Source organism: Apus apus, chromosome 2, assembly GCF_020740795.1.
Source record: "Apus apus isolate bApuApu2 chromosome 2, bApuApu2.pri.cur, whole genome shotgun sequence".
In the NCBI taxonomy this organism is placed as follows: domain Eukaryota; kingdom Metazoa; phylum Chordata; class Aves; order Apodiformes; family Apodidae; genus Apus; species Apus apus.
The window spans coordinates 1,628,510-1,689,457 of record NC_067283.1 but is presented as its reverse complement, the minus strand read 5'-3'; the positions used below and the strand labels follow the sequence as shown (position 1 = coordinate 1,689,457).

Here is a 60,948-nt window from a genome sequence, read left to right as displayed (position 1 = left end):
TGCCTTGGACCCAGGGTAGAGCTGGTGCATTTGTAAAAGCTTCTCTTGAGCAGATTAGTACTAGTGCTTAGACAATATTTTCTAGAAGGAAGCAGCACCTTTTCCCTGGGTTTACACCCTGTGGTTGCATTCACTGATGTCTAGCAAAATGAAGGCACAAACCAAAGGTCCCCATGGCTCATCTGGTCAGAGCATCTCCACCCAGCGTGGCTCCTCCTGTGAGCAGCAAAAACCGTCCACATTCTGTCCTTCTACCTTCCACGGGGACTACGATTGATTTAAATTTTAACCCAGTGGCACACTTTTTAAAATGAAATGCACACGAATTCAATATCTTCAAAAATGTTAACCCTTGGCTCATTTCAGCTGAATGAAAAGAGCAGCAAAGTTTTAGAAGTCCAGGGGAGAGAAGGTAGAGAAAAGGGAGGAGGAGAGCGGAAGGAAAATATCATATCCAAAAGCCCCATTTCCATAAGAAATTACATTAGAAACAGCTCAGCAAAACGCTGCTTAGGATCTCAGAGATTCAGACTGGATTTTCACTAGGGAAAGGACTGAGCTGCACAACTCCTGCCTCATATGCACCATTCCCTGTCTCGATGCTGCCACCGTCTGTTGTCTGCAGCTGAGACCTTATAACACAGCATCCCGAGTTCCCTTTCCACCGATTCTTATCCCAATTTTCTGAGCACACAGTTTCTCATCATCTCACACATGGGGACCCAGCAGCAGTCACCAGGTAAGTCAGGAGAGAGCAGAAACTTGTCAGGGAACCAAACAGCTGCTTCTCATCCAAAGCAATGCACATGTTGGCATCATTCCACCCTCCTCTAATCTTCACAACCCGATCAGTAATGCAAACCTTAAAGCTGGCCTGCCCATTTAAGCTTGTAAAATATTCATTTGCTATTTTTCCTGAAATGGTGCTTAGCTCTCTAAAAGTGCTAGAACACAGTAAGAGAAGTGACTAAACCCTCCCAGATCTCATTGCTCTGTTTCTTCCCTGAAATCCCAGAATTCTCCCAGCAAAAAATACTCGGAAAAATTACTTTGAGAATATAGTAAACCTGGTTCATCCAGTCCCTCTCCTCCTGACTCTTTTTTTTCTCTCTGTAGCCAAAGGTTTTATTTGCTCTTTGGTGGAAGGACAGCCCAGATCAGGGTCCCATGCTTCCTCAAAGCCCTCAAACTGTGATTTTCCTGCCAATCCAATTTAGATAATTTTCTCAAGTTCCTTGAGCAGAGCTGAGCTGGAGATAGCGGCCCTGTAGCTTTAGCTACTACAGCCAGTTATGAACATACTCTTCCCAGTTGCCTTCAGAGTTTAAGCCCAGGTGAAGTTACAGACTGCAGCAAACACATCCATAAGATCCTTCAGGGTTGAAAGATGCTTTTAAAATCCCAAGATGTCAAATATTCCTCTGTAGTAACACCAGACTCTGCTAGCATAGGGTAAATATGATGTTGATGATGCATTAGCTTGGCTTGCAGCCCTTTTTCATTAGGGGCAGAGAATTCTCTTAACAGGCCAGGAGAAAAACAAGAGCAAGAGAGCTGGAATCAGTCAGGCAGCTGTAAAGAAAAGAAAAAAAAAAAAGCAAAAGCAAAAAAAAAAAGCAAAGGCAGGGTCTTAATGAGTGAATCTCCATCCTCTGGGGGAGCTGCGAGTGCTACTTTGCTCCCTCTGTCCCTTCCTTCATGAAGCCGGGCTTGAGGAGCAGCAGAGCTCTCTGTAAGTGACACCAGTCTAATTAATTAATGACTCCTCGGCGTCAGCTCCGTGGCTGCTGGGTTAGAAAGGCAGCAAAGAAGGGCCAGGAGAGCACACGACTGCTTCTGGTAAATGCTGAAGGCTGCAGAGCTGGGTTATTCATAACTTCCCCTGCTGTGAGTTACAGCACAGAAGTCAGAGATCTACTGGGGAGAGAAGATGGCGTGGAAGCCAGCCTTGCAGCGTCCTCTCTCCTGGGCTTCCTCCCTCTTCTTGTCCTGCTCGAGAGCTGCCATGGCACAGTTAATTGAGGTAAGGAGCAACTTGCACTACAGACTGGGGGGCTTGGGGGTGTCCAGGAATCATGTTTTATTTCCATGGTTGTTACCCAGGGAGGACAGGTAAGGCAGAGACTAGGGAATTTAAGGTGGCACCAAGGAGTCAGAGGCTTCTTTGCAAGTTGCTTGTTGGTTTTGAGAGGCCCAGCACTAGGAAGAAGGTGCTTTCACAACATCAATAGCTGCTGCTGAAAACAGTCAGCACTTAGGGGCTGCTTTAAGCCCCAAAGAGGGGTTGAGACAGTGCAAAAAGCCAAAGTCACAACCCAGCATTTTCTAGTCCAGTACCATGGGTCCAAGAAGTGCCCTGCATCAGAGGGGCTCAGGGAGAGAAGGACCAAGTATAACCCAGGTAATCCTGTCCCTGAATGTACCTGTCCAAATTAAACTTTTGGGCTGCATTTTCCTTCTACTACCTTCCCTCCTTTCCTCTAGTTCAGCAAAAATGTTAACTTTGGAGGTGATTTTCCTCCTCCAGAGCTCGGTTTCAGAGCTTCCACCTGAGGATGAGAACACTCACCCATGGCTCCAGCTCCCCACAGCAAGGCTGGGATGAACTAGGAGGGAAGAGCAGCTTCACAACCCAGGAATACCCCCTGGCAGCAGTTATAACTTACTGCCAGCAGCTTCAGAAGTTCTCACTTTCACTTCACAAGTGAGAGTCCTAACTGGGAGGACACCCCCTCCAGAATTACAGTCACCAAAAAATTTTGCAGCCCAGCCATTTCCAACATCTCCATCACTTTTCCTAAAGGCTGAGCTTCAGCTGGTCCAGGCTCAGAGCCTTGGTGCTGCAGGGCTGATGAGCAGCAGGTTCTTGCATGAGAGCTTGTTTTGCTCAGATTTCTGGGTTTAGCTGAACTGCTTGAAAATGCACCTCTGCAGGCACAGCTGTGATGGGGTAGTATAAGAAAATGTTGAACACAAACATTTTAAAACTTCCCATCCCTGATGGCTCCTCACCTGGGCTGCATCAAGCCAGGTCTAATCTCCACAAACTTTGGCCTGAAGATTTTTGCAGTTCATGACCAACACATCAGAGACAGTGACAAGTGTGCTGAGTTCATATTCCCACCCACTGGTCCATCTTCTGCCTGACCCTCCAGTTGTCTCATTTTCAAGTTACTCAGTGCAGGATTTTCCAATGGGTCTGCCAACCCATCCTAACTGACCACAATGTAACATCCCCAGCAAGGCAAACAGAAACCTACAACTCCTTTACAAACTCACACACGCTCTCTGCTGTAGACATTTTCCACATTTCTTCCAAGCTGTCCAGCCGACAGCAGCTCTCAAGGTGACAAGCCAGGCAGAACTTTCTCTTACAGGGCACATTTCACAAAGCCTGCTTCACTGAACCCTGGGCAATGTGCAGACACAGCAGCCACCCCATCAGGAAGTTCTTACACCAAGACAAAACCAAAATAAATGGTAAAACTACAGAAATTGTTATAAACCAGGTGTAATTTTATGGTCTGTTTTGCTTAACACCAGACTTTCTTGGAAACATGTCTACTTCTTCAAGCACGTCAGAGGGAGCAAATCTCATCTGCAAACACAAGCTGCACAGCAGGTTAACTACCAGGTATCCAAAAATGAGATTAGATGAACAGTCAGTTTCTGTATTTCTAAAAGCAGATGAATTACAGGCTGCTCCAAAGCTCTGCAAGGACTTTTTACTTCAAATAATTACACAATGTAGTTATCCTGAATAATTAAATTTGTGCTAAGCCAGCCCACCAAAGCAGAGAGAAAGTCAAAGGGACAGCACATCAGAGCATTTCAGTGAGGTTAAAAAAAATCCAGTGCAAATAAAACCCCACACAATAAGGACAAGTAAAGAAGGAAGATGCTGCTCTTGTTTAATGGTGTTCAAGTGTGTTCCAATGTGCAGATGTATGTGTGTTTTCCACTTGAGAGCAAAGAGGCAACAAAAGCCTCTGAATATTGAATCTAATTGCTTTGAAAAAAAAAGCTTTCCACTTTCCTAGGCCTTTTGGAAGAACTCTGAGTCTCCCAGATTGAAAGTTAATGGTTCAAAAATTAGCAAGCTACCCTGGCACATTTGGAAATAGCTCGAAGGGCTGCCCTGGATGCTGCCCCATTCAGTGGGCCCTGAGCCCTCCTGGAAGGTGTATTGCAGAGTGACCTCCTGCCCTTCACCTAGAGCTATGGACTCTTCCCCAAGAGCTCCTTGCTCAACTTCAATTGCAGTTTTGGACAGGTTTGTGAAGATAAACACCCACATAGCTCTAGCGAGCCACCCCTCCGTGCATCTATATTCTAACATCTAAAATGCATTCACCAGCTCTGACATTAGCAGGTACTAGATAAAGACCTAGAAGAGTGAAACAAAGCACTCTTCCAGCATCACACCAATGCTCTAGCACTAAGAACGTGGAAAAACAAGAGAGAATGGCTTTAGCTTTCTTTTCCCTTGGCACAGAGCTGCTCACACAGTGCATTTAGCTCCAGTAAAATAATAACCATTACATTAAATTTATGTACCACTGGCCCATTCCTTAGCTTTCCACCTTCCCCATCATTTGTTCAGGAGCCTCAGCCAGGATAAAGTAGGAATTTCAAGAAGCAGACAGCTTACATATGGAGAGAGGGACAAGATGATAGCACAGTTCATACTACTATTGATTTTGATCATCACACCTATGAACTGCCCAAGGGATGCTCTGGTACCAGAATTGGACAAGTTAGGGAGAAAAACATCTACATCTCCAGTGCCTCTAGAACAGATGTTTCCTCTCATAAAGGTCAATATAAACCTCAGCACTTTTTAGATCCAGACTTTTTTTTTGGGGGGCCAGGGCAGAAAAATAACCCTACAATGTTTAATGACTATTTTATAATCAGCTCAAGGAACAGTCTGCAGCGTAACAGGAAAACCATCAGGATTTTGCTTTGGGAAATCTCTAAGCTTATTTCAGCTAAGTTATGGTTTCCAAAGACTGATAAACCAGCTGGAACAGACCACATTTTCCCAGTCATCCCCATGTGGTTCATTATTGAGATTCTAATTGACATAATTATCTTCTCATTCCTACCCCAAGCCTTTTCTCAGCCCTTATTTAATTCACCTTTAATTCTCCTTTGTGATAAATCTTTCTGTCTGTTTGCAGACCTCTGAAGAGAATCATGTTAGACAGAAAGAAAAAAAAAATAAAAAATAAAACCAGTCTGAAGACTGTGGCACTACCTACTCTTTTATAGCAGGGGTCCACCATCTTTGGGTGAAGTTTGAGTCCACCAGCCCCGTGGGTTATCACGGGGTGCTCTGACCCCAGATCTGATGTATTCCTCATGGAGAAAAGAATCAGGATAATTCACATCAGGTCAGCTTTTGGGAGATATGGAGTGGGTGTGAAGTTGGACACTGAGGTGGGAAGACACGTTGCATGTCTGGGATGTAGCATGTGGTTTAGTCAATTATCCCTTGATAGAGTCAAATTCTGCATCTGTCAGACCTTTGTTAAGCTGTTTGTCTCTAGATTGAAGATTGGAGCTTTCCAGTCAAGAGGTGAAATTCTGTCCTAGGAAATGACATAAAATAAACTCTTCAGAACTTTTATCAGACTGGAAAAATATTGCCTCTCCTCACTACCAAGAAAGCATGAAAAATAAATATATTTCTGATCTTCTGTTATTCTAGCTTGGACTCCTTAGAAAAGCTGCAACACAGACTTGTAAGCAGGGGGGGAAAACAGATCAAAAGCACCCTGATCTTTTCTACTAATTATGAGCAGCTTCAGTGGACCAAAGGCATATGCTCATGGATTTGGGAAAGAAGATCACTGCAAGATAAATTGAAGGCCCTTTAAAATAAAATGAGAGTTTAATTAAAGGCTTTTAAATGATTTCCAAGTCCTCCCACTTTCAAATTGCCATATAGACAAGTGATAGATTAAATACACAGGGTGTTATGTGGAGTTCAGTTTATAGTACACTTAGCTGTAGATTATTGGGCTGAAGGGAAAGGAACCTTCATTTGTAGTCCCCAGGTGAAGGGGGAGAGGAGATGCTGTCTGCAATGATCTAGAAACACTTGTGTGTAATTGTTGCTCAAATGGAGGTTGGTAAAATTACTCAGAAGTTGTACTGGACTCCCAGACCCAAATCTATATACAAGTTAAGGAAAAGCTTAGACATGCACTCTGAACATATTTATTCTTTGCTGAGGGATTTCGTTAGTAATTTAATCTCTTTCTGCCAATAAACAACTACCCTAAAAGCTACAGCTCTGCTGAAGAGGCTGTTGTGTGAATACTGTCATTCTCAGAAGAAAAGAGGCATCAGGTTTCAATCTGAAGCTGCTGTTCACAGGACCATGAACAGGTCCAGGTATGAAAAAAACTCAGGTTCCTATTGGAAACAAGGGATGCTGGAGGTCTGAGACCACAAGAAGAGTCCTATGGCCAGCCCAGAAACAGCCCTGACACACACAAGCTTCATGACTGCTAGACTTATCAGCTATCACACTTAAATTTAGTCATTGTGATCAAAGTTTTGTCCCTAATACATAAAGCCATTATATTGAATGTCCCTCCCTGGAAGAGTTAAAGGCCAGGTTGGATGGAGCTTGGAGCAACCTGGTCTAGTGGGAAGTGTCCCTGCCCATGCAGGGGGATTAGAACTAGTGTCTCTTTAGTGTCCCTTCCAACCCAAAACATTCTATGATTCTATGATTCCATATTGGCCCTCAACCTAAGAAGCCACAGATCATTTATAATTACTGTATTTTCAGTGTTGCATCTGGACCCTGCCAGGTTTTCCTACCCCTGCAGAAGGTTTTGTTGGCCTCACTAAGTTTGCCTGTATCAAGATCCATTGTCACATTGGCCATCTCCTTGTTACTTGGAATGAGGAAAAAGAGAGATTGCATGTCTATTTATTTAAAGCTCAGTTCTCTCAGAGCATCTGTGGCCTTTAGTTACATGCAATCAAATGCAATTAGGAATAAACATTGTTAGCTTTCCAAAGCCCAGCCATGCTGCAAGCAGAGCAGCAACACCACTCAAGCTTAATCAGAAGAGGCATTTTTAAAAAAGACCTGGAAAAGCAGTGTCTTTTCCAATTTTTCTTCTCTGCTACTCAATGAGGTGAATAAAACTCCTGTCTCCAGCAGCTACCTCCTTTTCTCTAGGGATGATACCTAGGAATGGTACCTTGTCACAGAAACGTGGTGGGATGCATCACACAACTGGAGGGCCACAATCCATGGCTACAAAGCTCTTCAGGAGGGATAAAAAGGGAAGGAGAAGGGGTAGAGTGGACCTGTATGTTAGAGAATGCTATGAGAGCTTGGGAATCAGGTATAGTCATGATGAGGTTGAGAGTGTCTGGATGAGGTTAAGGGCCAATAAAGCTGCTATTGCTGTGGGAGTCTGCTAGAGACCTCCCAACCAAAGCAGTGAGGTGGATGAAGCTTTCTACAAGCAGCTGGGAGAAATCTCCCAGTCACTTGCTGTCATTCTTGTGGAGGACTTTATCCTCCCAGACATCTGCTGGGAATACAATATAGCAGAGAGAGAACATTCCAAGAGGTTCCTGGAATGTGTGGAAGATAACTTCCTCACACAGCTGATAAGTGAGCTGACCAGGGAGGGTGCTCTCCTAGACCTGTTTCTCATGAACAGGGAAGATCTTGTGGGGGAAATAAAAGTTGGAGGCCATCTAGGGCACAGTGATCATGAGATGGTTGAGTTTCTGATCCTTGGAGAAACAAGGAAAGGGGTTAATAAAACTGCCACCTTAGACTTCCAGAGAGCAAACTCTGACCTGCTCAGAAGACTGATTGACTAAGTCCCTTGGGAGGCTGCCTTGAAGGATAAAGGAATCCAGGAAGGCTGGACGTACTTCAAGAAAGAAGTTTTAAGGGCACAGAAGCTGCTGTCCCAGTGTGCTGAAAAACCAGTAAGTGGGGTAGGAGACCAGCCTGGCTAAATAGGGACCTTTGGCTGGACCTTAGGAACAAAAGGAGAGTCTGTGACTTTTGGAAGAGGGGACAGGTCACTCATGAAGTCTGTATAGATGAAGTGAACCTATGCAGGGTGAAAATTAGAAGAGCCAAAGCACAGCTAGAGCTCAAACTAGCTACAGCTGGTAGGGATAATAAAAAAGGTTTCTGTAAGTTCATTAACAGCAAAAGGAGGATCAGGGAAAATCTCCATCCTTTATTGGATGCAAAGGGAATCTTAGTAACAAAGGATGAGGAAAAGCCTGAGGTGCTCAACACCTACTTTGCCTCAGACTTTAGCAGTGGAACCAGCTGCTCCATGGACAAACAGCCACATGAGCTAGGAGACAGGGAGGGGATGCAGAATGAGGTCATCACAATGAAAGAGGAAGTGGTCAGAGACCTGCTACACCACTTAGACACACACAGGTCTATGGAACTGGATGAGTTACATCCAAGAGTGTTGAAAGAGTTGGCAGATGTGATTGTCAGGCCACTTTCCATTACTTACCTGAAGTCCTGGCTAACTGGGGAGGTCCCAATGGACTGGAGGGCAGCAAATGTAACACCCATCTATATTAAAGGCAGAAAGGAGGATCTGGGAAACTATAGACCTGTCAGTCTGACCTCGGTACCAGGGAAGGGCATGGAGCAGATCATCTTGAGTGTTATTAGAAGACACACAGAGGATAACCAGGGGACCAGGCCTGGTCAGCCTGGGTTTATGAAAGGCAGGTCCTGCCTGACAAACCTGATCTCCTTTTATAACCTGATGACTACTGGATGAGGGAAAGGCTGTGGATATTGTCTATCTGGACCTCCAAAAAGCCTTTGACACAGTTCCCCATAGAGCTCTCATCAAAACCCTGGCTGCTCATGGCCTGGATGAGCACATGGTCTGTTGGATCAAGCACTGGCTGGACAGCTGGGCCCAGAGAGTGGTGGTCAATGGAGTCCAATCCAGCTGGAGCTGGTCACAAGTGGTGTCCTCAGGGCTCAGTGTTGGGACTGTTTCTGATTAACATCTTTATTAATGATCTCGATAAGGACACAGAGTGTGTCAGCAGTGAGGCTGCAGAGGACACCAAGCTGGGCAGGAGTGTTGATCTGCATGAGGACAGGGAGGCTCTACAGAGAGACTTGGATAGGTTGGATCCTTGGGCTGATGTCAATGGTCTGGGCTTCAACAAGGCCAAATGCTGGGTCCTGCAACAACCCCAAGCAACCTTCCAGGCTTGGGGAAGTGTGGCTGGAAAATGTCTGGCAGGAAAGGACCTGGGGGTTCTCATTGAGAAGCAGCTGAACATGAGCCAGAAGTGTGCCCAGGTGGGCAAGAAAGCCAATGGCATCCTGGCTTGTATCAGAAATAGTGGGACCAGCAGCAGCAGAGAGGTGATTGTGCCCCTGTCCTCAGCTCTGGTGAGGCCACACCTGGAGTGTTGGGTCCAGTTTTGGGCACCTCAATTTCAGAGACATCTCGAGGTGCTGGAGCGAGGACAGAGGAGGCAACGGAGCTGGGGAAGGGCCTGGAGAATCAATCTGATGAAGAACACTTGAGGGAGCTGGGAATGTTTAGTTTGAGGAAGAGGAGGCTGAGAGGAGACATCATCAGTCTCTACAAGTATCTGAAAGGTCATTATAGAGAGGTTGGTGCTGGTCTCTTCTCACAGGTGATCAGTGACAGAACAAGAGGGAAGGGCTTCAAGCTGCACCAGGGCAGGTTTAGACTGGACATTAGGAAAAAAAGTTTAACAGCAAGAGTGGTCAGACATTGGAACTGGCTGCCCAGGGAGGTGGTGGAGTCACCGTCCCTGGGTGTGTTTAAGGGTGGTTAGGATGTGGTGTTGGTGGAGATGGTTTAGGGGAGAACTTCGTAGAGTAGGGATGATGGTTGGACTCTGTGATCCCAAGGGGCTTTTCCAACCTGAACAGTTCTATGATTCTATTCTATGATTCTCTGCTTCCCCCACCATCATCACTGACAGTTTCTGTCTGCCTGAAATGAATCAGAAACAAAGCAATCCTTAATTCCTTCTTCTTTTTTAAGTTAAAAGAACCAGTGTCAAACTGTTCCGACCTAAAAATGCAACTCGCCTGGGAATGTGTTTGTGTTTTGTGGTTTAGTTGATGTTTTACAGACCTAAGTGTCCAATATCAGTTTAGATCTAGCTTCTTGCAGAGTAGTTCTTCCTCCCTCCAGCCCTTGCTGGGGACTTGGAGAAGTTTCCAAGGTGATGCCTGCACACAATGCAGACCCTTTCTTCAGAGCAACTCTCAGACATACTGGGATGGGGGAAGGCATGCCAGGGCTCCACCACACTTTGGGATATGTCATCCAGCAGGGTTTGGGGGACGAGTCTTTAGCATAGTCCTGTCTTCACTGGAAGAAAATGTTGTGCTTCCACAGCTGGGAGAACTTGCCGTGGTGGATGGTGAAGCAGAAAAGAGGCCAAGGTATTATGAACATAATCCAGTTCCTACTATAGGTTCCACTATAGGCTCCCCCCAAAACCAGCCTTACAGGATCTGAGGATTTGAAACCCAAAACACAGAGCAGTAATGGACCACCAGCCCCTGTTCCAGCTCTTGCCAGGGAGCCACTTGACCCCTAGGACACCCAAAAAAATTCCTTTGTCTCTCTTCCCTGAGATCAAGCAAAAAAATGGATGTCAAGGGCAGGATTTACCTGGTAACTGGACACCCAAATCTGAGCTAGTTACTGTAGGTTCCACTAATAATTGCTGAAGAGAAACAATAATTTATTCATCAGGTCTAGAGAAGTTTCCTGAATGGGATTAGTAGCCCTCGGTGTCACTTTCTCTCTGGCATAAATAACCTTGGAATAGCTAACTTAGGCTTAGTTAATTGCACCACCCATTTTTAAACACCTGAGTAAAAGTTTACATCAGAGGGAATTATTTAGCCTGAAGGTGAAGACAAAAATGTGTCTACACTATTGGCATCAACAAATGATCTTGGTGCCTCAACTTCCACAGGAGATGTAGTCAACACAGCCAGAGCCCAAAGAGCTGTTCCACTGTCTTGCAAGAGACACTTCAATCAACAGTCCAACTTTGGTCATAATATTCATCATTGGTATTGGCTGGAAGTTGGTTTCACTTCCATAAATGCAGCAATCTAATATTATTTTAGGCACTGTGCTCTACTCCTCCTATTTCTGAGCTGCTGCTCCAGAGTGCAGGTCTTCAATACAAGTCACATGGGGTATTTACCAAGATCTGCATCATTGTCTCCTTTACATATAAGTTTAGGGTGCTAAACTAAGACTGAAGGTCCTCTTTTATAAAATAAAATCATACACTCTTCCAGACCAGAACCTCCTTGTTAAACCTTTCTGCTCAATTGTGTTTCCTCCTGACTCCAAACTTTTCCTTATTCCCACAGGCACTGCCCAGGCCAGCAAGTGACAGCAACATGGCAGTGGGACTAACCTCAAGTGTGTTTGCTTCACTCCCTCTGACACATTCTCATCTCCTTGCCTTCAAAAGTCTTTCCCTGTTGAATTATCACCTGAGTGTTGCTTCTTGCCCGCATTTTCTGGGTTCCTAACAGCTTCCTTCATCCAAAGATGACTCCTCTGAAGCCAGATATCCTTATAGAAATCTTATTTACTGCCTCCAGTCTTCTGCAGTCTTTAGTATTACTGCTTTGCATAGATAACACAATGCTGTTAGTCTTTATACCAAATATAACCTTTTCATTCCACTCTGATCCACACTGGTGACCAAGGACACAAGGTCATCCTTGATGGAACTAGCTGTTTGGGGTTTTTCCCTCCCTCAGGACTGCATAAGAATTGTCTTGTCCCAGTTTCATCTCTCCTGTATTTCACCTCTTTACATCTTTTCTTTTTGTTCCACATCCAAGCATTCTGTTATCTTGACATTTATTACCAAGCACAAACCAATAACTTCAAACCTTGACATTTGTTCCTGCACATGAATCAACAGCTTCAAAACTTGACATTCATTGCCAAGCACAAATCAGCACCTGCAATTTCTTGAAGCTACTAGGAATTACTTTCATTAAGATCTTTTCCCCTCACATACTTCATGTGTCATCTCCAAAACTGAAGACCACCAGATGTGGGTCAGTCTTGCATCTTTCAACCCATTTAAGAGCTTGGAGACCTTGTCTGATGAGCATGAATAGGAATGCAAACCTAGACATCTACCGAGTCCCAGTGTGTGCCCACGGGCAGTTGTCATGGCTCAGCTTATCCATGACCATCTGCTGAACTGTGGGAGCTGGACCATCACACCACAGGAATTCCACTGCAGGCTTCAGCCCTGGCATTCAACACTCACTTTAAGACTATGAAAAAAAAGTCCCAATGATTGAAACAAAGTATCTACATGACAGGTCATGACCCTGCAGAAGTCTCACTTCATGTTTTTTTCCCTTTGCACTTCATGTGTTAAACATGCAGGATATTTTGCTGCTTTGTGTACTGGTTCACCTCAAGAGCTTTTGTGAAAGGTGGCAGAGATGTTTAGTTTTGTTGCTGCTTCTCTCCAACGCAACTTAGGCCTTGTTTAAGGTTATGGTCTTCTTCATCCACAACTGGTCTAGTGGAAAGTGGCCCTGGTCTTTGCAGAGGGGTTGGACTAAATGACCTTTGAAGGTCCCTTCCAACCCAAATTATTTTATGATTCCCCCGGAATTGTCCACAGACAGGCAGTAAGTGCTCCAATCACTAGCCTTCCTGCTACTGATCCTAAGCACGTGTTTCTACAGTGATCCAAAATCTCTGGCTTCCCTCCTTTTGAGGCACACAATTGCTGTAGCACATCTCTTACCTTTCAGTCTATTTATATCTTCCCCATCTTTTACTAGTCTGAGAGTTTGTCCATCAAACCTTCATGAGTTGGACTGGAGAACACTTCAACATTCAAATAATGCCTACTAAATGTTCTCTCTCTGTGAAGGTTTCTACTTAAATGATGCAGCAGTTAGAGGAGGATCCTGCAATCCATTCCAGAGCTATTGATCCGTGTTTTGATCTTGAAAACATTTTTCAATTGCCCACCTCAGCTACTCTGTACTGGCAATATTACTTCTGTTGAACAAGGATGATGCATCAGGCACTTTGAAATCCCCAGAGCAAAGAGACTAACACTGGAAAGTTCAGCAGGTAAAAGTAGTAAGAATCTCTGGTCCCACAGCTCTGTGTGTGCTGTAGAAAACCAGTACCATCACTTCCAAGCCACTGAGCTGAAGGTGGATTCTTGTTCCCTCACCTTCACATCTGCAATTTACCACCTTTTTTGATTTATTCTGGAGTCTGCTGATTAAATATTGACTGTAAAGTAAAGCAACCTGCTGAAGATCGTCAGGTTCTGATGCATGAGATAGCCCATGGCTGGTCATGAAACAGAGAACCTGGCTACACAACCCACAAGAGGCTGCTCTCCACAGCTGTAGACAAGGAATATATCCACAACCATATGTCCCTTCAGGGAAAACATGTTTCTTGGATGTGGAGTAACGCTACAGCCTCTGTCTTGTCTTGGGACTCTTCATAGCAGACCACCACCCACACCAAGTGTTTCACCATAGTCACAAAAGCATAGAGCACAGTGTTGTTGTGTGCAGCACAAGCCTGCAAGTGCCACCACTAGACAGGTGGAAAGAAGGACCCCTGGCAATGTATCAAGCTCAGCTGAGCAGGCAGTGCATGTGTATGATGACTTCCAGTGCTGCAGTTTCCCTCTCTTCCTGTTACTAAGTCCTTTGGGGATTTGGTCCTAAGAGAGTCTAGATCAGTAAATACAGTCAACTTTAAACCTCCAGCCATCTACAGTGATCTATGAAATGAACTCCTCACCTCTGCTCCTTCCTGGTATAACCTTGGCAGGATTAACAACAACCATCTCCCTGTTTGACTCTTTTTCCTTCTTGATGTACACTTAAGATTTGCTCAGATGTACAGTGTTCCAGCAGAAGTCCCCCAGTTTCCTTTTCTCATCTGTTTACCTCCTTGTATCTGGTTATTTCTCCCAGTTGCTCATCAGAAAAAAGTCTGAAAAAAAAGACCCATCTTTTGGAGAGCTAATCTGCACAAAATAGCAAAATCATGCCAAAACTACTGCAAACAAGATGTCCCTTATGAACAAGATTGAAGCTGTCCTGGAGTTTAACTCCAGGATCAGGAGTAGGCAATGAAAGCTGAATCCAAGGGAGAAAGTAAACTTAGATCTCTGAGGTCAGCACTTCTAGTTAGATAAAAATTTCTGAACCTAAAATGTTGCCCTGATCCCTCACCAGACCTGCTATCAACCACAGCTTCTTCAATTTATTTATTGCTGGTAAGGAGTCAAGAGAAATCCTACAGCTGAAAAGGGCTATCTTCCAGTGTCAAGTATCACATATTTGTACCTCTCAGAACAACCTGGTCTAGCGGGAGGTGTCTCTGCCCATAGCAGGAGGATTGAAACTGGAGGATCTTCAAGGTTCCTTCCAACCCAAACCATTCTAGGATTTGATGTTTGTGACTTTTTATTGTCCTAGATGCAACTACAGGACCACACCACTCTGGCCAGACTTTCTTTCTCTCTAAGTTCACATATAGCAAGGCTTTGAGCACTAGATGTTCCATGGCCAGAACCTGCACTATGGGAGAAGGTGGCTCTCACAAATTGCCATGAGGTGTGGCTGGGTGGTGCTGAGCAGCCAAGACAGCTTGAAAGAGACAGGCCCAGACAACGATTTGATTTACCACAGATGGATTCTGAATAGGATGCCCCTGGGAGACAAAGCACTCCAGACATGGCGGGAAGCATCTCTCATTAGGAAGAGACTAAAATATGGTTTGTATTGCACAAATAGGCGAGTAATTGGAGAGCAGCTCCAGCTCCAATTCACTCTGTGGTATCCATTACAGCTGTTCTAACAGCACTTTAATGGGCTGAGAAGGGAAGGGCACTGCAGGGAATCAGATGTGCTTTTTTTTTTAGAAATGAAGTGTTTTCAGCTTCTATCTAAAGGGCATTGCTAATTCAGATCAGGTCCCACACTCAAATATAGGACAATGAATGTGTTTAGCTAACGAGCCTCTGACAGGTCACTAGCAGGTTTTAACTCTGATTTGCTGCATGACAATACATAATATGAAGTTCATGAGCAGTGAGGGGTTGTTAACCTCTGAGCCACAAGCCAAGAGAATAAATACTGCTTGATGGTATAGAATCCCAGAATGGTTTGTGTTGGGAGGGACCTTAAAGACCATCCAGTTCCACCCCCTGGCATGATATGTCCCACCAGACCAGGTTGCTCCAAGTCCCATCCAACCTGCCCTTGAACACTCCCAGGAATGGAGCAGCTACAGTTTCTCTGGGCAACCTGGGCCAGTGTCTCACCCCCCTGAAAAGAAAGAGTTTCTTCACAATATGCAATCTAAATCTCCCCTTTTCCAGCTTGACACTGTTCTCCCTCACGCCATCCCTCCCTGCCCTTGTCAAAAGTCCCTCCCCAGCTTTCTTGGAGCCCCTTCAGGCACTGGAAGGTCACTACAAGTTCTCCCCAGAGCCTCCTCTTCTCCAGGCTGAACACTCCCAGCTCTCCCAGCCTGTCTCCAAAGCAGAGCTGCTCCAGCCCTCAGATCACCTCTGATCTTCCTCTGGACTCGCTCCAACATCTCCATGTCCTTATGTTGGGCCCCCCAGAACTGAACAGAGTATTCCAGGTGGGGGTCTCACACGAGTGCAGCAGATGGAGAGAATCCCCTCCCTTGACCTGCTGGTCATGCTGTTGGTGATGCAGCCCAGGACATGGTTGGTTTCTAGTCTGCCAGTACACATTGTCAGCTCAAGGTGAGCTTCTCATTATCCAACACCCTCAAGTCCTTTTCTTCAGGACTGCTCTCAATCCATTTTCCACCCAGCCTGTATTTGTGACCTTACCATATCATCATTTCACTGGGACCACAGGAGGTGGTCCAGACAACCCCTTTTCACTAGCAGCACTTGTCCTCTTAACCCGCTTGTGAAACATGTTCAACCTCACTTCAGAGATGGGCACCTGAGACACACAGGAACCAAGGACTGAGTCTGCAAGGAGGCTTGGGTTCCTCATTCATCCAACAAGTAGCTACTATGGAGGCCATCAGGTCCTTGTCCCTTTTCCATCTAAATGGTCATTCCAGAGAAGTGTCTTCTACTGAAGGCCGGTATCTGAAAGGTTATTTGACCCAAACCCTCCCATGGATGCTGACAAGCTACTTACTCACCAGTGGAGCTGGTTGTGATTCAGTACTAGCCAAATCACCACTAAACTGCATTAGGAAAGTTCACATCACCATTCTCACAAGATAAGGCTCTCATTATTTCATTTTTTCACCCATCTTCTCATTCCCCTCTTGCACTTTTAGAGCCTTTGCAGCAGCTGGAAATGCAAGTCCTGTTCTCTTTGCATGAGACACACTCCCCTCTTCAGCCAAATCCCCTCTCTTTTAAAGATAATGCATTAAACAAGATATTAGCACAACTTTTCTGACCTTGGATACAGTTCAAACCATAGAATTTAATTCAAAGACCTCCTGGTCAGCCCAAATAACTCAACTGGTCAAGGCATGCTTTCCTGAATAACAAACAATCAGGATTAACATAACATCTACAAGACAATCTAAGAGCAATAAAACTTGTCCTTAGTGACTCAAACTGTAGAAGCAAGACTTCTTGAAAAGACCATTTATGAATGAAGAAAAGAGAACTCAGTTCTTTTTGTTTGTTTGTTCTGTTTTAGCTCTTTACTACTTAACTTCAAGACTTGATTAATGAAGAACACCACTGAAAAACTGACTTCCTCAAAACAAGTATAAACTAAAAGTGCATTAACAGTTGGGAAAAGTCCTGTTAGTTGTAAAGATAAAAAGATTTTTAAGGAACAGTATCATGTCCCTACTTAAACCATTTTCCAGATCATTATATAATACATAAATAATAATATACATGTTTTTGCTTGGTAAAGACTTTTAAGATCATCAAGTTCAACCATTAACCCAGCACTGCCAAGGCCACCATGTCTCTCAGCACCACATCTACATGTCTCTTAAATCCTTCCAGAGATGGTGGCTCCACCCCTGTCCTGGGCAGCATGGGCCAGGGCCTGGCACCTCTTTCGGTGATGAAATTGTTTCTAATATCCAATCTAAACCTCCCCTGGTGCAACTTGAGACCATTTCCTCTTGTTCTATTTTTATACACACACACACATATATGCATGAAAGTACAAAAGGAACCTGCAAGATACAACATGAAAAGAACTGAAGAAGCCCCACCCTGCCAGCAGGCAGTCTCATGGTTTATTCATGGGAAGGAAAAAATGACAGAAGCCAGGACCTTTCCCTGGACTTACAGGACAACTGGATTGTCTCAACATATTTAATGTGTTCTCAAGAAACACAGCAGATCTCAGGAAATTCAGGATACTGAAATTCTTCATTGCATTATTAATTTATTACTTTTATATACACACACACACAAGCAGTAGGAACCCTGGTATAAGCTTTAATCCCTACTCCTTGATGCTGTCTGTGTTGTTTAACCTCCCTACAGTAGATTCTGCTTCCTGCTCTGGATCTCTCACACTGCTGGAGCTGTGGGAACCTGAGCACTGGCTGCAGAACTGGAGCCCAGAGTAGCCTATTTTGAACTATTTTTCCTTGTATTTCATGATATCGGACACCTGAGCTTTGTGATGCTAACTTTACAGGGTTAAAGCAACATGACTGAACCCCCAATTCTTAAATGCAACTCAAACAGTCTCCTTCAATTCAGCTTTGCTGTTTCGAGCACTAGAGAAAATGCTGTGGGGGAACTGCTGCCTGCACATTGTGCTGCCCTGCAAGGGTCCTTCAACTCCCCCTTCCCCAGTGATAATGGGATTTAAACCAAGTGTCCTTTCTGAACTGATAAATTAGCCCAGGTATCTGTCCCTGTGTTGGCTCCTCATGGCACTTCCCTTCAAAATATCTCAAAGCAAAAGCAAAGAAGCAGCAATGTTCTTTTGTTACCAGTGGGGAAACTGAGGCACTGGGTGCTCATACAACATGAGGCAGACAGTGCAAGGTGTAGATAGAAGACTTCCTGATTTTGTCTCATACCTAAGAGTGATACAGCCACTTTGCTGTGAAGGCTGGTGCCACCTGAGATGTCCCACAATAGCTGACATGAGCTGGCATGTATGACACAGTGCAAGGCCTGTGCCCTGCTGGGTGTGCAGATGGAGGATGCTTCACAGCATCTCTGACAAGACTAGATGCCTGTATTTAAGAGCTGAATTCTTCACTCACTCACATCTTTAAAGCCAAGGAGCTGTGATACAACACCCCAGGACTGCAGGGCACTCAAGTCTAGGAAGTTCTCCTCCCCTCCAAAGGAACATTTCCTGTCTAGAAAGGTGGGTTAAGACAACACCAGAGTGCAGAGGTTCAGAGCTTTTACACAAGCCTCCACATGCCTGGAGGACACCCACAGCAGGACAACTGGAGACAAGATTCATCTCTTTTCCCATAGCAGCCCCAGAGCCAGCCCTGCCTGCAGGGCAGGTGAGCCAGGCTAGGCCAAGGCCACACTGCCCAATGGACAAATCCCTTACACAGCAGCTATGGTGGGGCCAAGGGAGGAGTTGCCTGGGTCCTTCCTGCACTGCTCCTTCAAGCACTGGGGTAGCTGGAGGCTGTAGCAGTTACTATGCAATTAAAGAAGGTGGGAACCAAGTGCGCACCGTGTCCTAGACCTCCTCTCAGGCACTATGAGGTCTGAACAGAGAAAAAGAGACCACGGTGGGGTCAGGAAGGGAACATGCACCAGGAATGGAACAGAGCCAATCCCTTTCAAAACCAAAACCCCAGTTTGAGCCAGGAAAGTAGCTGCCCCAGTCTGCTGGCTGGTCTTACAGTATAACATGCTGAACAAATAGAATGAAACTACAAAACCCAAAGGTCATCATAGACCAGTATCTCACACACAATAACTTCTGTTTGATCTAGCAGTTCTTCTGCAGTGCTTCTCCAGGCCTAGGAGAAAGGCAGAAAATTAGTTTCCAGGCACCCCAGAGCATCCTGGAGTTTGGGCTGCTGGGGCCAACTGTGAGATAGCACAAGGGCTGATCCCCCTTCAGCGGGAGCTGCTTTAAGCCAAAGCTCTAGTGATTGTCCCCTGCCTGAACTACAGCTTTGCCTGTGCCTGGCCATGGGCTCTGCTGAGCCTTGAGCCTGCCCCATCACCATGAACAATTCTGATGGGCTTTCTAATCATCCTGGGTGCCCCTCTGCACCTCCTTCCCTTCTCACCTAGCCCTAGCAGAGCAGGTACCTCTTCAATGCAACTTGTGGAGAAGCTTTCAAAAAAAAAGAGAAATAACCTTGTTGTACTTTGCAGATTAATGTTAAAATGCAAAATAGGCATACAACATGTAAGAAATTTAGTCCTGACCCCAGGAGATGGACTCTTTAGAAAAAGTGCAGGCTTTAAAAAAATAACAGCAAAAAGATTTGCTTTGTGGTCATGAGAACTTGCAGTACTTCAGATAAATTTCAAAACAGCAGAAGCTTTAGAAGTAACTCTTTGGTGACATCAGCATCCCTCGAAGATTTCCAAATTGCTTGGGGGCCAGTAAAATGGTGTCCACCATCTCCTGTGCTATTTGGATCCTGACTGGTTTAGGGACCTTTGCAAATTTTAAACCTTGTTTCTCTTTTTTTCTTTCTCTCTCTCTCCTCCTTTCCCAGGCCACCACAGAACCCCCAAAAAAGAAACCGGACCCTGTCACTTCGGAGACGGTGGTGATCTGGGGGCTGCGCCTCTGGCAGGTGGTTGGTATCTTTGCCATCTTTGTCCTGGCAGTCAGTAAGTCCTAATTCTCTACCTTGCACCAACCGCAACACCGCCCCAAGTAGGACCTGCTCCTAGAGGACTGCAGACCAAATGGCCACAAAGGTCATGGTCTTTGCATGGCCACAAGCTCTTTGGTCTCTGGCATCACAGGGGATTTGGTGCAGGGAAAGGCAGGTGTGGTCTTTGAAGGAACCACAGATGGGTTACTATGGTTTCTTCTGGTAACATACTGATCAACAGGTCCTAGCTGGTGACATCCCAGATAAAAGATTATAGGGCTGTGCCACAGCTGGCACTGTTTCCAGCTACAGTACCATATTCAAGCCCAAATGCATGTTCTAGCCATGATCCTGCCCTGTCACGCAATCATACAAACCATGTATGACCTCTTGGGCTTCTGTCCCAAAAGAAAGAAGCCTCAAGAGGGTTGCAGTCACAGGCAGATCTGGTATTAAGCTCCCTAGCTCCTATTCAGGGTGCCAAGACTCCTACTTCATCTCCACAGGGCTTCCAGGACATAAAAACCTCTTTCTTTTTTTTGACCCAAGCACTAGGAAATCCCCTGACTCAGACCTGGTGACTGCAGTAGGATGGGATCAGACATTCTCCCAGCATATTTTGGGGACCTATCCAGGCATAGTCAATTCCCCACCTAAATATCTTAATCTAGACTCATTGCCTCACAGCTCACTCTCTGGGAAGCGTGTAAAATCCAGCTTCACTGAGCATTGCAAACTGCTCTCATGAGCTTCCTTAAGACAATATCACAATTCTCTCATAACCCCATTGAAAATCCAAGGGAGGATCTTCTGCTCTCTCCTTGAGCCAACTGTAACTTCATACAAAAATACAGATCAGTTTGATATGAGTAAAATGTGATAAATTCATTTCTTGTTCCATCTTCTTGTTACTGTTCAGACTTTTACAAAGTGTATAATTAATTAATTTCTTCCAGCAAACGAAATTACACTGTGTCACCTACATTACCCTTGAACTTCCCCTTTTTCCTGTTAGGGACTGGTGAGCAGAGGGACAGAGCCTGTCCCCAGTCCCTCAAGGTAAATCCCATCAAATTGGAGATCACCTCAAATCCTTACCCTCTGCAGGAAGAACATCACTTAGGCACATCTACATCTTCTAGGGTTTTTTTTTACCATTTTCTTCTTATTTTAGCTTGAGGCCCTAATTGTTTGTTAGAACTAATTTTATAAGTGTACTAATTAATACTAATGAATTATGGATTAATTTAATAATACAGACCTCATAGCAGCATTCCAGTACCTAAAGGGGGGCTACAGGAAAGCTGGGGAGGGACTTTGGACAAGGGCTTGCAGTGAGAGGACAGAGGGCAATGGATTAAAACTGGAAGAGGGGAGATTTAATTTAGACATTAGGAAGCAAATGTTTAGTGTGAGGGTGGTGAGACACTGGCCCAGGTCGCCAGGTTAGGGTTAGCAATGAGCACCCTCCAAACTAGGGTGGCCACATTCAAGTTCCTGGTGAGGAACAGCAACAAGTGATACCAACCCTGACCTACAAGTTGTTTAGGGGAGCATGGGCTTGCTGGGTCACCTCTAAAGACACAGTATTGCAGAACAACTGATTTCTAGTGTTCTCTGGTACTTTTTAATTTGCTGTTAAACCTGCATCCAGATGAAAGCCTAATCTAATCATGAGCACAGCAGTCTGTGTGTTGTCTTTGCTGATACTGGCCCAATCAAGTCATGTGTTGTTGCCACATCCTCCTCTTTGGCTATTATGATTCTCTGTAACAGGAAGGCTTTTATGGAAGGACTGATAGGTGCCCATGTTCTGTTTCTACCAGGTTTTCAAAGCAAGTACCAGCATTTTCCTCTGCTTTCTTTTCCCCTCATTGCCCCTTCTGGGCACATGCCACACCCTGCACCCAAAAAATCGGAAGGATAACAATTCCTACAACTTGTCTGATCTCAATCAATGAAGCTTATGCCAATTCCTCACATGCCACAACACCCTTTGCAAACAATCACCAGAAACTCCACTGAGCAAAGTAAACATGGCCAAGGATTTAACCTTAGTGAGCCCAAACATCATGGGAAACAGAAATTAATTTTAACAGCAGGACATATAGAATGCAAGTGGGCTAGTGAAGTTTATCAAGCTTTTTTTTTTTTGCTTGGTTTGGGGAAATCAAATTGTAAAGATAGGTTTGATTGTTTTGTTGTTCATTAAGAATTATCACTGGCATTACCAGGTTATTTAGGGTTAGAAGCATGGAAAGTCTGCCATGCTGGCAAATCAACACAGCAGCTGGTGCAGAGCTTGAAGAAAAGAAATTAAGGGTTTTTTTCTGTTACCTAAAAATATCAGGAGCAAGAAGCAAACACCCATGAAAGTTTACTCCATCTAGTGACAGCCCAGAAAGAAAATGTATTACAGAAAACAACATACAAAGAAAGTCACTGCCTCAGTATTGAAAGTGCTGAAAGTAGTGAATTATGACAAACTAAAATACTTTTAAGGATCTGTGTTTAGACAAGCAAACCAATAACTTATGTGCAGTGCAGCAACATCTGCTTTAAGGTTCAAGTTCCCACTAGCACACACAGGTAGTTCAACAAAAATCAAACTTCTATATCAGATTTTGCTGCAAATTACTGGAGGGATAGGAAAATACTTGCTAGGAAAGCACAGGGGTTTGGATTGCTGAGTCTCAGAGTGACAGACAGATTCAGTGCATCAGAAGATGGAAGGGAGTCCATGCAGGGCTCTGCTGCTCTGATACAGCATTTCCTTTTGAAGGCTCTTCTCAGTGAGCAGCAAGGATTTCAAAGTAACTACCAGTTCAGACAGTTTTTTATGGATAAATTATTTGGTGAAGACAGCAACTATTAAGCAAGTGTGTTATCCAAGACAAAACAAGACAGGGTCAAACTGAACGACTGAATCATGCAGTCAAATCTCACCCGTTTCTCGCCTCTTGCTCCACCAACATCTTCCTCCTCCTTTGCTCTGCCATCCCCAAAGCACTGGTTGTTCCCCAGCTTTGCCAGTCAATTTTCAACTCTCAGGACCACACACAGGTTTTCTGTGTGTGAGCTCTTGGAGGCTTCCTGGGTATCAGTCCAGAAAACCAGACAATGTTCTACTTTTCTAATGGGACAAGAGATGGTGAAGAGCTTTAGAGTGGCTTTCTTCTCCTGGTTCCAGGAGCACCTTCCCAGACACCAACCCTCTGCACTAGGAAAGAGAGGAGCATCCCTTCCAGGGCTTCTCAGGGCCTGCATAAGATCCCATTGGTTTACCATCTCACCTGGTTATCAAAGCTTTAAGGGTGTGTCTACTTTGACATGTGAATTCAGATGAGGAGTAAATGAGGATGAGGAATTGAGACACTTTTAAAGTCAATGCCCCTAGTCACTGTGGGTGATTGTAGAGCACTTGAACTGGATTCCTGTTGGTTGAAATGGAAATAGAAGATAGTTACTCCAGGAAATTGTGGTCCCAGACATGGGTGATAATTGCTAAGGGCAGTCACCGGATCAGACTTGAGCTGCTCCTGAGATGCAGCAAGTGTGGATGACAGACTCTACACATTCTTCCACCTCATAAACCTGCTCCTGCTGAGTAACAGAACTTGCAAAAACAGATCGGCCCCAGGTGTGGTTTCCATCTCTTGTTCTTAGCAACTTCCACAAGGTGGCATCAACCCATAATAAAAGGCAGGAAAAAATGCAACCCCCTTCACTTTGTGTAAAAAAGATATGAAAAAAAATCTTACAGAAAGGCATCTTGCATGTCAACACACACCGCTGAAATGGGGAAAAAAAAAAATAATCTCTGGAGAGATCTTCTAATGCATAGAAAGCTTTTAGGGCAGGTTACAAACCAAATGGGATTAACTCCCAGCTGCACCCAGCAGGGACCAGGAGGGAGGAAAAGTTTGCACACCTGTTAGCAGAAGGCTCTCCAACAGCAACAGATAGCTAGCTTTCTTAGATACCACATGAAAGATCTCTCTGTTGGATCCATTCATTTCCATCTTTTTTCCTTTGTTTCTGATCCGTGGTAAGATACATCACAAGAGGGAAAAAACAACTTTGGGAGTAAAGCAGCCCATAGTAGGAAATATAACTTAGTGGCACAGACAGAGCATCATTCAGGTGGTGCTGGAGGTGTAGCTCTCATGGATGAGTTCAATCAATTCTTATTCATCTACTAAAATATCAGGATTGTCAAGTCTTGTTGCTATGTCAGAGAAGGCTCATGACAATTCATTTTTAAAGTAAGCACACTTTTTACAGGAAAAAAATCTGTAAAGAATGGGAGGAAAACCAAAGTTCCTCAGGTACCACCCAGAGCAGGTCATCTCATTTTTTCTCCTTTGCCTGAGTATTTTAGCTCAGTCATTTTGTCCATATTTAAAGGCAATTTTTCCTTTTGGGGATTTGAATCAGGTAAAGTAAGGCAGGCAATTAGACTGGCAAGTGTCCTGACAGTGTGCCTTGAAATCCTTATCAGGGCTGCCTTCCAGCACCCAGGGTAATCCAGCTTCTCTGGGGTTGAACCTGAGCAGGAGGAGAGACTGAGAGGCTTTGATGAGAGAACAACAAGCAACTGATATGAGATTAGCTATCAGGAGGACCTGATTCCCTCAGGAGCACTGCTATCTGGTTTCTTGGCCTGCCTGCCTATTTTTTTCCCCTTTTTTCTTTTTGTCCTGTGAAAGCTGTGAATGAGGAATTGGGGCCCAACACTATTGCCCCATAGAATGGGACTGAGTCATAACATTGGAATCTCGCACAGCCTGTTTTATCCACCAAGACTGACTGAGGACTTTGCAGCAGAAGTATTATTCTCTGCCAGGTAGGGGGCTGTGATGGAGGGGGTGATCCTGATCCATCCCTAGGAGAGCCAGCAGCTGACCCAAAGCTTGCCCAGTGTGCTCTTCATAGACTCACACTTTCCTTTGGCATCATAACTGTCATCAGCATTTCTAAGCAGCTCTGTGGGCTGTTTATTTTCCTCTCTGAGAGTTTCTTTGGTTTCAAGGTCTGCTGATTTCTTTGTTTCCATACACCCCCTGCCAGCTGCCCAGCAGGGAGGGTGCAGGCAGCACCTCTTTGAGTAATGCCCCATTGATTTTTGCAGAGATGATCCAGCAACTGGGTTTGGATGCAGGACAAAATGTCCTGACATCTCTGCTGGCATATCCATCTGGAGTGAAAGGAGGGTATGAAGAGGGTGATGGGAGCAGGGACAGTGCTGTGAAAATAAAGCAACACCTCTCAACTCCTTCCCAGAGTCCTCCTTCTTCTGTACCCTGCCAGCTTGGTGCAGAGTGTACACCAGATGGATTTCAGGTACCACAGACAGGGACAGATACCTTCACTTATCATCCTGTTTTGAATCTGCTCTGTTTAATAGAGAAAGTGAGAGAGAAGGTAGGAAAGAACTGTAGCAGGAGGTTCTCAGGTGGGGTGGAGTTGCAGCAGAGTTGTTACTGCATCCCACTACCATGTTCTAGACAGAAGCTCATGCCTTGTGTTCAACTCAAGCTGAAAACCAAACAGGCTTTGGATGGTACTCAGTTCATGCCAAGGAACTGCTGAACTGTCTAAGCTGGTGGTGTATTTCAGACCACCTTGTGTCCATGAGTGACAGACCTTTAATTCATTTATGTTACACATCACTGGTACCTGAACAGCTCTGGGGCCAGGGAAAGAGGTTTGTTTACTGCACATCCTTACATGTAGTCCACACCAGGTCTAGAACTACTGGGAAGTAAGGCTTACCTGGATGAGGGGTGACAAAGTAGTGGGCTAAAGCAGAGTTTGATTGTCAAACTAGGAGGCTCATCTCTGACCTCTTTTTCTCTGTCTTCATGTCCTTCTGCAAGACCTACCAGAGATGTTCTCTCATTCTCATCCATGCCAGTCAAATGGTAACATGTAGCCTCAGATAAGAGGAACAGCACCTTCTCTCCTGTCATATAAACATGGGCATGAAAGCTTGAAGAAGCAGGTCTGTCATCAGGAGGGATGCTGGGGAGTGAGGAACAAAAAGCTTTTGTTTATCTGCCTACATAACCTGGGATTCTTTCTCTTGAACCTTTCAAAGGTCCAAGGGGAGTGTTAAATAATGTGAGAGTACAAGGGAGGCTCACACCAAACAAACATGTTCCCAGGAATCAAGTATTATTTAATGAGCACCAACAAAGCTGTTACACATCTTGAATGCAATTAACTGAGCACAGTTGAATTGGAAGTGTTAGAGGTTTTCTTTACCAACTTGCTGTGGGTGCTGAAATACAAATTCCAGGCAAACAATTTACACTGTTAAATAACCATTACTTTTTGGATAGCAAAACTGCCCAGATGTTTCCATTAATGTGCAGAATTTCCAGTGGGGCATAGATAATTTAGGCTGGCTCAGGGATGCTTCACATGGTGCTTTCTGAGTGAGGCTTTAGCATCTGTCTTGAAATTCTGCATCACCAGCAGCCCAGCATTTGAGAAACACTCATCAGGGTGCACAGAATCATGCAGAGATGGATGCAAGGTGGGGGGTACTGCCCTCTGTCAGAGAAAACATCACCTGGGACAGGGGAAGTTCTTACATGAGGACAACAAGCTGAACCCCTTTTTTGTCTCAGCCCAAGTTCTCCCATGGAAATCACTTTTCCTAGGTGAGACATTTCCTTGTGTGCCTACAAAATAGCCCAAGCCCCCAAACTCATTGACACCAGAATGTGTAGCTCAAGCTGAGCACAAAACAGGGTGATTAAGTTAAATGCCTTCTACAAAAGAAGGACCATTTTTTAAATGCTCTAATAACATGTAAATATTTTTTTTTTCTTCTTGATTATTTTGATAGCAAATACCTGGTGTTGTTTTGTACTATAATGTTATCTTAAACTTCTGTTGTTGTGCATATTCACACAGGCCTCCAAAGCTACTACAAAATGAGTTGTTGTGATCCCTATGGAAAAGCTTTGGTTATGCCCTCACCTGAGGCTGGCTTCTCTTAAAGGGACAGCTCTCAGGTCACATACAGAGTGGGCTGAGATTGGAGTCTGCATAGAGAATCATAGAATCATTTTAGTTGGAAAAGACCTTTAAAATCTTCATGTCCAACTGCTAACCCAACACTGCCAAGGTCACCGTTAAACCTTGTCCCTCAGGACCACATCTACATGGCTCCAGGGATGGGGACTCCACCACTGTCCTGGGCAGCCTGGGCCAGGGCCTGACAACCTCTCCTGGCACAATTTGAGGTGGTTTCTTCCTGTCCTATCACTTTGTACTTGGGAGAAGAGACCGAGCCCTCCACCCTCCTTGCTCCAGTCTCCTTTCAGGGAGTTGCAGAGAGCAAGAAAGTCTCGCCTCAGCCTCCTTTTCTCCAGTCTGAACACCTCCAGGTCCCTCAGCCACAGACTAGATTCAAACGGCATATTCAGCTTCCCAAGTCAATGTTGGGATCTTGAGTTTTGTTGTTAGTTCTAGTGCAACAGAAAACACAGACCCAGCTTATTAACTAGATTTTGAATAAATGACTAACAAGAGGTATTTCTCCTAGTTAGATGAAACAACCACCCTTAGATCTTGCCTGACACAGTGCAGTGTTGTCTCCTCCTTGTGACAGCTCCACTTCTTGCATGGAGGCAACCTCTCACCCCCGGGGGTTGTAAATCCCATCCCTGCTCCAGTCGTTAAGGTGGGATAATGGGGAAAGGTCAGAGAGCTCCACCTTGGCCTCAGGAGCTATTGCACCAGGCATAAAAGACCTCAAGAAAGAGATTGAAAACATAATCAATCAGGAGCTTTTTTTGTTAACAAGGCTTGTGTTAATTGATAGCTGAGACTGCCAGCCAAAGCATCTACTGTGGGCTTTGTCACTGGGATTTATCTCACCTATACAGAGATGCCTTCAGATCAGGTATCAAGAATGACCAGGTGAGATAACAAATGGGAATTGTTAGTCTGTTTGCTTTAGATGTCTGCTGAAGGATGAGATGACCTGTGTCCTCAAGTGCCCTGGCTACCCTGTCTAGATCTACAGGGATGCTCCAGGGAGCTCCCAGTGAATACCTGCTTCTTCTTGTCCCACACAATATATCCTAGCTCAGAAATCTAACTTTGCTCAGTTCAAAATGTCCCAAGGAAACGATTGTTCTTACCAGAGGTCCAACCCAAACCCGTATTTTTCACTGATGAGCTCAGAATAAATACAAGGTGGCTGCTGTTAAAGCTGTCCTTGCCAGTAGACGGGAGAATAAACAAAAATAAAGAGGTGGAAGGAGCAATGCAGGGAGTTGGCTGAATCTATTCAAACAAAACACAGTGAGTGGAGGTGAAAGCAAGGATCTGTGGTTGGGAGAAAGGAATATAAATCTCGTCTACAGAACAAACAAATATTCAGTGACTAAATAACAATTAGCAAAATTAAATAACTATTATTAAAGCAAATCAATCAGTTAAGCAACACACCTCAGGGTAATGCTGCAGTCAGGAGTTATTTGAATGTATTAGTGGGGGCTAGTGAGAGGTAGGAAGATTTGTGGAACTCTGTGTGATGTCCTGGTGAGATGCTTGTGCCTCTCTATGAAAATAAATGCTGAAAAAACAGAGACTTGCAGGAAAAAAACCCCACCCCCCAAAAAAAACAAACCAAAACAAAGCAAAGAAAACAAAAAACAAACAAATAAAAAAACCCCCAAAAAACCAAAACCAAAACAAAAACCCAGCAATAAACCTGATGTCCACTCAATGCCTGGAGAAAGGTCTTCAAACTAGAGCCTCACTGAACAGATTTTGTTTAGCTTGTTGGAAAGAAGACCAAGAGGCCCCTTGACTGCAGCCTTGAAGAACTTCAATAAGAAAAGGAAAAAAAAAAAAATTAAAAATCTTTTTAGTCTAGTGAATAGAGGCAAGAGCAGAGTCTGGAAATTAAAACCAGGTCAATTCAAATGAGAATTTGAGCAGTAAATGTGGCAGGGACGGTGATTAAACATTGCCACACTCTCCACCTCTTAAGATCTCTCTCCAGAGTAAGGTGGGATTCAATCCAATCCAAGTTATTTCACTCAGTAATTAAACATAATAACTTGTGATGTGCAGAGAGGTCAGATTATGTGATCTAATGGTGTGAACAGGCCCCCATTTCCAGACACCAGGAAACCATCACATGTAGAGGAATAGTTAATCTTGGTGGCTGAGCAGATATTGGAGCAGTCCTCACCCCTTGCAGCAGTTCTGTCAGCATATCCTCAAGATGTTTTACAAAGGTGAACATATTTAAAAACCTGTTTTGCTTCAAGTCATTGACACCACTATTGGGACTACAATCTAGGCATCTTCATTCTTTGGCTCTTATTTGTGCTTGCAAGGAAATTAGTACATTAGTCCAAGTACTATATTTTCCTTGATGAAACAGTTATAGAGTGAAATAAAATACAGGGTTGAGAAGGATTTGGGGAAAGCACCTAATCCATCTCCAACCTGGGTTTTAAATCTGACATTTTTACCATCCACATCTCAGTTTTCCAGAGGAAAGAGGATCCCAAGACCCTAGTGCAGCAACTTGATCTCAAGCCTGAGCCACAGCCAGAATGCCCTTACATGCCATGTAGAAAGTTGCACACCCATTAGAGGAAAGTCTCCTCCTGGAGCCCAAACCAGGGACCTCTTCTGAGGCACTACAGTGGAGCAATATCTCCAGTAGCAGCAGCAGCATCTTTAAATCAGGTGGTTCAGGCACCAGCACCATCTGAGCACTCAGCATCGACCAGTCCTTCAAGCAGCCACCCAAGCACTAATTTTCTTCAGTTTAGTAGACATCACTGATCACTGCATGATCACAATTAGCCAGTTATTAACACTGCCACAAGTAGCTTCAACAGCCAGAATTTGCTGGCTCTTTCCTTAAAGCATCATTGAGTCATATAGTGAGCAACCCTCCAAGCTTCTCAAAGATAATTTAAACACAGGGGCTGTGGATAACCTGCCATCGAATACATCTGCATTAATTGCCTGCATTATTAACAACGGAATGGCTGCCTAATTAACTCAGAGAAGCACAGGCTACTTTGCTAAATGTTAATTAAATGCTTGGTTGACAGACTGTTTTTTTCAGCTTCAAAGGGAACAAACCTGTTTTGTGTTGCAGCCAATTTCCCTTCAATTTAGAAACCTGTTCACTTCTCAATCATAGCTCTGCTGAAATATTGCAGCAAGCAGTCTTGGAAAAGTTATTTCATTTACATCTTTCCTAGCTCCTGGGAAAACAGAGTTATTTTTTTCCTTCTTTTTTGTTTGTTTTGTTTTTTTTTTTTTTTCCCTCGGTTTTTGTTGTTGTTTCTTTGTTTTTTTAGCTTTACTGCCCAGCTAAACTCCAAGCAACTGTGTTACTCTTGATGAGGTAAATTCACTTAAGTGAAAATAAAAATGTCGGGGTCTGGGCCTAAAAGGACACAAAGAACCAGCCCTGTGGCCTCTCACTTAACTCCCCCCTCACACGCACACTCTGGGATGGGGAGGACAAAGGCCAACTAGAAGGTCATGGGTTGAGACAAAGGACAAGAAGGGTTCTACAACAATGAAGGTCCCGGGCAAAACAGACTCAACCTGGGGAAAAATAATAATTTATTTTCACACTAATCAGATGCCCGCAGGACACAGACACAGCCAGAGCAGGGCTTGCATATGTTCCCCCACCCCTCCCTTCTTCCCAGTCCCAAGTCCCTTTGTTCCTGGTTTCTCTCCCTCCTTCCCCCCAGCGGCACAGGGGATGGGGATGGGGTTTAGAGTCAGTTCACAGGCTGGTGGTTCCTGCTGCTCCTTCCTTCTCAGGAAGAAGGATTCCTCACAGTTCTGCCCTGCTCCCCAAGGGGTTCCTCCCATGGCAGAGTCCTCCTCAACATCTCGAGTCCATCCCACCAGGCCCGGCGCTGCTCCAGCGCTGCCCACAGAGTCACGGGTGCTTTGGGAACAGGCACCTCCCCTGGCCCAGGGGCTTCCACAGCTGCAGAATCAGAGACCACTGGCAGCAAATCTAAGTCCACTGGCCACAAAATCCAAGTTCACTGGCCGTGTTCAACGCTCTTGGTGCCTTCAGGGAATGTTCCACCCTGTTATTCCATGAATGCAGGGGGACAGCTGCCATCTCGCCATGGGTTGCAGGGAAACTCCTGCTATGAGCAGGGACACCTCCCACCAGACCAGGCTGCACAAGCCTCATCCAACCTGGCCTTGAAGACCTTCAGGGAGGGGACAGCCTCAGCCTCCCTGGGCAGCTTATTTCAGCACCTTCCTACCCTCATGGGTAGAATGTCTGATGTCTGACCTAAATCTCCCCTCTTTCAGCTTAAAACCATTACCCCTTGTCCTATCACTGCCCTTTTTGGTGAAAAGCCCCTCCCCAGCTTTCCTGGAGCCCCTTCAGGCACTGGCAGGTGTTCTAAGGTCTCCCACAGCCTTCACTTCTCCAGGCTGAATAGCCTGAACTCCCTCAGCCTGTCTTCATAACATTGGTGCTCTAGCCCTTTGATTATCTTTGTGGCCCTTCTGTGGACCCTCTCCAACAGGTCCATGTCTTTCCTGTGCTGAGGGCTCCAGAGCTGGACATAGTACTTCAGGTGTAGCCTCACCAGAGCAGAGTAGAGATCAGTTACAATACTTCTTTTGTTACCATAGAAAACAAAAAGTTTACCCCTTTAAAATACCCATTTCATAAAGGGCTGCCAAGTATTTGTTTCCTTCTTGAAAAATCACATTTCACAAGATCAGCCTGGCAGAAACAATGAAAAATTATTTGATACATTGTCAGCTTGAATCTTCAGCGTGGAAAGAGAAAGCCATGTGCAGGATCAGAGCTGACTTTTTAATTTCAAGCAGAGATGTCCCTTCAGAATAGGTGGTTGAATTAATCTGTGTACGTCAGGTAACTGAAAAGGGAAAAAAAAAGGACCTGAGAAAATTATTTTTAGAAGCCAAACAGCAAAGCAATCCACAGGATGTTATAGAAATTGTCTGTGTTTTAATTGTGCATTTCATGGAAAATTCTTATTATCACAGTATCACAAGGCCATATATTCTTAATACAAAACCGTGAGAAAACTGAGAGAGGTGAAAATAACTCCACTATATTTTGTTGCATGGGATGTTTCTCCTGCCACTTTATGTGGTTTGATAGAAGAGAAGCTATGAATAATGTCACCTTTTCAAACCTTGATGTTTTCATGGACCTTGTGTGGCATAACTGCGGCTCTGATACATCTTACAGAGATTGTTTCAAGCTCACTGTAGCATCAGACAGGCAGTAAAGTGATAGTTTACTTAGCCTTCTCAGCAATTAAAATGAATGCTCAGATCCTGGAAAGGAAAATAGGCCACAGCATGAAAGAATGAGACTAAATTTTGTTTGGTAACAGTGTTATTAAATTGTTCACTTGAGGGATAAGTGAATTGGTGAATATTTCATAGAATCATAGAATCATAGAATATAAAACAGCCATTCAAGGCTTGGAATCAATCTGCCTGCCAGAAGAAAATCATAATAGCAACTTCTCAAGTTACATCCAAGCTAACTAGACCCCCAAATACTCCACCCTACAGACCCAGAATCAAAATTGATCAAGTTATCACTATTCAACTGAGTTCCAATGAAAATTTGTGCCCATATTTGTATCCCAAACAAAAAATTTCATTTAGGCTACTTCTATTTTGTATTTTATTTATAAACCTTATGGTTTCTTTTAGTTTTAGGGCTGTTTTATGTTGTTATTCTTCTCCCCTGAGAACATTGGCTTATCAGTTAACATGCTCAGCTGATGCCATGTCACATACTGAGCTTTTGTAAGAGTTCTGCTTTGATGTTCAACTCTCATGGAAGAGAGTACAGTCCAATTCTTGATCTGTTATTTGATAGGAATGGGTATTTTTAAACAGCAACCCTCATTACCAGCCATCCTCACATGATGGCCAAGTGTAACTGGTATCAGATGCAGCCAAATCAATAGTGACGAAGCAGGTCTGAGGTGAAGCCAGAAAGTCATGTCCATGGGTCAGGGGCTGGGTCAATGAGACACAGGACCAGGCTTGGGCACAGGTACTGCAGTGGACCTCTGGCAGGGGTCAGGCATGAGAGCATTGACTTTGGTATCACTCCAAGTAAAGAAAAGGATAACATCCAGTGAGGCACCTTCTGACCCCTTCTTTGAAGGCCAAAAGTTGAATTTCTTCTCATCTGGCCCTGACAGGGTAATGATGGTGAGGATGCTCTCAGGCACGTACGGGTACATTCAGTTCCCCAGGCTGGCTTCAGAATGAAAAAAGTCTTCATGGCCCTCCACTGGACTTGCTCCAACAGGTCCATGTCCAACAGAAGAAGGAGCAGCAAGGCAAAAACATCTTGATTACTTCTACAATTATGTGTTATGACAATTCCATGTTGTTTTAGGCAAGTCACCTCAGCTTCAGGTGTCTCTTCCTGTTGTCACACGTACATGGCCCCAGGTGTGATTCCACTACAACACCTCCACAGCAAACTGTTGATGGGGAGTGGTATTTATGGCAGAAAAGGGATAGAGGAGCTGCTACACTTTGCTTGGTCATACCAACTTCAAAACTCTGAGAAGGGTGTTTTAGAACTTTCCTTTTCTTTTTTGTTATATGAAGAGGTCATGCAGAACTTCTTCCTGGTTAATGTGATCTCTCCTTACTTAGGAGAGGCTGGGCAGGTACAGGACAAACTTTTAGAGATTAAAATTTACACCAGCACGTCGTCTGTCTGTTGTAAATGTTGCCTGCCAAATTGTTTTACTCCTGTTGAATGAAAAGTGCTCACACTTGGAACCAAATGTGCAGGTTATTTCTCTGACTTCATTGGGTTAGTCTCAGAGGTCTAATACATTATGACTTATGGTGACATCAAGTCAGAGGAGATTACTTGACTGTGGAAGTGTAAGAAAAGTTGGATACTTTGATGCAGTGTGGTGAAAGTCCAGTTAAAACAGGAAACAGGGCATGTAAAACTGATTGTACAACATCTTTCCAAGCATAATGCTCTGCCTGCCTTAGGAACCCATTTCCACAAAGTATAAATGAGGTTAAGAGATTAGGTAGGTTGGAAAGTTGAGCTTTTGTTTAAAATAGAAAATTCCATTGAACTATCCGAGGGCTGGAGCACCTTTCCTGTGAGGACAGGCTGGGAGAGTTGGGGTGTTCACCCTGGAGAAGAGAGGACTCCAGGAAGACCTTAGAGCACCTTCCAGTGCCTGAAGGGGCTCCAGGAAAGCTGGGGAGGGACCTGGGACAAGGGCTTGTAGTGAGAGGACAAGAGGTGATGGATCAACAACTGGATGAGGAGAGATTTAGGCTAGATAATAGGAGGAAATTAGGAGGGTGATGAGACCCTAGAACAGGTTGCTTAGGGAAGCTGTGGCTCTCCCATCCCTGGAAGCGTTCAGAGCTGAGTTGGATGGGACTCTGAGCAACCTGGTCTGGTGGGAGGTGTCCCTGCCCACACAGGAGTGTTGGAACTAGAACTCAAACCATTCTATGATATGACTCTGTGATTTAAAGGATGCCCACAAAAAAAAGCAACTCAGAAGTTCATAGAAACCATGAGATTTCCTGCTTCTGGACATGTGTTTATGACCTTTGGGCAATTAATTTTATGTTTACCAGTTTCCAAGTCTCATAGACCTTTTCCCTGATGTTGCTTTGATGTTGTCACAGGACTTATATGGGTGAGGCAATGATCTGATCAAGTCTGTGAACAGTCTAGGAAACAAACTAATTGTGATTTCATGAGAATGAATTGTCCAGATCATTATTAGATTTGCCAATGGAAATTCTGAACTAACATATAGGTTTACACATAAAGGAAAAATATATCTTACTAACACTAAAAGCATCATCTGCATCCTCAAGTCAAGTGAAGAAGCCTGGCACATGGGAAAAATAGATGATGGAATAGAAAGTGCATGATGGGGGGATTTAGGAGATCCAGGTTCAATTTGTGCCCTTCCTTAAATGAATATGGATAAAAATCAGTGAAGGCACATACTGAGCTCTTGTGCTAGATCTCTTTTGTAGATTTTACAGTGTTTCTGTGCCAAACCCCTCCTTGCTTTCTGCAGCTGGAAGTCCACAGCTCCAGGACCTACCTACCACATTACTGAATGGCTAAGATGTGTTGTCAGGGACTTCTAGCAATAAGACACTGTTGAAGGGTGACAGCACATCTTAATTGCTGCTGTCACATCCAAAGAGATAAAGAGTTTAAATGGTCAAAGCTCTGATGCTCAGAAACACCATTGGTATATATGGCATAACTTCACATTGGTTTCAGTGAGAACATGCTCAGTCCTTCCTTCCATGGAGGTCCACAGCTCAGCTAGCAATGGTAAATCTTAATTTTCAGGTAACTCCATTGCTTTGGGACTGTGTGACCACATCCCTCAGGCAGGTACTTCCACTGGTGTAAATGACTACAGGTTCCTACTGGAAAAACTCTTCTGAAATTATTTTTTCTTCTTGCTGTGTTCTCACTGTAAATGGCTGGCCTGTACTAGACAGAGGTCTGCTGACTAAATGGAATGCTGTTGCTTCCCTCTCTCCTTTCCCAGTTATCACACTGTGCTGTATCTTCAAGTGCCGGATTCCCCGGACAAGGAAAGAGATCGAGGCCCGGTATGCTCAGCGACAAGCAGCCAAGACATATGCAGACAAACTGGAGACTGTTCCACCACTCAACGAGCTCACAGAGATCCCTGGAGGTACTTCCCATGCCCACACCTACAGATGAGACCCGCCTCATCTTTTGGGGTTGCTTTCTAAGTGTGTGAAGGCAAAGGGCTAGGGCCTCCTTTAGTGTAAATCACTGTGGATCCTTGGGCACAACTATTAAGATAATGCCATGGCTTGGTAAACACCTGCCTTTCACCTGGACTAAACCTGCAGTATTTGTGGAAGCAGGAGTGGTCATTTAGGTGAAAGGAACAGTTTCTCCACTGGTACAAGTCAGGGGCATTCCTTTTAAGTTCATGTTTAAAAATTCATAGAATCATAGAATTGTTTTGGTTGGAAAAGACCTTTAAGATCAAGTCCAACCATTAACCCAGCACTGCCAAGGCCACCACTAAATCAGGTCCTTAATTTCCAGAGAGTCTGATTCATTTTAAGGATAAGTTCCTGGGTTGGGGGAGGAGGGTCAGTAGGAAGAAAAAGAGTTTTAGAGTTCGAAATGACTCATAAATTGTTTGCCCCAATTAGATGGCCAAGAGTATTTCTGTCACTGGTCTCCACTCCTCTCACTCTTCATTCCTGATTCTGTACCCTAGGCTCTACTGAAACTCTCCTAACTCTCTCTGGTCATGTCCAGTCCAGACCTCTCAACTCCCTGCCTGTGGTGAAAGAAGAAGATGAAATGGCCCTGCAAGGAAATTAGGGGACTGCCTTCCTGTCTGTCTGTCTATGGCTTCTCTTTTCTGATGAGATTCATCATACCTCGGACTCTCTGTTTCTTCAGTTCCCTTTCTGCATTTCATCCCTGTTTTCTCAAAACCCTTTTCTGATTTATTTTTTTTTTTCCTCTTTCCTGTGTCTCTGCAAGCCCTGAGGTCTGCAGCTTCATGGAAACTGGGAGTTTCCTTGGCTCAAAATGTGATGTTTCAGCCAATGAAACTGATGAAAGAGGCAAATGTAATTGTAGACATTTTGTCCTACACCAGCAGAACACAGAACTAAGTGTTGAACAGTCAGCACTTGCACATACCTCAGTATGTCAGAAGTGTTCAGACATCTCTCTGGGCCTATACTATAAACTGAGGATGGCCAGGCTATTCTCTGGAGCTGAACCCAATTGGCATGAACAAGCCCTTCTCCATACAGTTAAATTCTCAACCTACTTTAAAGCTCAGCCAAAGCTCTAGTTAGTGCATTCTTCCACGCAAGAGCCATCACACATGGAAGTGCTTAGTATTGTACCCCTTGATTCCCTGCTCAAATTCTGATTCTCTGTGCACCAACTATCCGTAAATCCCAGAGGGTGTGAATGGTCATGCCTGTAGGTAGCAGAAAGCCAGATTCACTCATTTGCTGCTACATCCTCTTCCTGCACAGTTGGCACTTCTGGAAAATCAATAAATTAAGGATGAGAATATCCAGAAGTGTCAGAAAGAGTATTTGGGCAGCCAAATGGCTGTTTCACCCCACAACACTGTTAAATTTTGATCTCCTGTAAGCAGCTTTCACATCCCAAAAATGTGTGATCCAAAGGCTGGCTCTTTTGCTGTAGATTTATTCAGACCATGATAAATTATTGCAACATAAACTCATGAATAAATTACCACAAGAGAGCAAGATATATAGATGTCAGCTGCACAACTGAGATTATCTAAACCTTTTCCCCCACATGCTAAGTAGTTGAACACACTTTGACTTTGTGAGAATTCCAGAATTAAGGTCCTGGCATGGTGCAGAGCAGGAGGCTGGTGGATAACACATTGTTGAGTGGCTGCTGATGTCTAGTAATGGCTCTTAAATACATGTTCTCTGAAGCTCCTAATCCTCTGGGGCAGATATACATGTGTCCAAGTTGCCTTGAAGGAACTGGTACTGGGTGGGAGTCATCTATTTTCAATTATCATCTACAGAAGTCTTAATTAACACTAGTCATCTAGACTTTGCTCCTCTATCCATGGTGGAAAATAAAAAGGATGTGATTCCTTTCACAGTAGGGGAGGTGTTAAAGTAGAAGAGGAAACTGTTTTAAAAATGCCTGTACGTCTCCAGCCTTGGGGACCCAGAAGCACTGACTCAGCTGTCAACACTTCAGCTGTCAGCAACAAAAGCTGGGTGTGATCAAACCCCCTGGGTCGCCCTCCTGAGCTTAGTGTGCATCCTACGCCCCCCAAAAACACTTTTCCCACATGGTTTTGGTGTTCCAGTGGAAAGTATGCAACCTTCTGGGCTTCATCTCTGTGCTGGTATTTTCCCCTGTACAGAGTGTGATGCTCTGCCATGTCACCCCACTGACATTTGGCAACTCACCTTGATTTATGCAGTCATGAAACAGAATGTTGTGTTTGTCAATTATCTAGATACAGATACTGTGACAACCCCTGGTAGACTCAGTCAAGGTCAGAGACATGACTTGAGTGGTTTTAATTAATGAGTGCCCATTAAATGTTTTAAAGATTTTGCTAAGTGTCAAATGGTATTAATCATGAATATATATTACAGTGCTTCACTCCTCTCCTTTCTTGGCATTAATTTACCCTACTTCACATTTATTATGATGGAATATTCTAACTGCCAAATGGACTTTTTTGAGTGCCTTATATGGCAAGTTCTTTTTTTTGGACATAAATAAAATGGACTTTAGGGTTCTCTGTGTAAAATGTTATATATAAGTTGATTCATTTGTGCTCTGTCTCCCAGTCTGTGGGAGAAGTACAAGCAGGACTTGGCCTTTAAAGTGGGATGTACTGCTTGGGAGATCTCCAAGTATTCTGGTCTGAGGCTGCTCCAGATGACATTTTTGGAAGTTCACCTGGTTCCTACCGTATTTGTCCAGGAAGCAGACAATGTGGTAGTTTTTGTTTGGATTTTTTTGTTGTTGTTTTGTGTCTGTTTTGTTCCTGGTGAGGTTTTGTGTTTGTTTGAAGTTGTTGTTGCTTTCTTTGAATTCTTTTATCTCCTTTTGTTTTAATGTGAGATGTCAAGTTTTCCTCTATGGTTGTAAGAAAGAGTCCATATTGCTCTACTCCCATATGTGTGTGCACATGTATTGCCAGTTCCCAAGGTCAAAGGGATGATATGATATTTTAGTGTGCAGACTGAAGCAGCATTTTAGGGCAACGTAACAAATTCAGGTTTGTCTTGCACCTGCAATACATTGCTGCAGCTTAAAAGTGACATTAGAGACATCCATAACCATGTGACACATGGGGTTATTTAAACAGATTTGAGTCCAGTGGCTCCAGGTGAGGGTTGAGACATCTCACCACAGGTCTGTACCAAATTACCTCCTAAACCAGTTCATTGGCATCTTTTCTTAACCTGTGACAAATGTGAAATAATTTGACTTAACCAAGGTGGCAGCTGAGGAAAGTTCAACAGTGACCAAACATCCTCCATTTGCTGAGGTCTCTCCCAGGTCATTGTTACAACTTGTCTGATTTTAATTACTATGTTGTGTTAACTTGGTTACCTGTTTACTTTTCTGAGTCCTATATTGGGGATTTTCAGAGAGGAGGTTGTAGGAAACTCAGCACATTTTCACTTGTTTTTGCAAAACTTTATACCCTGCTGGTCTTGAGCAAAAGTAAAATTTTCTATACAAAGATATGAAATATGATCTGTGTTTAAGGTTAACATTGTAGCTTGAGTTGAGTGTTCAGGGCATCAAGCTCTGAGGTCAGAAATACTTTCGGGAAAACGAGCCACTTTTAGTAGAAGAAAAATAAGAAAAATGAGGAAAAGTTTTCTGTTACCAGATCCTTACTCAGAATAATTAAAGTGTGCAGAGCCAGTGTGATATTTATTAGTCTTCTCACCTGAAATATGGGCACTGAATCCAAGATATTGCTAAGTAAAATAAAAGATATTATAAGCTTCCTGTAACCAACATGGCTCATGTGTTAAAACATCCCAAAACAGAGTATGCACTAGAGTTAATTGTGCTAGTTAATTGCAGGCAAGTTCATGGTATGTTGCTGCCATTAATTACAGTGGTACAGGGAGGAAACCAGTCCCAAGGTGACTGGATATGGATGGAACATAAGCTAGGCCTACTTTGTGGTCCTGTGTTGGGCAAGCTGCCTTCTGCTTGTCTGTCTCTGGGAGCAAAGATGCCCAGCAGAATCCCTGCTGTCCATCCTCAGCTGCAGGAGACATAACCCTGAGAGGAAAACAAAGAATTAGGAAAGCCAACCAACCAAACAAATCAAACAAAAAACAAACCTAAGTCAGGTCTGGACTGAATTGCATGAGAGTTGTTTCTGTTCCTTCTTGTGGAAGGAGACAACTCCACATGAAAGTCCTTCTTGAGAAATGCTGATGGCCTGCACTGGTGGTGTTCATGGATCAGTTCCTACTAACAGGAGCCATTTACTCCAATGGAGCCACAACTCAGCCCTTGAAATGACCAGTTCTGTTTTTACCCCATTTGTCTATCCTCTCAAAACAAAGACACAAAAAGCTGTTACAGTGAGGAAAAGAGCTGTATAAACAAAGCCCCAGTAGAAGTATTTTCCTTTTGTCCAAGATTTGCCAACAGGGAGCAGTTTTGCCCTCTGCCTGGTTACTGCCAGCCCAAGTTAATTACTTTCTTGTTTTCTTTTCCATCCTTGCATACAGCTCAGGTGGCAGAAGAAAAAAAAGAAGAAGTTCCCACTGTATCTGGAAAAGTCGACAAGGCTCAGGGTAAAAAAGATGGATCCAAAGACAACAAGAAGAAGGATGGTGAAAAGGACCAGAAATCAGGATCTAAGAAAGAGGGGAAGGATGGGGCCAAAAAGAAAGAAGGAGAAAAGGGAGAAAAGGGAGAAAAGGGAGAAAAAGGAGAAAAAGGAGAAAAGGGGGGAAAGGACACTACTGACAAGAAACAAGCTGGTGGGAAGAAAGGTGAAAAAGAAGGTGAAGCAGCAAAATCAGGAGGAAGCACCAAAACTAATGGCAAGGCTGGTGGGAATGCCAAAGCTCCAGCAAAGAAGAAGTGACCTTACTACAAGACAGTGCTGGCAGTCCTTTGGGGAGGACACTGTCACATTGCTGTGGATGGAGAACTGGGAGCAGGCAGGACATGCTGCTCTCCGTATAGTCAGGCTGCAGAGTGCCACTGGATGTATGGCTTTATTCTTTTTGAGGACCAAGTCACTGTTTTTTTGTTTACCAAAGGAGAACTTGGCCTTTCCACTGGACAGCGTCTTGTAAATAAAATACAAGGTGCAGAGCTACATGATAACAACAACTGGAACCAAAATTGCAGCTTGGAGGGAGAATCAGGACTTTGGTTAAGTATGGAAATGCAGAGAGAAGATTTAAACTAATGGAAGGACACCATTAATTTCATATTTGTTCTTCCTGAGGACCTTCAAGAACGTGATAAATATTTATTAATGCTCATCTCCTCCTGAATAAGGTTTGCATGTGGGTAATTTTAGGGATTAAGTAAATTCTGGATGTTAAAACGCAAAGAATAGAGTTTTTAAAGTCATAGCTCATGTCGCTTCTGAGAGGTGGCTTGGACACATGGCAGAAAGCTTGCTTTCCTTCTCAGATGCCTCATTCTCTGGACTGCTGAAGGAAATAAAAAGAACTGTGTTATTTCCCGGAAGGTTTATCCTTTTTCTCTTTTCAAATTAAAGACTTCTAAATCAAGTTGTAGAAGGATGCACAGAATGAAAAACAACAACCACCAAAACAAACGTCTGTGCTGCTGTTGGCAGTAGCTGTCCTGCTCATCATCCCTTCAGGAAAGGCAGCAGATGACAAGATGACAAGAGCCCACAAAGGAGATGTGAAGAAGTTCAGCATGTTGCTGCCAAAACTCAGGGTCTCAGGGGAGCAAGGGTGAATGCTTTCATGTCTTTGCTCCCTCCCTGAACAGTTTTGAAACCAGGGATTTTGCTACATTTTCATGTGGCTGCTCTTTATCTCACCTCCTGGAAAGTTTTGAAGAGTAGTTTTACCTGGAGCAGCTTTCCTCCTGTACTTTGTAAATATCTCAGCAACTTATGCCTTAAAGTTAACAGCCAGGGAGTATCATTTAGCTAAAAAGCTAATGGGGGGTCATTTGCAAGATATTGTCATGACTTAAACTCTACCAATTGTCTCTGTTGGATGGACCATCTCTGAGTATTTACACTGGCACCGTTTTGTCCACTCCATAGAATCATAGAATCATATCATGTTTTGAGTTGGAAAGGACCTTAAAGATCATCCAGTTCCAACACCCTTGCATGGGCAGGGACACCTCCAAAGTAGACCAGGTTGTTCAAAGCCCCATCCAAAACCCTGGTGCAATGGGATGACATCAGTTTGGGACAGTCCTTTAACCATCTCCTGCTTGCTAGGAGGTAAAGACAGAGACAATGGAGTTATCTTCAGTAGTTTATTTGACTCAGGGCCCATGACTGAAATTTATATTAATACAACTAGTTTCTATTCACTCTATGGTTTCAAGACAGAGAGAAAGCTGACCTGTCACTGCAAAGCCACTTCTGGTTTGTCCCAGCTTTCCTCTCCCCTCTCTCCTACTTGACTGATCCTGGTAGAAAATGAAGGCAGCAAAATGAAGAGCATGTTCTGCTGCTTTCAAAAGGACAGTCAGCTCACTGTGTGTTCTGGGGAAGCTGAGTGGATACTTGTGTCCTATAAACTCAATTCAGTTCCCAGGTAAAGTAGCTGTAGGGTGGGATTCAGCTGTGATTTGGGCAGGAAGGGCTGCTTCCCTGTCCTGCAGCTGGAATCATGGTGGGGTGTTGTTAATGCTGCTGCTAATGCTGTTGAGGAGGTGCAGAATGAGGATGCTGACTCAGCCTTCACCTTTTTGGTGAGAGGGAAGAGGGGCACATCTGTTCCTGGTCCAAAAGCTTCCATAAAGAATGTCTGCCCTTTCACTTTATCATTAAACTCGCTATCAGAGAGTAGAATAGCACTTTCCTCAATCTGTTCCTCCCCAGAACAACCACATTCTCTCTCACATAAAAAAAAAACAAACAAAAAACCCAAAAAATACTGCACCTGGAGCTGCCAAAGCTTTAGTAATTCATCTTAATTTCTGCCAACCTCAGACAGAAAAGACATTAAAACTCTCCTATATTTCATTACACTAGTTTAACGTTGTGTCTCACTGAAAAAAAAAAAAATAATAAGAAAAAAGGTGTTAATTAAAAGAGAATTAAAGCTTCTCCTCTAAGAAGCACCTGATGGGGGTATATCCAATTGTTTCCAAGCTGTCAGCTTTATTGTGGGTGGAATGAAGGGAAGATATTACTGGAGGTTGTAGACTCTTGGGAAAACATCCTGCCTAACAAACCTTATCATGTCTGAAGAGTATATGGAGGGAAGGAAATTTACAGGCACAGTCCAAACTGGTGGGTGTTTTCCCCCAGCTCATGTTGCAGTGGTCAGGTGGAATTTAAATGTCAGATCTTGGTGGGTGTGAAACCACAGTGGAGCACTCTGACCAGCAGCACCTTGGGAATTGCTTTTTACACCACCAGGTGGAGAAATTGCCTTGGAAAAGTTACACCCAGCACTGCTGAAGTTTGTAAAATGAAACATTAATGGAAAAGTTGGAGATGCCTTGATTTCCCTGAAATCATAAATGCAATGCCAAATCCCTGAGGCCAAAAGTAGGACTTCAGACCCAGGGCTCAGATACCCAGATAATAATGACCACAGCTCTGTTTTTATTAGGTGGGCCTGATGATGTGTGCATGACAAGGGTGATGAGGAGAAAACAGATGGAGATACTACGAAGCCAGGATGAGGAAGCACTTGCAGAATCTCCTGCTCAACTTATTCCATAGCTTTCCACTAGAGGGGACCTTGTTCTGCCTCTGTAATATCTGGAGAGAGTTTTAAAAGCAGTTTGTGTTGGATATATTTTGTCTTATTTATGGTGTTAAATCAAGCCTGGCTTTGATAACATCTCTTCTTTAGCCTAAAGAAAAGTTCCAGGGCATCCATTTATCTACCTGAGCAGGTTTATCAGCCTTTATCTCTCTTCTTCCAGTATTGTTTTTCCACTGGTTTGAAGAAGTTAAGAGTTCAGTTGACAGTAGCTTAATATCCCAAGGACATCAGTGATTTAAGAAACATCGAGAAGAAAGTCATTGGCTTTGGTGGATAAAGTCTAAGGCAGCCTGGTTAGGTGTCCACAAGAGGTTGTAATGAGGATCATAAGCCTGGATGAGCAGGTCAATAGGAGGACATGGGAAGCTGAAGTTTACTACCTAATTCCTTGGGGAGAGGAGCCCATGAAGCAGCTGTCCACATTATTTTCCTCCTGATCCTTTTTCCTCATTGGATTTGCATTTAGAATTAAGAAAAGCAGTGAAAAATGAAGCATAGATTCTGTGCTGATCTGCCAGGAGATACTACATACAAGGTACATCTATGACCAGGAAATGTCATTATGCCTTTTCACCACTATATTGCAGCTTTCCCTAAAGGATGAAAGCCTCAGGAGAAATCACAGCTGTCCCAGAGGCTCTCAAAGAAAAACATGGTCTTCTTTTTTTCTCTCTTTGGGTACTTCCTTACACAGTGAGACTCTGAATAAGAACTGCTGCTTCTTACTGATTTCATAATGGAGATGTAAGTATTAGAAGTATCTTGTATCTGCCTTCTGAAAGTAAGCCCTCAGTAAGCCCCAGCTCCCTTTTGAGATGTAGCAAGGAAGAAATCTGGATCATTTGTGCTGTCCTGATCACCTGGTAAGACCTGGTTAGACCCAAGGAAAACAAACGAGGTCTTCACTGGGACTGAGAGATTCCCCCTTCCATGTGGAGTCCCAAACTTGACACCGAGCTGGTAAAACCATGGGCTTCTTCCTTCCAGTGGCCAAAAAAGAAAAAAAAAGATTAACCTCTAAATAATTCCAGGACTGGAGATGGAGCTTTTCATCTGTAGGTCAGATTAGACTTTATGTTACTGAGGTGGGCTGCCATTTTCAAAGAGAAAGGGTTTTGTAGGCTTAAAGAAAATGACCCTTTTTATTCAGAAATAAAGAGGGGCAGAAGTTCTCTTTTTCCCCTTTCTCTTTTTTTCTGTTTTGTTAGGGGTTTTTTTTGTTTGGTTGTTTTTGTTTTGTTTTGGTGGTGGTGTTTTGTGGGTTTGCTGGGGCTTGGTTTGGTTTGGTTGGTTTGTTTGTTTTTCCCCAAACCATTAAGGTGTCAGGCAGTAACTGTGAGATAGCTCTGGCTCCCTGCTGCTCCTAATTTCATATGGCATTTTGCATGGCACTCCCCCCCATTTCTACACACTGACCTGAATGCTTTTATGGTCCTAATCTTTTCTGGTGAAACAAAATGCTGTTTGCTGAGCCCCTGATGTACTGAGTCCCTTAGTCTGGACTCCTGCAGACTGAGAAGTGTCGTGCAGGGTAACTGGGGCATGAAAGGCAATCTGCTTAATGTCAGAAACAAAATATGGGACAATAGATGGGACCTGAGCACTGATCTTGTGAAACAGGGCTTTGTGCACATTTCCTTCTGAAGATGCTCCGGGGATTTGATATAAATTAATAGCAGCAAAGCCTCCCTGATCTTCACTATCTTCTGTTACCATAAAACTGTCTGTCAGAGTAAAGTTATTTGCAGGGAGGTCATAGGACACAATAGAAATTCTTCTATTTAAGACACAATAGAAAAGCATGCTCACTTTCAAAAATTGCTGTTGAGAAACTGAAGAGGTGACACAGTACATTGGAGGAACTAATTTTGCTTTGAGAAGACTGAAGGGAAGAAGCAAAACAAGACAGAAAGACTTTAGTGAGAAGTCTTTCCTTGTGCTGTTACTCACTGCTCTATTGAGTCTGTGATTCTGGGGAAGAGAATCATAGAATCATAGAAGTATAGAATCATAGAATGGCTAGGGTTGGAAGGGACCTTAAAGATTATCTAGAACCAACCCCTGAAGTCTCCTTTTACCTGGAGAGTGGGAGAGTGTTGCAGAAAGTCTTCAGTCGGTACCTGACCTATGCTTATTGACTTATCTGAGCATTTCTGTGCTACTATCCTGGAGAACAGCCTGGGCTGCAGGGACCTTTGGCTGATGCTGAAGGGATACTGAATTTTGGTGGCCTTTGGATGGACAGTCTGTTCTTAAGATCCTCTGCAGTGTGTCTTGCTTGCTGCCTGGGGTCTGCAGCCATTTGGGGCCACTACTTCCAAGCATTCTTGTGGTTGGTCCTGCCTTGCTGTCCCTAAAAAACTGAAACACATTGTGATGGTTTCTACCTGATACTAGTTCTGTCATTCAGAGATCTCTTACCAGCCCTTGCACATGAAGAGTCACTCAGAGGCTCATCAAATGAGCTCTGGACTGTTTGTTCCTTGATACAAGGAGGGATAGCTTTTAAACACAACTCCCCAAAGCAGAAAGCCAGTTCTGCTTTGCAGTGACTGTCCCTTGCTGTCTGTCCCTCCTCCCTAATGTTCCTCTATCACAGCCTCAAATTGCTCAGCTCCAAAACTCAGTCACATCTTTTTCCCTGCTCAAGAGATAGGAAGGAGCTTATAGGGGACTTTCTCCATAGGCAATGCATTCAGAATACCAATTTAATGAGTTTATTTTACAGGCCTTCAAATATTCCCTGGCTCCATGCTATCACACAGTGGTGTATCTTACTGATGCCAATGCTTCCATATGGGGATTATGATTTTTTTTAATCCATTTTAAACATCCCTGGAGACTTTATTAAGACTTCCTGTAAGAGGACAGGGAGTCTAATACAGAGGGAAAGAAACAGGAACTTCAATTTTCACTAGAACAGGGCTTGACTTTATAAATGAAATGCACTCATGCTCTCCTCCACCCTGTCCCCATCCCGTTTCCCCCCCTCCCCAGCCCATAAAACAGACCCTAGGATCAATGCCCCATGTGTATAGAAATAAAGACTAATCGTTTAATTTCTGTGGCTTTCTGTCTGATCAGTCATTGGGCTGGGAGAGGGACAGAACCACTGTGTTGAGCAGAAGTCCTCTCCTGGCTGGAATGTGCAGTCAGGGGCAAGTTGCTGGGGACAGCAGATACCTGGACAAGGAGGGGGACACGTTCACTGAGGTTCACTTGTGTTGTTTGTTTCAGATTATTAATGAAAGGGCTGAACACACATTTCCCCTTTTCATTTTTTCTCTTAGTCAGAGAGGTGGAAAGCTGGGCTGAGCTGACCCAAAGGCTGGTGACACGTGGTCGAGAAGGAGACATGCCAAGGAGATGCTATCCATGGCAGAGCTGTTGGGAAACCTCTGTCCTGGGGAATGTCACCTGGGAAACACAGATGAGGAGGTAACAGCAAACAGAATCTGAGGAGTACAGGCACTTCAGTTTCATGAAGCACTTTTCCCTTTCTGCTTCATGGGACCATCTTCACCCTCCACAAGGAGCAGGCATGGCTTTGATTGCCCCAGACCTTTTTTGAGGGAACAAAACCAACCATATCAGATGCATGTTTGGAAATACAGCAGGGATTGGTTGCTATCCATTACCATTCTGGAGACATACGATTGAGGGAAAGAGTCCAAAAGGATAATTGTTTAATGCTGTCTCTGTTGTGTTAAACACCAGAGTTTTGCAAACTTCATACTGCCTCTCATGCACACCAGGCCTGAATCACAAGTTCTTCCACCTCTGTAGATGCCCATCCTGAGGTCATTCTGAAATCCCATCTTTGCAGGATCAGTCTCATGATGAATGAGTGAGCTTCAAACTATGTAGCCTTTGAGCTGCAAGGAACAGGAGAGGAAGAAATGGACACGAGTCAGCACAGACACTGCAGAGAGAGAAGTGAGCTGACCTCTTCGCTGGAATGGTCCTTATTATTCCCTGAGGGTTGTTTTAAAAGCCAGCTGTGAGGAAATGAGAGAGAAAGGGAGGATATGAATGCAGATTCCCAAAGGCAGATGTAGACTGTGGGAGCACAGTCTGAAAATTAGCCCCTTCCAGAGAAGGTTCCCTGAATCAACAGGACCTGAGCCAGAATGTGCTTTGTCAAGCAGTTGTCTTTGGGCCTTCCATTCAGTGGGCCTGAATGGTGTGACCCATCCAAGCTTCCATTCCTAACAGCAAAACAGCAGCTTGTGCTGGCTGTGCTGGATTGTGCACCTGAGAGCAGGGGTGAGAGATGTCCACGGTGGATATGGCATGAGGAGGAAGGGAGGACTTGGGTATCACGGGACTGAACCGCTGGAAAGTGTGGGACTGAGCCTGGTTTACTGAGGAAGAGTATGAGAGGGACAGGGGGACAGAGCTCACTGCCCTGATTTGATCAGGTTCAGGTGTGATGTGATCAAAGAGGGAAAATAAAATATTTTTATTTGGCTAAAGGTTCTATTTGCTTTTCATAAAATCATAGAATCACTTAAGAATGAAAAAACCTTTAGGATCATCCAGTCCAACCACTAACCCAGCCAAGGCCACCCCTGCCCCATGTCCCTCATCACCACTTCTACACTGCTTTGAAACCCCTCCAGGGATGGGGACTTCCCCCCCGCCCTGGGCAGCCTGGGCCAGGTCTTGACAACCCTTTCCAGGAAGGAATTGTTCCCCAGATCCCATCTCAACCTCCCCTGGCACAACTTGAGGCCAGCTCCTCTTGTTCTATTGCTTGTTCCTTGGGAGAAGAGACTGACCCCCAACTCACTCCAACCTCCTCTCAAGCAGTTGCAGAGAATGAGAAGTCTCCCTTCAGGCTCCTTTTCTCCATGCTGAACACCCTCAGGTCCCTCAGCCCTTCCTCATAAGACTTGTGCTCCAGACCCTTCACCAGATTTCTTGTCCTTCTTTGGACACACTCCAGATCTTCAATGTCCTTCTTGTAGTGAGCAGCTCCAAACTGAGCACAATTGAGAGCATTCACCTCTAAATCTTTCCTGGGATGTTAGTTCCCTTAGCCTGGCTCCTTCCTGAGGTATATATAGTGGAGAAGGGACACCAAGAGATTTGTGTAGGAACAGGGTAAACGAGAATCTCCAACAGAGTTGGACAGCACTAAGGAACAAGCTAGAAATTCAGAATGAGAGAGGGCTTCAAAAGCAACAGTGTGTACTAGGCCAGATAGCTGGGATCAGGCAAAGAAGTCAACTGATCCAAGCAAGGAGATAGTAAGCAGTGTGATATATATGCAGGAAAAAATGTCAGGAAAGCAAGCAAGCAAGCAAGCAAGCAAGCAAGCAAGAAAGAAAGAAAGAAAAAGGACCCAGACATATTGTAATAGTAGAAGCACGAACGTACACATCCAACAGCTTGGATCTCACAGTCCAACTATTAAAGCCATAACATAATGAAGTGCAGTCCAGTGAAGGATAGACACTTGTCATCTCTGGGCACAAATCTTGTTCTCTTTGCACTCAGAGGATACACCTATGCTGGTAAAGAAAGGAGGCAGCACCCATACCCTGGCCCAGGAGCCATCTGCCTCATCAGGAGAACATCCACATAGCTGGACTCTGCATCAGTCTGCTCACAACTGTGCTGTTGTAAGGATTCCTGGCTTGTGATAATGCCTAAACAATACCCAGGAATTCTTTTGGAAAATATTAGTTAACCTGGGTCAAAACTGTGCTGGAGACTGAGCTAAAAAATTAACAACATAGGTGGTATTAGAACAATGTTTGGTCCATCTCCTGGTCTTGTTGAGTTGCTGCTGTAAAGACAGCACAAGCTAACAGTCCCAGCAACACCTCATGGAATTGCAGATGATGGTAGACCTGATGTGCATGGGGTTGTCTCTTCTTTTTTGGGCTCATTAGCTAACTTGTTCCCTGATAGTTGGAGACAAAAACCTTTCCTCTTCGTGCAGTGCTTTGCAAATCCACACCACTTCCCATGGAACAAGGTACGATCAGTTCTGCCCTAACTCTGTTAAGGTTCCCCACCACCATGCTACAAATGTCTGCCTGCCAAGCATTAAATCAACTGTCCTGCTTTCCTCTCCTCCTTATCCTTCTTTCAGAGAAATATCCTAGTCTTAATTCCCAATTTTCACCTAGTTGTGTGTCTGAGAGTTGCCCTGTGTCCGAAGCCCTGTGAGACCAACATAAAGAGTGATTTCTGATGTTCATTAGATTGATTCTCACAGGTCAGCTGGCATCCTGAGACAAGCAGCTGTGTCATGGAGTCATGGAATAAAACCAGGATGAAGAGGAGGATTCAATTTAATTTAAAATATTTGTCTGGATGTTTTTTCTGTGTTAAACCCCACCAATCCCAAGTGGTCTTTATATACATTTCCAGGTTCATCATGTTAAAGAAGGCTGTCTAGCAAAAATATAAATATATATATATATAATAATACCAGTTTTTTCATGACTATATATTCTTATAATATATAGAATAATTATATAGAATAATTATGGCACATATGCAACATAGATATTAATTAAAGATGAAGCATTAGCTCAAGAACTGAACAGAAGCCAAGGCTGATTGTGGTGTAACTATGCTAGAATAAAATGAAGCCTTTTTTTTCCTTAGAGGGTTGGGATGACTTAGAAGAAGAGCAATAATGTCTGTGACAACTGACTTGAACATTTTAGCTGGTACAGGAGAGCTGTTGTACTTACCAAAGACAATAGGTTCAACTTCAGGCTGGTAGACCAGACTTTCAGAAGGTGAACTTCAGATTTTCTCCTAGTCCCTCTGTTCCCTGTAAAAGTCTCAGTATGACTTAGTTGTCCAATATAAGCTGTAACTGATGCTCAACACTTCCCAAACAGAATTATTTTTTTCAGTTAGGAACCTTGCAAGCATGAAAGTGGTTTGAGGGACACATTCCTCAGAGAAAATCCTCAAGGAAGGAGTTTTCTGTCCACAGAAGGGGGGTAAGTAAAAGTATCTGGTCTGAGCTTTGCAGACAGCAATTGTTCCCCTCTGCAGGCTTGAAAATCCCAACCAAGCACCAAAACTGGCAAGAATAAGGGACCTGAGACTGATGTAAACACTGACCCACTGTCTGCTGGGATATTACCCATAAAATAATGAGTGATTTTACGACAGGACTTAGGCCTAATGACTAAAGTATCTAATGACTTAGACATTGAATGTGAACTTTTGAGGAAAAAAAAAAAAAAAAAGAATGCTTGAAAATTATTCTGTTTTCATTTCAGACTGACATGTGCATTGTGTGATGGATCCAAGGACCTCTGTAACTACACATGTAAAAGAAAGCCACCTAGCCTGTATCATTTGAAATATACCCACCAGTGAAAATGAGACCTTCAAAACACAGTTCTGGCAAAACAGCCCTATCACATTGATCCAATAATATGGTTTAATTCTTTCAACAGCTTCTTAGCTAGTTTGCCAAATCAGATTGTCCTACTGGCCAAAAAAATCTCAGAAGGCTGCCAAACCTTTCCAGACAAATTCCCCAAACTGAATATTTTACCCTGTTATGTACTGGAAAGAGACAAATAGAAAGAAGAGTCCATTTTATTCCACTTGCTGAGCATATCTGCAACAGTTCAGCCTGAGGACTTTCAGAGGAGCATTTCAGAGGTGCAGGAAGTTAGTGGTTGAAGAAGATTTGGAGAAAATTAAACCTCTATTTTATTTGGTTCTTTTACTTGAGTTCAAAGTAAACACACTTTTCCAAACTCTGTTTCAACATTCACACATTTGTGAATAGGAAAGGAGTGGCTGAATGCAATTCCTTTATTGTAAAGGAGTGGGAAATATGGAAAATGATGGGCAAGGGTGTAATGAATGCTGAAACTTGGAAAAATTATTGGGAATATCTGAGAAAGTTGATATGTCCTACACTCTATCTGAAGTCAGTGATGAACTTGAAGGTGGTCTAGACAGAGGTGAAGAGAAGCATCAGAGAAGAAGAAATAATATCCTGTAAAGAAAAAAGAAACAAAGTTTTACTGTAGAGAATGCCAAGGGAAATCCTGGAAATAGTTTTCAAAAACCTGAAATATCAGTAACTAGATCAAAGATATATTATATTTTCCTGGTCCACTGGGGACAGCACCAATGAAAATGGACTTTATTATAGGAATTGACCTTCAGGGTAAGTTGTAAAACAGACTCCAAATGATGAGAGTAATGAAGTACTGAAATCTCCCTCATCTGAGGATTATAAGAACAGGTTAGATACAGATTATCAATGGTTTAAGTGGAGGAGATTCAATACTGGGCTATGAGATAGAACTAGACAATGTCTTGAGTACAAAGGTAATAGTTTTGTACACACAAGATATGCCAAATCTCCAGTTCAGACTAGAAGTCATGAAACTTGTTTAAAAGCTTTTAATGTATGGGACTGGGGGGGGGGGGGAATATTCTTCCTTGGTCTCTCTGCTTTTGGAGCTTCTTAGTCTCTATTTCCAGGCCTTGTTCCTCCAATACAAAGACAAAGAGAAAAAAAATAGTTGAAAAGTTGACTTGAAATCTACCAGTCATCCTCTTTGTGTAGAAAATAACACCTTCTTTATGCAAGTGATCCATTCTTCCAAGATTTGAGTAGGTTTTAAAAGATCAGAAGCACAGTTACAACAAGGTAGTGCAATGGTCAGAGGGTTGGCCCAAATCTTGAGATCAAGACCCTGTTCTGTCACATGCTTCATTTTTAGCATTAACTAATTAATTTCTGCTTGCTTTCTTGTGACCACTGAGACTGCAGAGGGGAAAGAAAGAGCTTTGCCCTGTTCCATGAGGCTATTTGTGAGGAAGAATGCATCACAGCTTGGGGACACAGTCCTGTTGGCAAAGGGAGCAGATAAATCCTCTAAAATCTGGTTAAAACTAAAGGGCTGGTAACATTGATTCTGGCAGCTGAGAATTTGTTTACCCAGTGATTTCAGAGAGCTTCCAGGCCAGCCTGGGAGCTAGGGAAAACTCACAGTGCAGACAAGACTTCATTGTCCTTTCTTTCCTAAAAATACTTCACATTCTCCTGATTCCCAGAAGTAATTTTGCCTTTAGAGACATAAATATTGTGTTCTTGCTGAATCATTTCCCAACCCTCTTCATCGTCACCTGGTAGAAGCTGGTTTAGGATGCCCCATGTTGCCAAAGCTAAGAGCTCAAAAAACATGAGTCAGAACTCAACACCCCAACAGCCTGGCCTAAGGCCAAGAGGTGTCTTCAGCAACATAAGTGTAAATGTACTTAGGCACATATGTCCTATAAACACAATTTTTTAACGTCTGTATTTTGGACTGGCTCTGGCAAGGGTAGGTCCTCCTTCCTGGACCAGCTTTTCCCAGGATGTCTTCTGGGGAGATTGAAAGAGTCCTCTATTCTTTAAAAGCTCCCAGACATACTCCTTCAGAATCAATGCTCTCTCAATGCTCACGCTTCACCCAGCCCAGATGTCTCATCACTGTGTTCCCTCAACTGAGGTCACTGCTCAAGCATGTAGGTGCAGATGCAGAATACCTGAGCACATAAGATGCTTCAAAGCAGGCTCTTAGTGTGGTTGTATTAGCAGCAAATGATCTCTAGAAGTTGTTCTTGTAGAGTTCTGAAGAGTTGTATTAGTTTTGAGTGACATACTTTGCTAAGTAAGAAATACAGACCCAATTATCTAGCCAAGAAACTCACCTCTATAGAAATGCTTTGAACTTCTAAAAGAATAAACAACAATTTATCTCTCCTTCCAAACTGGTCATACTAAGGTTTTGTTTATGTCTATACTAATAAATTAAAGATTATCAAGGAACTTCCCCCATTGCAAGAATTCTGTCTTTCATCTAGTGAATTTAGCTTGAAGAAGTGAAGGCTGCAGGGAGACCGTACAAAAGCCTTTGAGTACCTGAAGGGAGCCTACAGCAAAGCTGGGGAGGGGCTTCTGACAAGGGCACTGAGTGATAGCTCAAGGAGGACTGTTTGCAAGATGAAAGATGGGAGATTTAGATTAGATATCAGGAAGAAATTCTTCCATGTGAGGTAGGTGAGACACTGGAAAAGGTTGCCCAGAGAAGCTGTGGCTGCCCATCCCTGGCAGTGTTGAAGGGCAGGTTGGATGGGGCTTGGAGCAACCTGGGCTGGTGGGAGGTGTCTCTGCCCATGCAGGAGGTTGGAACTAAATGATCTTTAAGATCTCTTCTGACCCAAACCATTCTATGATTCTGTTAGTCTCTTTTGTCTCTGGCCAATGCCAATTTGCATTCCTCTAGCAAACACCTGAGCCTTTTTTGAGGTTTGCAGAGCCAAGGAGTGTTCTTAATATGCAGTGCATGAAGCTATCCTGTTTCAGATTGTCATAACCTAAAAGCAGGAGTAGAAGAATTCAGCTGCAGGGTTGTAGTTTGTCTTGTGCCTTTTAGCATCAGGACCACCAGAAAGACCCTCACCTATTTTACTTACGGATTCAGATGTATCTATATCCAGAGTCAGGTTCATACCAAAAAAATGATAATGGAAAGCATGAAAGTCTCCTCTTGGCTTATTCTTCAACCTGCTTTTTCTTTCACAAGTGTAGATATGACCCATGAAACCATTGGAACACTTCCAAGGGAAAAGCCAGATCCAGTATTTATAGGCCCAACATAATTTAGTGGTTCCTGTTCTCTTAATATATGCAGAAGCTTTTATTTTATTGCTGTCAAACTTTTGTTCTTCCAAATTAATCATTGATATTAGACAAGCACACAACACGGTGAGAAATGTTTTACAAATGTCAGAGACATTGTAGATGTTAGACATTAAATTCACTGTCTTGGAAACAGATATTCTGAAGTCTGCTACACAGCAGAGTCAGGGAGAATTTTTTTTGTGTAACCTTGAAATGCAAAGGCAAATGTAGAGCAACAATACTCTAACCGAGTTGAATAGGCACTGAATAAATCCCTCGACACCTTTTAGGAAGACATTGTTTGTTGAAAGGACCCTGAGGAAAGCTGCCAACTGAATCAGGAAACTGTAGAGGACACCCTTTTGCACACAGGGTTTGTGAAACTGACTGAAGAATAAAAAGCTGACAAAATAAACATGATGAAATACAGTATCACTTGTTGGAGAGTTTAACCTCCTGTGGAGATTGACATCCAACTGATTTAAAGCTGTTACCAATTCCAGTCCACCTGCAGTCATGTCTATTTACTTCTCTTATCTGCTTTGCACTCTTTTTAATCTCTTGTATTTTCAAGGTGGAGGGGAGACGGGTTGGTTGTTGTCACTGTTCTTAGGGTCTTTTCCCTTTCAGCAGGATTTTGTAGAAGCCTTTTGACATTTCTTGTCTGGGAAGACATGTAAGTTTATCAGATGTGGGGAAAAAGGCAAGGAGGAGAGATTAGAGAAGAGAACCTGTTAAGTCCAACTGTGCCATGAGGTACCTTTGAGTCACCCACATGACTTGCCAACATTGTGAGGATGCCTTGAACAGCTCAGAACCTGTCAAAAGGCACTACAAACTCAAGTGCAGTGAAATAAAAAAAAGTCCTTGATGATGATTCCTGTTGTCACTCCAGGCCATACTGAAGTACCTAACAGATATTTCAAAGACTGTTTCTGGTTAGGGGTATAGATAAGTTCTGGAGTCCAAAATACTGAAGGATGAGCTATCTTTTGTTTTGTGACCCTGCCCAACCTGACAAGGACAATGTTCCTTCTCCAAGGGCTGGAAAACATTTTCTGAGCATCCATGAGCAGGTCTCTGCCTGAGTCACCTTCCCAGCAAACAGAAAAAATGAAGCTAATTCTCTCTTACATCAGCGTGGTTCCTGCAGAAGAGACAAGGACAAACAGGATTACAAGTGGGGAAATGTATGTAGGAATTGAACAGGAGAGGGAAATTTCCATCTTTGCATGCAGAAAGGAGAACAAGAATAAGTCTAATCTATGCAAAACCACCTTAATGCCTGACTATCTGCAGATCTGGTGTATTTGAATGCATCTTTTTCCTTGTTTTTATTCCCAGTTTTGCCTGGTACTCATGTGAGTTTTCAGCATCCAGAGCTCCCTTGAACAGAAAGTTATTACACAGGTTTGCTACTCCCTGTGTCAAGAGCTGCCTTTTGCTTATTTCAAAACTGATTCCTTTGGGCTTCACTTCTTGTCCCCTACTTCTTGTAATGAAGAAGGCAGAGAAAATAGAATCATAGAATCAATCATAGAATCATCCTGGTTGGAAGGCACCTTGAAGATCATCAAGCCCAACCATAGTCTAAATCCTCCTACCATAACCTAATCTATCTGCTCAGTGCTTAAATCATGTCACTAAGCACTATATCTACATTTCTTTTCAACACTTCCAGGGATGGTGACTCCACCACCTCCCTGGGCAGCCAGTTCCACTGTCCAACCACTCTTTCAAGCTGCTCAGGGTTGCTTAGGCCCTTCTGAGCTGTTTTCTTGACATTCCTTGCCCCATTTAGGCAGTATGAGTTTATATCTTCAGGCTTCAGGTTGGGTTGGGTGTCATTTGCCTGCCACTGGTAGGAATCTGGTATATATGGACACAGAAAGACACCTTGCATCCCTGGCTGATTCAAGAGCAATGTGACCATGAGTCCAAGCACAATCCAGATCAGGTGGAAACTTCAGACTGATCCAATAACACACAAGCCTGGCTTTAATGACTAAAAACTCATGGCTCAGGCTCACTGGGTTACTTTTGCCCCAGGCAGACTGGGAAGCAATTTCACTCCACTGGCAGACTGCAGAGGTCATCATGGTATCCAGTGGGTGCAATGATGAGCAATTACAAACAGCACTGGTTTCAGCCAGGACAGAGCTTATGGTCTTTTCAGTAATTGTACTTTTCAGTTAAATCTCTTCTAAGTAACTGCATTCTCTGAAACTAAGCTTGTTTTTCAGTGTCTGCTTCTAAGACTGATAGCACTCGATGTTATAGTTACTGCTGGAGAATGGCATGCAGAGCCAAGGTCACTGCTTGGTTGTGCTCATCTTCTTGTGCTCTGGAAACAAAAGAGAGGAAAAGAGATGACACCTGTAACTCTCCTGGGGAGAGGAGCAGGCTAGACAGGTGACCCAAAACTGACCAAGTATTCCATCCCACATGCATCATAGTCAGCATAAATCTGAGGGATCACCAGGGTCAAGCTCTCTTCATCCATGGCTGGCATACTGGGAGGACTCGGTCTGTCTGCCTGCCTTTGATCCTCATCCTTGAGTTCCTGCATCCAGTTCTCATCAGCTGCTGAGTCCAGGAGCCCAGCCCTGCAGCTTCGGTAGAGATGTGAGCATTTCTGAGGGAAGCACAATATTGGGTTTGTATATGTTCGTATATATTTGTATGTATTTGTACATATTTCATTATTATTGTTTTCATTAAAGCTGTGCAGTTTAGTTTCCAACCCATAAACTTCTCTTCCTTATTCTCTTTCCTTTCCTTTTCTGGAAAGCTGTGAGGAAGAGCTGGGAAACACAAACTGTGCTCTTAAACCTGAGGAGCTGGTTCTAAGACTCCCATTGCTGAAGGGTGATGATGTGAAAAAGAAAGGGATGGAAGAAAACCTTCACCAACAGGATGCCAGGGTTGCAGTTCCTACGTCTCAAAGCCATTGTCATCCAGAGGAGCTTGCTGTTGCCTCCCTCTATATCCCTGGCCATCTGTTTACAGAAGATGAGACCTCCCCTGCCTGAAAGGAAGGGTTCAACAAAGGAATTGATGGACTTCCATACCTTCCTGTGTTCTTCACTGGTTCTGTCTTGCCCTGAGAAGAAAACAACCTCGAAGAACCCAGAACTTGTGAGTACTTCATAAACTTTAAACACCACAAAAAGAACCACAGCATTTGCTGTGGGGGATGACTTTTAACACAAGCCTTTGAAGGACAATATAGACTAGATACTTTTGCAAAAAACAAGCATTGCCTTTTCATTTAAGTGAAACACCAGGCTTTTATATCCAACCTTTAAAGATAAAGTGGCCCAGCTGTGCTCTTTAATGTCACCATTCTGCAACCTTAACAAAATGAAAATATCCTTGAATATCATTGATCTCTGGGCACAGATGCATTTCCACATCCTTCATTCCACATCCAGCAGCCTTTCACAGGCCAGAACAAAAAAAACTTTCACATGAGAGTCAAGCCATTCCTCAGAAAATAGGCTCAATAAAAATAGTGGAGTTTGAAATTCTCTCTCCCTATCTGGTTTCGCTCAATGGCTTCCAGATTGCATCCATTTGATTTACAAAATGAAAGACGTGCTCCCCCCTCCCCTAATTACCAAGGACACAATTTCAGTTGTGGATGAAAACCTTTTGTGTGTGCCTCTTAAGTCCTCCCCAAAAGTTCTGCCATTGGAATTTGGCCAATAATTTTGTTGCTGATGCATGAGCTGGAACCGACTGGAGATGATTTTTCCATTAACGTCTTTGGCTCTGCAGAACCAACAGGAGTAAAATATTAGTTTTGCTTGCTAAAGAATCCACTATGTCTCAAAGACACAATGAAACAGATCTTTGGGGAAAGAGGATTATGTTCGTAGAGAATCACTTTCCAAACTATAACCAGACCAGCTCTCAAAGCTGTATACAAAAACCTTATGTAACCTGTTACAGACAGTCAAGAGTCCAAAGGTTCAGACCTCCAAAAGACCTTGAAAGACTTGGAGCAAGCAACTGAATATTCTATCAACAAGATTATTTTTTTTCCTCTTAAAAAATGTCAATCCTGGAAAAAACATCAATTTAAAAAAAACACACCACAACAAACAAGCAGAGTTGTGGCATTGTTTGAATTTCTTAAGTTCTTTTCTCCTCTGAGAGAATAGAAGGACAGAAGAAGATAAGATATATTTTTGAGTGTGTGTTAGCCAGTGTGGTTAAAGGTATGGATTAGTGAAGACATAGGTGAGGCTGAAGGTTTAGGGAACTGGAGGCCACCCAGCACAATTGAATGCTCTGTAGTTACTGTCCATCACCTTAGGCAGAAAGGCTGCTATATTGGGTGGTGCTTAACAGAGAGGTTACCACCACCTTCCATCCATCCTTTGGTGTTCTTCAAAGGAATTAAAAGTAAGGCAAAAGTTCTATATGAAGTTCCACATTAAGGAGGGCATTCATATTGCCTGGACATGGAGACCTCCAGTGCAGAAGATGGTGATACAACCTCTCTTGGGCTTCAAGTTTCTCTTCAGAGCCACAGCTGACCTGGACAGCTGTTACTGATACTGCTTTGGTTCAGGCTTGAAGCTCTGTCTCCATCATCATTGACCCATGACCTTAGCTTTATTCTTCATGCAGTGCATTTTAATTAGCAAATTTCTTAATCTTTAATGTTTTTTTCCTTCATGCTGACTGACCCCATGGTCACTTGCCCTCCAGCAGCTTCAGTCATGTAGTAGGAAGTATAATTTACTTACTTTCATGACTCTTTTTTGAATTATTACATCTTTTGGAGAGATGAACCCTGACAGTAATGTTAATATAAGATTGTGAGGTGAATTATGCTCTGTGTAATACCACTTATTTCAATCAAATTGGTCTTTTCCTTTCTTAACTCAGAATATTTTGCACTGCAAGAGAATTTTCTTAATTTTTTAATTTTTAAGTAGACTGAGGCACAGAGGTTAAGTGATCTTGGAGTTTGTGTTGAGTTCTCTGTAAATCAGCTCAGTGCTTGAGGAGATAATAAATACTAGCAATGACTATAAAAAACACTGAGCTGAAGAGATGACAGAAATACCTCTGTGTTAGAAGACAAAAATATCACATAACTAAATAGTTATAATAATATATAATAACCCACACCTTGAATGCTTCTGGGTATTCTGATTCTTTTCCCCTCCACTCAGGAAAGGACCCGTTGGGGTCAGAAAAGTTTCAAAGAAGGGTAATAGTCAAATAGCCAAATCAGAGGAAAGGCTCCTTGCTCTTCAGCTTGTTTAATAGTGAAATTCATGAGGGGTGCTGAGGTGAGAGAAAATGAACCCAAAGCTCTACTAATTAGATGGAGCACCCAATGAATTTTTGCAATAATGTACTTCAAAAACAAATGAGAGGAAACCTTTTTGTGCCAAGTTCATATCCTGTAACTGATTGTCACAGGAAGCTGGGGAGTCCACAGGTATAGATAGGCTCATAAAACAAAGACAAAACCATGGAGGATCCATCTCATGAGATTACTAAATTCAAGGATCTGGATTGACTTTCCAGCTCAGGATGTTTCTGAGCTGTAGAGTGGAGATAGTAGGAGTTTATTTCATATATTGGATCACTCTCTACATTCCATGTTTCTTGCACGCTTTCCTTAAACATTGCCTTTTAGGACAGGCTATGCACATTTTTTGTTTGCCTGAGTGTAACCACCAAAAAGAAACATGGAAACAGACTTGTTCTCATAACCAACAGTTCTACTTTTCCTGTCTTCAGGACATCAGCAATGAAGTAGATGTTTGTCTGCCAGCCAAAAGATGATAGACCAAATCACTTGGATCTGAACCTGTGATGTTCACGTTTTCCCACTTTAATGCCTCCTGCTCCTCCTCCAGCAGCCACTATTGTAAGAAGGATCTTCCTCATGGTACTGTTTTAATTCCTTTTTCACTTGAGGCACAAGGAACTGTATTGTAACAAAATATTTAAGTGCAGAAAACAAGAAGTCTTTCCATGCACAGGCTTCTTCACACTGACTTTCACCTCAAAGACTCTACTCACTCTGGGAAAGTCCAGAGGACGTGGAGGTCAGGCCAAAACACACACTGAAGATGAAGGACTGTCTTCTCATTCTTTAACAGCTCCCAGGTGAAAGTGCTTCCCATTGTGGGCAATCTTGAAATCTAGGCTTGGTCAAATCCACCTCTTAACTAGTAGGAGAGAAAATGTTCTGATCAAAGGGACCCTTTGTCTTCCCTGTGGAATCTTCTGTTACTAATAGCAATAGATCAATGAGAGAGAGAAATTAGGAAGCATGTGTAGCTCAATAAAGGTTGATGGGTAAACCCTGCTGGGATATTTACAGAGATTTGGGGTCTAATTGTTGCTTAAAGTAAAACACAGGCATATTTCAAGATCAATTTGGGGTTTTGTTTTTGTAAATTATGAGTTGAATACTCACCACAAAACACTCCACCAGCCATTAAGCATAATTGTCAGTGTCAGCACACCAGCAGTGCAAATAAAATCAGGCCTAGATCTTAATATGCAAAGTACCATACAAATTGCTAAGAAGTTACTGAGAGGGGCAGCCTTGATTTTATGAATTCATTGGAGACATTTCAGTTAATGGGCAGCACATGAGGTGTTTGGAATGAATCTCATAATCTCGTTACATGCCCTTGCTCAGCATCTGTGGGATATACATTAGCTTCCAGCTCTAACACAAAGTGGGTTCATTTAAAAAAGCAATTAAATCACAAAAGATAAGAGCTGCCCAGGATGGGTGATACAAAGGAAAACATGTACATCTTCAGTTTTGTTTGCACAAAGAGTCAGTAA

The 60,948-nt window shown here is 43.4% G+C and overlaps 1 protein-coding gene across 1 annotated transcript; it reads left to right on the top strand.

Annotated features, from left to right (window-relative positions):
* The first annotated feature begins 1,930 nt into the window (after window positions 1-1,930).
* On the top strand, window positions 1,931-36,306 carry TMIE (transmembrane inner ear). The gene is made up of 4 exons (XM_051612744.1): window positions 1,931-2,023; window positions 19,770-19,887; window positions 35,486-35,635; window positions 36,200-36,306. The coding sequence occupies exons 1-4, from the start codon at window positions 1,931-1,933 to the stop codon at window positions 36,304-36,306; spliced, it is 468 nt and encodes a 155-aa protein (XP_051468704.1).
* The last annotated feature ends 24,642 nt before the right edge of the window (window positions 36,307-60,948 follow it).

Coding starts and splice junctions, on each gene's coding strand:
- TMIE (XM_051612744.1), top strand. CDS start 1,931: ATGGCGTGGAAGCCAGCCTTGCAGCGTCCTCTCTCCTGGGCTTCCTCC. Junction 2,024..19,769: donor CCATGGCACAGTTAATTGAG/GTAAGGAGCAAC, acceptor CTCCTTTCCCAG/GCCACCACAGAACCCCCAAA. Junction 35,636..36,199: donor GCTCACAGAGATCCCTGGAG/GTACTTCCCATG, acceptor TCTGTACCCTAG/GCTCTACTGAAACTCTCCTA.